The sequence below is a fragment of the Bactrocera dorsalis genome, chromosome 1, assembly GCF_023373825.1.
Source record: "Bactrocera dorsalis isolate Fly_Bdor chromosome 1, ASM2337382v1, whole genome shotgun sequence".
NCBI classification, from domain to species: domain Eukaryota; kingdom Metazoa; phylum Arthropoda; class Insecta; order Diptera; family Tephritidae; genus Bactrocera; species Bactrocera dorsalis.
The window spans coordinates 37,007,949-37,080,037 of record NC_064303.1 but is presented as its reverse complement, the minus strand read 5'-3'; the positions used below and the strand labels follow the sequence as shown (position 1 = coordinate 37,080,037).

At 35.2% G+C, this 72,089-nt stretch overlaps 1 protein-coding gene across 4 annotated transcripts; it reads right to left on the bottom strand.

Moving 5' to 3' along the window:
• Positions 1-13,086: 13,086 nt before the first annotated feature.
• Positions 13,087-63,135, bottom strand: LOC115066384 (lachesin-like). 4 transcript variants are annotated; one of them, XR_007421168.1, is made up of 9 exons: positions 63,040-63,135; positions 57,534-57,741; positions 43,751-43,909; positions 38,964-39,092; positions 34,595-34,729; positions 29,274-29,423; positions 19,481-19,627; positions 13,282-13,814; positions 13,087-13,219 (listed from the first exon to the last, which is right to left on the bottom strand). XR_007421168.1 is itself a non-coding variant. In XM_049445928.1 (9 exons), exons 2-9 carry the CDS (start codon positions 57,667-57,669, stop codon positions 13,639-13,641), a joined length of 1,122 nt encoding a protein of 373 aa, XP_049301885.1. In that variant the 5' UTR covers positions 57,670-57,741; positions 63,040-63,135; the 3' UTR covers positions 13,096-13,638. The 4 variants fall into 4 exon arrangements, 2 of the variants coding, with proteins under 2 accessions (XP_049301885.1, XP_049301886.1); XR_007421169.1 differs by lacking the exon at positions 29,274-29,423 and adding an exon at positions 21,221-21,310; XM_049445928.1 differs by adding an exon at positions 21,221-21,310 and having other exon boundaries at positions 13,096-13,814.
• Between the last annotated feature and the right edge of the window lie 8,954 nt (positions 63,136-72,089).

Below are 72,089 nucleotides of genomic sequence, written 5' to 3'. Positions count from 1 at the left end.
GACTTTTTTTTGTTTCCTAAAATAAAATTGGTGGTCAAAGGAACCCATTTTGAGTCGATTACGGTCATCCAGACTGCCGTGACGAGGGTACTCGCGGACATCCCAGTCGAAGCGTTCCAGAAATGTTACGAAGCTTGGAAAACGCACTGGAATCGCTGTATAGCTTCCCAAGGGGACTAATTTGAAGGGGATGGCAGAGTTGTAGAATAATTTTCAAATATACGGTTTTTATAGAATCAGTCTCATTACTTAATTGTCACACCTTGTAGATATACATATTTGTAATAGTATTTGCAGTTGTTGCTGAACTTGAATTGCCGTATCGAGAACGAGTACTATTTTGGCAAACCGCCTGAAACGTTAAACAAGCAGTGCAAATTACGAGTGGATAAAACCTTCAATATTTGTACTGAAGCAATATCAGCAAACATTACAATATACATACTCGTACATACGTGGATGTTAACACTGACAATAAAATTGAAAAAATATGTACTTGATATCAGTGCAAATGCCACTTCTCCTGTTCCTGTCGTTGTGGCGACTACTGCACACTTGGTCGATTGGTATTGACATTTAAGAATGGACAAACGCATCGAAAGCTTACCTTTTCACTCATATGTATGAATACAGTAATCAGCAATCGGTAAGCAAAGAGGTTTGAAGGGTTTAGGGGCCTTATTACTGTAATTTCATAATAAAAATCATTGTGGTGAAACTCGGTGGGATATCGCTTGTTTCAGAATATTATACTGTTGATATTTACACGGATATTTGTTTCCATAATAAAGTTGGATGAAGTGTGAAACAGTGTTGCAAGCACACACAGCCATACTTACTTTTGAATATATGTAATTTTACACACAAAGGAATGCTTCAGCTATAGGTGATAATCAAGTTCTGAATGTTGAATGTCAAAGCAGTTTCTCCACTGAAAAATGTTTAAAAATAGCTGCACAAACTAACTTGCTGAGACGATGAAAGGATTTCTGTGCTTCACCAAATTGTTTGGTTAGTTGTCGCTTACATCCAGCAGGAGAATAAGCTGCAGCCAGATACATTGAAAAGGCGGCTCTTAATAAAAATTGAAGGTGAAATAGTCAAAGTAAAATTTGTAATTGTAACTTAAATAGTAATGAGTATATGTAGAAGTATTTAGGTAGAAGGTAATTGTAAGATCACAAAAAATATTTATCATTTGCGTTAAAAGCAGTCATTACATATTTAGAAGAGCCACAAAGAAATGTCAAGGGGTAGTTCGAAATAATTTATGAAGTTACTCTTGTATCTCCAGTTGATTATAAGGTTTTAGTTATTATCGTTTTTAACATCACAGGACGCTCCAAGTTATGCAGTTTATACCGAGAATAACACTGTGATAGCTTTTTTCAAAAAAAAAAAGACAAGACCAAATTCGACGGTTTCCCCCTATTTCGGGTTCTATGAATCGAACTGCATCATTACTTTTTTGAGTTACAATCATGGTTTCATAAAAACATTTTTGTTGAAGTTTTTCATCAAAAAAAAAAGAGAAAGGCACATTTTTCTTCGGTATCTAACTTTTTTAATGTTGACTTTTTTGATAAACTTTCTTTGGCAAAGCTTCTCAGAATAAGTCCGTCTTTAAGTTCTTAGATGACTGTAAACCCCAAAATCAATGTTTTTTGTGTCCTTATAGCCAATATGTCGAAAAAACTGAAATTTAATCCATTTTTTTTATGTTTTTCCCTCCCGTTTCGTCAATATTTTAATTTACCCTTTGATACTTATACATTAAGTGACATCTTGTAATAGTAAGAAACTTAAGCAAAGACAACGTGCTGAGCAAACTAACCATTAGAAAAAAAACTTAACGAAATTTGTATTTTTTAAAAAAGCTACACTAACTATGTTTGTGTGCTATTTTATTTTTTTTTTTTGTATCTTATAAGTGTTATCAATAAATATCATAAATTTGTACACAATATTTAAATTAAATTTAATAAGACTCTATCTATCAATGTCCAACACAAATCAGCAAGCAACGAGTCAAGCTCATGGGGGGCGGCGACTTGGTGAAATCTTTCTCCATGCCCATCGGATTCAGTCGGGACTTGCTGCTCAAAATGGTCCTTGTGATGGTGAAGGAAACGAATTTTTAAGAACATATTCACACCTATTTCTTCAAAAGCGTCTGCCATGTCATCCACATATTTTTTCCAATCTTCAGACCGGTGCACACTTAAGCAATGGTTTATAACGGTCATAACGGAGTTCCAGGCAATTTTTTCATTTGGCCTTAGAAGTTCTCCGAATTTTGCGTTCTTCATAAGTTTTCTTATATCGGGGCAATTGAGAATACCTGAAAATAATGTATCAACATAACATTCGTTCTATTAAAAGACTTAAAATACCTTATTTCACTTTCACTTAGTCTTGGAAATATTTCTGTCAAACATTTAAAAGCTTCGGCATCTCGATTTATTGCTTTTATGAAATTTTTGACAATTCCCAATTTTATGTGCAGTGGTGGTAGCAAAATGTTATTAGCTGGTATCAGCGGAATATGGATAACATTTGCCACATTTAAATGAAATTCTGTGCGAAGCTTTCAATCAAGCATTCTATATTGGTTTCCGCGGTACCTTGTGTCCCAATGACAAATGAAGCACATATTTTTTGTGTATCCTGTCTGCAAACCAGTAAGCAAGGCGATAACTTTTAAATCCGCACATATTTTCCATTGATGCTGCTGATACTGAACTCTGTTCAAAATTAATTTCATTGCTTCGTATGTTTCCTTTGTGTTGGAGCTTATGGCGATTGGAACCGGATTTTTTGTGTTATCCCCATACATCAATACTGCTTTTAAACTATTTTTCGACGAGTCAATAAACAAGCGCCATTGCTCTGGTTTGTACTCACAGTTCATGTATTGTATAAGACCAGGAATATTTTTACAATACGAAAAAGTTTTGTCGCCATTAACCTCAAAGAAATCTAAAAGCTCCTCCTGTCTTTTGCGGTATCCATACACCTTCACATCTTTAGACAATATATTTACCGAACGAAGATGATGTGCTAGGCAAATCGCTTGTCTTTGCGATAATTTCTGCGGTCGTACCATCGTATTCAAACGGGCTTGGGAAATCTCCAAGTGACGACATGGGCTTTCAACTTCGGTTGGGTTATACATTGAGAGTAGATCTGTAGGCTCGGTGGAAAATGTTGGCGAAATATATCTGTCAGTTGGACTTGGACGTCTTGGTATTGGAACATTTTCTGAGTGAGATACTGGTAGCTGTGCAGATTGAACACTTTTGTAAACTGTGTTTTTTTTGAGTCTTGCAAATTTGTTCTTGCACGCGTAGCAGTTACCAGTATGATGCCCTTGTGGATCTATACAAATCATTGGGATGCCGAACCCCATTTTTAGGCACAGTCTTTTTGACCAGTTATGCAGGTTGTTGTTGCATTGCGTGCAAATGGTATTTGGCACCCAATCTACGTCTCTTATAACGGGCAAATCGAACTATTCCTCGTAGATGCCGGCAGTTCCCGAAGATATTTTGCGTCTACTCCGAGGGCTTGTAAATTTTCCACATACGTAGCAGAACAACGATAGGCCAATTGGACACTTATTCATTTTAATTTATTTTCTTAATATACAAGGCACTAAAACAATGTTCTTTCCGCGAAGTCAAAGTCAAATTAACTACTGCAATCTATGCATAAATTTTGACTCTTAGGCAAGCATTTAACGTTTCTTCCAAAGGTTACTTGTTGTTATTTATTATCAGTGCAGTGGTTAAAAGCTTGACTCGTTGCTTGTGATTTGTGTTGGACATTGATAGATGAGTCTTGTTAAATTTAATTTAAATATTGTGTACAAATTTATGAAACTTATTTATAACACTTATAAGATACAAAAACAATAAAACAGCACACAAACATAGTTGTGTAGCTTTTTTAAAAAATACAAATTTTGTTAAGTTTTTTTTCTAATGGTTTGCTCAGCACGTTGTCTTTGCTTAAGTTTCTTACTTTTACAAGATGTCACTTAATGTAAAGGGTGATTTTTTAAGAGCTTGATAACTTTAAAAAAAAAAAAAACGCTTAAAATTTGCAAAATCTCATCGGTTCTTTATTTGAAACGTTAGATTGGTTCATGACATTTACTTTTTGAAGATAATTTCATTTAAATGTTGACCGCGGCTGCGTCTTAGGTGGTCCATTCGGAAAGTCCAATTTTGGGCAACTTTTTCGAGCATTTCGGCCGGAATAGCCCGAATTTCTTCGGAAATGTTGTCTTCCAAAGCTGGAATAGTTGCTGGCTTATTTCTGTAGACTTTAGACTTGACGTAGCCCCACAAAAAATAGTCTAAAGGCGTTAAATCGCATGATCTTGGTGGCCAACTTACGGGTCCATTTCTTGAGATGAATTGTTGTCCGAAGTTTTTCCCTCAAAATGGCCATAGAATCGCGAGCTGTGTGGCATGTAGCGCCATCTTGTTGAAACCACATGTCAACCAAGTTCAGTTCTTCCATTTTTGGCAACAAAAAGTTTGTTAGCATCGAACGATAGCGATCGCCATTCACCGTAACGTTGCGTCCAACAGCATCTTTGAAAAAATACGGTCCAATGATTCCACCAGCGTACAAACCACACCAAACAGTGCATTTTTCGGGATGCATGGGCAGTTCTTGAACGGCTTCTGGTTGCTCTTCACCCCAAATGCGGCAATTTTGCTTATTTACGTAGCCATTCAACCAGAAATGAGCCTCATCGCTGAACAAAATTAAAGCGCGAAACACATTTCGAACCGAACACTGATTTTGGTAATAAAATTCAATGATTTGCAAGCGTTGCTCGTTAGTAAGTCTATTCATGATGAAATGTCAAAGCATACTGAGCATCTTTCTCTTTGACACCATGTCTGAAATCCCACGTGATCTGTCAAATACTAATGCATGAAAATCTTAACCTCAAAAAAATCACCCGTTATAAGTATCAAAGGGTAAATTAAAATATTGACGAAACGTGAGGAAAAAAACATTAAAAAATGGATTAAATTTCAGTTTTTTCGACATATTGGCTATAAGAACACAAAAAACATTGATTTTGGGGTTTACAGTCATCTAAGAACTTAAAGACGGACTTATTCTGAGAAGCTTTGCCAAAGAAAGTTAACCAAAAAAGTCAACATTAAAAAAGTTAGATACCGAAGAAAAATGAGCCTTTCTCTTACAATGGGCCACTTTGATGAAAAACTTCAACAAAAATTTTTGTATGAAACCATGATTGTAACTCAAAAAAGTAATGATGCATCTCAATTCGTAGGACCTGAAATAGGGGGAAACCGTCGAATTTGGTCTTGTCTTTTTTTTTGACTATCACAGTGTAATCAGCGTAGGTCAACGTATGTTAGGGGTGGCCGTAGGTTATTGTATTTATACAACTAATGCTTTATGGTTCAAATCTATAATAAGTAATCAAACCAAACATATTTACTAATTTTTTTCTTGGCGGGTGAAGCTTAATTTCGGTTTTTGTAAAATTAGTAGGTACGTTAAACTAATAAATGCTCCTAGATAATTTGATATTTGCTTAAAATTAAAGCTTTAGGATCTTACTTAAAACAAAACATTTTAGTTGAAATGTTAACAACCAGCCAGCTCAAGTTATATGAGGTATGCAAGAAGCAATCGCAGCCAGCACTCACCTGTACATATGTATATTGATGACATTTCTTACTCACTCGGTTTCTAAAGTTACCAAATATAGCTGATCAGAATCAAGTGCTTGTATGGAAAGCTTTTGTATTTGACGAGATATATTCATGACATCTGACATGTATTATTATCCAAGGCAGCGGTGCAAGTTTCGAAGAAATTGTTTAGAATAGATCACCACACCATGTAGCTGTCATACAAAGTGATGGGTCAAGTTCTTAAAGGGGGGTACCATTGTGACACTTTCAAAAAAAAAATGTTTTTATTTTCTTTTTCGATAGCTTATATTTCCATAAATCCTGTAAAATCGGGAAGGTCGTATCTCTTTTTGGATGGCAGCGTTCTAAACAGCGACCGCTGGGAGGTGCAAACATATGGAAGTGAAACTTTAAACGCGTTTCTCTCGAAACGACATTTTTCAAAATTGCTGGTTACTGATATTTTTTTGAATACATTTACTGTACAATGACCTACGATCTTTATGATTGGTTGAAAATTGTCAATTTGGCATTAAAATACGATCATTTTTAACCTAAAAAAAGGATTTTTTTTTTCAAAATTACGCCATTTTGTTAACTTTCGATATTTTTCAAAGAAAAATTTCCATACAGGCTGAGCGACTTATACGAAGAAAACTGTGAAATTTTATAGATGGGGTTGTTCGAAAGTCTTGGTTTGGTTGCTTCCATTGCCATTCTTCCCGAAAATTTGACAAAAAGTTAAGAAAAGGTTAATTTGGGGCCGATTATCTTCCACTAATATAAAGACCTCAAACACACATCTCGCTTGGCTACTCGTTTTTTTGAAAAAAGGTTAATCGCAAAACTGAACTGATCCGCTAAGGGTATAATTTCCATGAAAATATTTGAAAATTTGAATCGAATGTGCCAAAACATCTACGTGCAGTAAGAATAAAGGTAGGTGCTAATTATTAAATTTATTTTATTAATTTTAAACCAAGTGGTTTGTATTTTTTTCAACTTTTTGCTTTCATATGACCATCTTTGTTTAATAATCCTTATTAAGGAGTGAAACAAATTATTTTCTTTCCATAACTATTTATTTGTGTTAATAAATCTGCATTGAAATAACGTCTGTGAAAATTATGCTTTAATTTTCTTTCGAGTGAACAGGTATTAACTAATCGTTGTTTAACTTTAAAAACTTTCAAAATGGGCTCCTTCTGCGTCGATACAGCGCTGCCAACGCGATTTCCATGCATTGTAGGCGTCACGGAAGGTTTCTCCGGAATAGCCTTGAGACGCGAGGTACATGTTGCTTGGATCCCCTCTGTCGTCTCAAAATGCCTCTTTGTCTCGGGATCATACTCAAAGATCCAAGACTCGTCACCTGTTATTGCGTAATTCAAAAATTGGGGGTCACTTTCACAAATGTTCAAACATTCTTGGCACACCTCTACTCGCTTTAATCGCGTACTTATGTTCTATCGAACGCTGCTTGCATCACTCGCATCGTGTGACGTGTTTGTCCTGACTCTCCAGCTGCTTGGAGACAACTGACCAGCCGCTCGTTCGTTACCTAGGTCGCAGTCGGGGCGGAAGAGAATCAGTTCCGGGCAACACCCTATGTGGGTACAAGTAGTTATAACATTTTATTTCAGAAGAAACCAAATAGCTCGCCTTGCATAACACGCACTCATATGTACACACTCACAGTGCAAAAACCAATATAAAGGGTAATTTTTTAAGAGCTTGATAACTTTTTTTTAAAAAAAAAACGCATAAAATTTGCAAAATCTCATCGATTCTTTATTTGAAACGTTAGATTGGTTCATGACATTTACTTTTTGAAGATAATTTCATTTAAATGTTGACCGCGGCTGCGTCTTAGGTGGTCCATTCGGAAAGTCCAATTTTGGGCAACTTTTTCGAGCATTTCGGCCGGAATAGCCCGAATTTCTTCGGAAATGTTGTCTTCCAAAGCTGGAATAGTTGCTGGCTTATTTCTGTAGACTTTAGACTTGACGTAGCCCCACAAAAAATAGTCTAAAGGCGTTAAATCGCATGATCTTGGTGGCCAACTTACGGGTCCATTTCTTGAGATGAATTGTTGTCCGAAGTTTTCCCTCAAAATGGCCATAGAATCGCGAGCTGTGTGGCATGTAGCGCCATCTTGTTGAAACCACATGTCAACCAAGTTCAGTTCTTCCATTTTTGGCAACAAAAAGTTTGTTAGCATCGAACGATAGCGATCGCCATTCACCGTAACGTTGCGTCCAACAGCATCTTTGAAAAAATACGGTCCAATGATTCCACCAGCGTACAAACCACACCAAACAGTGCATTTTTCGGGATGCATGGGCAGTTCTTGAACGGCTTCTGGTTGCTCTTCACCCCAAATGCGGCAATTTTGCTTATTTACGTAGCCATTCAACCAGAAATGAGCCTCATCGCTGAACAAAATTTGTCGATAAAAAAGCGCGAAACACATTTCGAACCGAACACTGATTTTGGTAATAAAATTCAATGATTTGCAAGCGTTGCTCGTTAGTAAGTCTATTCATGATGAAATGTCAAAGCATACTGAGCATCTTTCTCTTTGACACCATGTCTGAAATCCCACGTGATCTGTCAAATACTAATGCATGAAAATCCTAACCTCAAAAAAATCACCCGTTAGAACTAAATATGTTCTTGCTCACATGCAAACGACGTTTAACGCCCCAACGCTACAAGTAATTCAAGTTAATTGAAAGCTTTGCATTTTAATTAAAGATTTAAATATTCATACAATTACTCCAAACTATACATATGTTTTCGATTTAATTCAAATTCATTTGCGTAAAGAGTTTTGAGTGCAAATTTACTTCGCATTGTTTTCGTTATTTGTTTGAATCTTTTTTTTTACAAACATACATAAATACATGGAAATTGTTGAAGTTAGAAGTATGTATGTATTTTTGATAAAATCACTATGGTTCAAAATTTAGCAGAATATTTGTAATCGCCTATTAAAAAAGCGGCGTTATCTGTTGTACAAACTCTATGTTGTAGTGTTAGTTTATTCGGGAATGGAAATCTTACTTACCTCTCAAGACCTTTAACTGAAACTCAAATACTTTTGTATTTTTTTATTGAAATTTAATTTCATATAACAATTCAATACAACACTAATTATTTATTTTTTGTACGAAATGCATGTCTGGATTTAAGATGAACTGTTGAAGTTCCGCTGACAGACAATTCACGGACAAATGCTGTCTTGTTTTTTTTTCTTTCCACAGAGCTTTTTATTATTCATATATTTACATTTATCTGCGATTGAGTGGATTCGAGAACAGAAACTAATTTGATATTTTAAAGCATGATGGCATTGATCAGTCTGGTACATTTTTTGAGCTTAACAAAGTATCATACTATGACAGAAAAGACCACAAACAATTATTTTAGTATTTGAGATAGTAAATCTTATTACATACTAGTAAGGGAACACAGAAGCGGACAGAAATACTAATAATTACATCCCTGCGGGACTTTTAATATATATATGACGAAACTACTTAAATCCTTTTTTACTTTTGATCTTTCAATATTTAATAAGGAGAATTGAGCCTGTTAGTTCTCAATTAATTAATGTTTTTAATCATTTGTTATTGAAAATTAATTCGATTATGCATCAAATTACAAAACGTATCATGAAATAAATTTAAATTTCACATTTTCTTTGATTTTCATTGTTTTAAACTTTTATTACCGATCTTGCGGCGGCAATAAATTCCTCCGTTCACATATATTTTTGGTATAATTTCAATCTGGCCGTTCCAGCCATTCCAATTGCAAAACGTCAAGACCTCCCCAATCCAGTCAACTGTCAAAGTTCGCTAGGTGAGCGGCTCTCACATTTCCAGTGACAGGAGAGTTGGGGATCTCTTTATCTCTGGTCGAAATTGATCAGCACCGCGAGCAAGTCTTAATGTTAAAAAACTAAGATTATTAAAAACTACAGTATACGAAAACTGAAATGTAAAACTAAAATTATTTAAAACTAAAACATTGTAAACGTGAATTAAATAAAATAAACAAAGAATATTATAAAAAAAACATTTTCTACATACATACATGTGTAGAATAAGCTTCGTAAGTATGGAATCCGTTCCACCTTTTGAAACCTTCTGTTTACAGTCGTAGTTAGATCTATTAATTTTGCGAGTAAACTAGTAGCTGGCCGAAGGGAATTTTAATGACCTCTCTTAGAAATAAATGTTCTTTTATCTCCTTTCCGTCATTCATTGTTAAAACTGTCATTTAAATGCTGATCACGAATCAAGAATGGATAAAAAAGCGCTTAAATAGTCACTATTATATGTTAGGGTTTGTATATAACTATTTTGACTCCAAATTGGTGAGTAAAAGCCTAATTCTTGAGATGGCACTAAAAGCGAATAAACTTCATATCCAAGAAAATTCTTACGCTTCATAGCATACAGTTTGAAATAAACTTCTCTCGCTTCGTGCATTATTCAAAGATCAATAGTATTGCCTTACATGACATTGCTGCTTGAGCGGTCACTAAAGGTACCGTAAAGAACGCAATACGAGTACAATGAACGGATCATTTATATACCGCCTTTGCGTTACTGAAACTCAAACGTTTTAAGGGCTTCGTTACAAGTTAAGGTAAAGCTTTTATATTCATATACCCACAAATCGCTTTTCAATAACAGTGAAAAGCTTTCATCAATGACACCTTAGTCATTGCTACTTATTTCACTTTACTGAAATAAATAAAATGATGATCAATTAAAACACAATTTAAAGATTAACGCCGTCATCTGGTTCTACTTAGAATACCATTGAGCTATTTATTATTAACTTAACATATTTATGGGTTAGTGAAGTAGTCTTATATAAATTGAAGTAGTCAAATTAGAACTTAACTTACTGATAAAATGTGGGTCAGTATTACCAATGCTTGAATGTTGAGCAACGGTTATTTAGTAACAAAATATTTCGTATGTATTAAAACACTGAAATAATAATTGATTTAGTAGAGGGGAAATTTCAAGAGATAAAACCGTTCCTCAGTCCGCAAGTACTCTGGGAGTATTATGTTCTCTACTTCCTGTTTCATACTGTAATTTAAATTCAGGCTCAATAATTCCAAAAGCTGTTAAAGTTGTAAATTTCATGGTCACTCAAATAGTTTTCATGCCATTGGACTCTACATATTTTAAAAGCACTGTTGGCGTAACTTACTAAACAAATTTGAAAAGCTTCTTGAGCTTATTTACTCTTAACTCTTATGAGTATAAGCTTTTCAATCCTCTGAGCTTTCACACCGCTATAACAAAGATGTAAGTGTGCCTAATATACAATCTGAATGAAGCAGAAAAACAGTATTAGTTCTTACATAAATAATTAACTTAAACTGTAATTTATGCAAATGAGCTCCAGATTGTGTTAATATGTGAACTAAAAATATTACATTTTTTTATTATAGAAATTATTTTAAGAAATATTTTCTATTCTGATTCCATGCCTTTGGCCAACTTTCGGTTAAGAAAAACTATTGTAAGTAATTCTTGATGCCTTGATTTGAGGTGAAGGTTCTCCCATCCAAAACAATTTGCTGAGACCGGAATAAGGAATAGTTCGAATATGCCAAATCTTGAGAATAGTGTGGGTGCGGTAGAACACACCATTCAAGCTGCAAAAGCTTTTGATGAGTCATACAACTTGTAAAAGGTTTCGCCTTATCCTAATGAAACACTACACTTTTTATATTGATCAATTCTATGAAGACTCTTCTCTTTGAATACATCACCCAATTCGTCTAGCTGATCACAATACATTCCATAACTAATCGTTATATTGCCGGGCAAAAACTCATAATAAAGAATTCTTATCCGTCCATGGCAACCGTTATCGCGCCATTATATATATTTGATGCATGAAATTGAACCTCGTGATCTCGGCGACATTTAATTTCTATAAGATGGCGACACTTTCTACACAACGCATTAGCCAATGGATTTCAAGGAAACCGCTTCGATTCACGTCTTGAAGCAAAACATCAGCATGTGATCCAGTTAACAGTCGAAATACTCGCACGAGTCATTGAAAATTGGACTCATCTGATAGACAATCTGAAATGTTGCTGCGGTTACCACTTGAAAAAGACAATCTTGAAAAAATAAATAGTTCTTTCAGCAATGCAAATCTTACTTACCTTTTATGGTCTTTAGCAGAAACTCACACTATGTACATAGAAGTGCGTTCTTAATTTTTACGTTCAAATTTTTTATTATGTTATTATTTTTTCTAGTAACTATTCAGTACAAAAATAAATACATATTTTATATATTAACAGTAAATATTTTTTTGGAAGCATACATGCACATATCTCCAAATAAAATAAATTGGGGAAACAATGGCATTATAATCATGCAAGCACTTTTAACTAAATATCTCTTAGTATATAACGGGTGATTTTTTTGAGGTTAGGATTTTCATGCATTAGTATTTGACAGATCACGTGGGATTTCAGACATGGTGTCAAAGAGAAAGATGCTCAGTATGCTTTGACATTTCATCATGAATAGACTTACTAACGAGCAACGCTTGCAAATCATTGAATTTTATTACCAAAATCAGTGTTCGGTTCGAAATGTGTTTCGCTCTTTTTTATCGACAAATTTTGTTCAGCGATGAGGCTCATTTCTGGTTGAATGGCTACGTAAATAAGCAAAATTGCCGCATTTGGGGTGAAGAGCAACCAGAAGCCGTTCAAGAACTGCCCAGGCATCCCGAAAAATGCACTGTTTGGTGTGGTTTGTACGCTGGTGGAATCATTGGACCGTATTTTTCAAAGATGCTGTTGGACGCAACGTTACGGTGAATGGCGATCGCTATCGTTCGATGCTAACAAACTTTTTGTTGCCAAAAATGGAAGAACTGAACTTGGTTGACATGTGGTTTCAACAAGATGGCGCTACATGCCACACAGCTCGCGATTCTATGGCCATTTTGAGGGAAACTTCGGACAACAATTCATCTCAAGAAATGGACCCGTAAGTTGGCCACCAAGATCATGCGATTTAACGCCTTTAGACTATTTTTTGTGGGGCTACGTCAAGTCTAAAGTCTACAGAAATAAGCCAGCAACTATTCCAGCTTTGAAGACAACATTTCCGAAGAAATTCGGGCTATTCCGGCCGAAATGCTCGAAAAAGTTGCCCAAAATTGGACTTTCCGAATGGACCACCTAAGACGCAGCCGCGGTCAACATTTAAATGAAATTATCTTCAAAAAGTAAATGTCATGAACCAATCTAACGTTTCAAATAAAGAACCGATGAGATTTTGCAAATTTTATGCGTTTTTTTTTAAAAAAAAGTTATCAAGCTCTTAAAAAATCACCCTTTATGTAGTACTCGTATTCTCAGCATATTCCTCTTCTTACAACAAATATTGAAAGCTTTTTATTGCACAACTAATTTTATGCGAATCTTCATTGCTACATTATTTCAAAAAGTTCTTCACGTAGTGCTGTAGAGAAAAAATTAAACAATTTAGAATATTTAGGTTTAAAATTCATTCTAAGGACTTACTAAATAATACTTCCCTGGTATTTATGTGGACTCCTTATAAAATTTTTCGTTTCAAACAATGGTACAGATTTTCAACTCCTTTATATTTAATTTACTATATGTGATGGTATTTGGACGAGGTCACCGCAGTATGACAATTGTATCTTCAAATCGTATGTAGTATTATTTATGCACCACAGATTTTCTATTATTACCACTACTTATACTTTATATCTTCAAAGGCACCTCTAGTTTATCTTCTCATATACTTGCAAAGATAGCTGCTTTGTCACAATTTTAGATCTTGCGACTATAATGCGGAATACTTTCGTTTCTACTTTATATCAAGTAAAAAACCTTTGTTCGAAGACGCTCGGGTCACCTAAATAACATGTATAATCCTTGAAGGAGATACGTCCAGCAAACTGCATTAAGATATGAATTATGATTGGAAGAGAAGGCGTTTGAAGAGTCCACTGCAGGTGAAACCAGGTGGTCAGCTGGCTTTGTGGCGCAGAGTACATTAGACGTCATTTCGGGTTTACAAAGTAAAGCTAGAAAGAAGGAAATAGTTTGTTTTTCAAGATCATTATATTTTATATTCATGTGGTCAAGAAACAGTAAGACTTTTTAATTTAAATCTTGCGCGAAAATCTATTCCCCGAAATATTTTTTTTCTATGTCGGGTTTACAAAGTAAAGCGTCATTTCGGGTTTACAAAGTAAAGCTAGAAAGAAGGAAATAGTTTGTTTTTCAAGATTATTATATTTTATATTCATGTGGGCAAGAAACAGTAAGACTTTTTAATTTAAATCTTGCGCGAAAATCTATTCCCCGAAATATTTTTTTTCTATGTCGGTACAATTGTCAGTGACATCTGTGCCAAAAGTCGCATCAAAATAATATTTAGTGTCTAGTATACGCTTGTATTTCTAAAGTACGATAAGTGAAATTATTCAACAAAGAAGTTTAATTCAATTTTGTGAGCGGAATCAAATTTCTCGTGTCGAAACGTTCAGAATATTGAAAAAGTCCTTCAGTGATAATTATATTTCGCGAGCATTGGATTTTAATTGGTATAAATTATTCAAAAACCCGAGATCGAGGTTGATTCCAGGGCGACCATCAACATCAACTGGCGATCAACAGGTCAATAAAATAAAGGAATTGGTGCTTGAGAAGCGACGATTAATAGTCAGTGATTTTCCTGGATTTGTTAGAATATCGAAAGATTAAGTGAAAGCATTTTGAAAGCATCATTGGTTCTAAAATAATTAAATTTTTTCGGAAAGCCGAGTGGCGCTACCGACTGTGAAACAATGCTTTCCGACTACCAGGATGCCATGAAAAATTTTATTACTGGCGATAAGCTTGGGATCTATGCTTACGAAATTATGGCAGAGGTGAGCCGACGTTATAACAGATAAAAAATCAAGGTTACAGGGTTTGTCCGGAAAGTAATAGGACTGAGTCGATTTAAAAAAAATTATTGAACCAATCATTACAGTTTTTTAAAAACTTTCAAAATATGCTCCTTCTGCGTCGATGCAGCGCTTTCCAAGTCTTGAAGACGTCACGGAAGGCATTCTCCGGAAAAGTCTTGAGAGCCGAGGTGTATGCTGCTTGGATCCTCTCTGTCATCTCAAAATGCTTGCTTTTCATCGTTATCGTACTCAAACATCCATGACTCGTTACCTGTGATTACGTTATTCAAAAATTGGGGATCACTTTCACATATGTCCAAGTTTTCTTGGCACGCTTTCACTCTACAACAATTTCTAGTCGTCAATGAGAACTTTTGAGACCATGTTCAAGTGCTCCGTCACAATGTCATGAGCCACAGATTTCCATAAATGTAACATCTGGGTACTTAAACCAATACTTAGTCGACGGTCAGAGTTCAAAACTTTGCGCGCACGAGTCACATAGTCAGTAGTTGTCGACTCCCAGCACGGTCTTCCCGGCCCTCCAAAAGGGCTGGTGCACCGCTTCATGCTAAACCATGACCTGGGTATGCCTGCTTGATCATACAAAACGTTTCTGTCGCAGATTTACCTAGCTTCGCACAGAATTTACGAGTAATTGCGTACCTCTGCTCTAACGAACGCTGCATTTTCGGCTTTCCAATTACATTCCAAAAACCTTATGTTGACAGTTTTTTAGATGCACTGCGAATTTCTTTCGACCGGCCAAACTGCTAACAAGGAATACTAGTTGAGAGTTGAGTTTAGCCGACAACTCTTCTCTTTTGCCAAACTTTCACACAATATCTTGCCTCAACCATTGTATTCGCCTGACATTTATCCTTGTGATTTCTGGCTATTCAACAAACTTAAATGACGGTTCCGGGGAAACCGTTTGGATTCGATTGAAGACTTTAGGTTATCACAAGTGTATTGTTGCCTAGGAGGATTACTTTGTTAAAGACAACTTATATATACTCATATATACAATATATACTTATACTATTAAATATAAGAATGAAAATTTTGAAATAGTAATTTTATATCAAATATATGCATTTGCTTAAAAGATGAATAGGCAGTTCTTCAGAATGAATATGTCACCAAAACTCTCAGTTTTCATCTTAAAGTTTAACATCTGGTATATACATTTTTTTCCAATATAGTCGGAAAACTAAAATAAATGCCAAAACCCAATCGAGAAGAAAAGTAGCCGATTTTTGGTGTTCAAGCGCGACTAAGCGCCACAGCGGTTCATGCCTCTCTCATTGTACGAGAAGTGACGCTACGCTGCAATAGTCATAGCTGTCATCAATAAGCGACGAAGAATTGCCAGTGAATTGCAATCTAATCTGGCAAGAAGAGTAACAAAAAAGTGTGGAAAATAAACACAACAATAAAGAACTATATCCAGAACTCTCAACTATGAACAAGCGTGGAAATTGGAATGCAAGCAAATATTTACATACATACATATGTTGTTTTATGGCAGCATGTTGTCGTTGTTTTTCTTTTGCTCGAAGGGTAGTGCGTGAATCTGTAACACCAGTGCCAAACGCCGATTAATGCGTCCATCCAACGACATTTCAGCCGTCAGCTGGAAATCTAATCACCAGATATGGGCAATGAAAAGACAGAAATATTATTGCTCGTTTCTAAGAGAAATTAGCTTCTCAATGTCAATATGTACTAGGTAAATATTAATTTCTTGTGGAAAAAAGAAATAAAAGATGCCAAAGTCTTAATACAAAAAAATTAAATTTTTTGAAAACTTTTGTGGGAAATATATTTCCAATAACATACTTCAAAAACCCTGTAAATTACATATATATATATATATTTTTTTTTTCATTGAGTTATAAAATTATTAAGAAATAAAAAATTTTCCCAAAAATCATCAAATTTTAACTGTTAATATCTTTTAAACGATTGGGTTTACGAAAAAATCGTAAGAGACCATATTTTAGGGCATTCAATTTCCTACAAAACCTAATTAACAAGATATTTTTTCACGTAGTTGGAAGCGAGATATAAATTTTTCTGATAAAAAGAAAAAATAGAAAACCGTTAGGCGGAGGACCTTCCCGTTACAATTAAAATCTCATATTTGGAGAAGCTTTCTTAGAGGTGTCTAGGAACCTATTTTTGCAAGTACCAATTGAAAAAAAAAAAAAATTTTTTTGAATCACCCTAATATATATATTGAATAAAATAAAAATAAAAAAAAATTTTCGACAAAATCAATTTATTTTATTCAAAATAGTCTCCTTCTACTTCAATACAGCTTTTTGCATGGTCCAAAAGCATGACGAACGAGTGTTTTTGCTCGTTAGCCGATATGACAACCAGTATGCCAGTGCAAGCCTTTTGAATGGCCTTTACGACTGCATAACGCTTTCGTTTCATGGGCAAATGCATTTTTCCGAAAAGGAAGAAGTCGCACGGTATCATATAAGATAAAATGCGATTTTTGTTCAAATAATCGGTCACAAGCGTCGATCCATGAGACGGCAATTATTGTGCAATAAATGCCAACTTTCATCTTCGTGATATTCGGGCCGAATATGTCGAATGCGGTACACCAAACGCTTCAAAACTCCAAGGTAGAATACCGCATTAACGTCCGGTGCCTTCCATTCAGCGCTCTGACGTTTCGTTTCGGGATCATATTGGAAACTCCACGTTTCGTCACCAGTCACAATATTGTAAAGGAAAATTTTGTCCTTATTGACATCTTTAATAATGTCCTTCGAATGTTGTATTTTGAAATTTTTTTCACGGATTTTGATTGGCCCACATGTTGATCGTAATTTCTGTCCTCACGATCACTTTGGAAACGTTGAAACCACTCGTGTACTCTGCTAAGGAATAGGCAATCATCGCCATAAACTCGTTTCATCAATTTACAATTTAGTTTACATATAGATGGTGCCACCAGGGGCGCTAGATTCAAAAAGTCCTGTTTACTTTGGAAAGCACCTTGTAAAATGATATGACAGGTTTAAAAATTATGAGTGCGCACTTTAGAAAGTTAGGGCTAACTAAATTTCATAAATTCTAGTATTTTTCAATTGACCTGTGTTTCTCGCAGACTTTTGTTCCTTTCTGTATATTCTATTGGGTCCAGCCGTTTCTTCTGGGTATTAAAAACTTCGTAGTAAACTTTAAATACCCTGTTCAGGGTATAAAAGGGAAACTCTTATATACCTTTCACTTACGCAAGCGGAGCGAGTTGGCAAACTCTCAGCTTATATACTCTTACTTTATCCTATGGAAATTTATAATTCTCACTTATTTATCTACTTCACATGACTTTATGCGCATCTTCCTGATATGTCTGCTTCTCAAAGCGCCAGCTGCAACTTCCCGCATGCAAATGCATTTTCTATGCTTTTTTCTTTCCCTTTATAGGGTGAGCGATATTGGCAGGCACAATAGTAACTGACATCTTTTGTTAGTGGGTTTATGGCGTTGAGTGTGACATGAAAAAAGATCAGTCACCTGCTACCCGGGAGTAAGTATTGACACCTCAGGTGGCATAATCGTTTGTCACATTGCCGTAGTGGCAAATGTGGCGCTACTGTTGAATGCAAACCGTGTGCACAAACATTAAAACTAAAGATACGATAGAAAATATGTTTAAAGTGAATGCAAAATATATTTATGTTACTTTTGCATTATTTTTACTACAGTTTGGGGGATTCATGAAATCGAAAGCAACAAGCGTTTATTGTCTTCTTATAGAAGTATAAACCCAGTATTACCAAGTTTTAATGCAAAATGATTCTTAGAAATAAATAAATAAATTATTTTAAAGAGTAATTTTCAAAGTTTGAGATTAATTAAATCGGAAAGGGAGTAAATTGTGAGTGGAATATTTTTAGCCGACGGTGTCGTCTAATATCTAGTAGTTAGAAAGCAAGTAAATTTTTATGGATCTTCCATCAACAGAATCGCAAGAAACTGCTAATTCCTTAAGTTGGTTTTAGTTCAGTGTGCAACTGTAGATCTTTATGGACAACTTTGTCACTTGTATAAATAGGTGCTCTTACCATTGTGGGAAGAACCTTTTTCTAAGAGTTCTATGCAATTGATTTTAGGAATCAGTACAGTTCAGTAAACCGTAACCTCTGGTGATTTCCCTTGATTTTCACTTTGCCTGTCTAAGTACTTGCCTGTTCAAGATATTTTAAATTTGTGTTGGTTTAATTATTAGTTGCTACCAGATAATTAAAAAATTCCATTTGCCGAGTCACTACGTCGGCCTCGAACTCGACCAATGTGGAAAAGGTGTCTCTTCCATTTGATTAATTGGCGCTGATCAACGCATTGCTTCTATTTATTTCTTTTAAGCACCGCTAAAACGTAAAAACTTAACGAATTTGTACCATGAAGTCTTCTTATGCCAAACTGGTAATACCGAATGAGTTGTTTCTCGCTAACAGAAACAAAAGACTGGACAAAAAAATCTTTAGAATATTTTCGAAATAATTACTGTTAAGTACCGGCACTTAATTATATCAGAACATTTTTTTTTTGTGTATTTTTTCATTCCTTTATAATTTTCCAGTAAATATTCATATTAACTTAGCTCTCGAGCAATACCGGTATAAGATTACGCTTCCTGTGAGAGTATTAAATTAGTACTATATAAAAATATTAAAGTATGGAAAATTTTCTGAGATCTATTCATATAAGGCTTTCTTCTAAAAATTGAAAATACCGAATATAGTATCATCTCCCTACAATGTACTCACATTGATTATGCTCTCTTGTTGTACCGTGGTCTTGTGAATTCCATAAGCTCGATGTGGCACCAATATAAACATTGTTCAAGGATGATGGCGATGATATATCTGCAACATTCGATTTTGTGCGGTGAATTTTTTTACTGAATCGTTGATCTATTAACGCGAGCACCCATTCGAGTTGTTGTTGTCATTTTAAAAGAAATTAGATAGATAAATGTATGTATTAAAATGTCTGCTTGTACTGATATTAGGTTGTCAAATATCTCCCATCCGCCTTTTTGTCTTTTGAAATTCAGCTATGTATAAAGCGGTACAGAGCTCGTATCTGGCAGTATTATACATCTTTGAAAGGTGTTGACATAACCTACAAAATGACGCTATGCATAATTAGTTTGGATATTGCGTTCAACAGTTATAGACGTGTAAACATGGAGTTCACTAACGCCGAAATTCGCGCTATTTTAAAGTATTCCTTCGTTAAAGGCAAATCCGCTAGAGAAACGTTCCGTGAGATTAATATTGTTTTGGGGGATGATACTCTATCACTTCGAACTGTGAACGAATGGTTTTGATGATTCAGAGCGGTTGAAAACGACACCATGGATAAGCCACCCGGCGGAAGACCTGTGACGACGAATACCGATCAAATCATGGAAAACGTCGTGTTAGACCGACATGTGGCATCTCGTGACACCGCCCAGAAGATGGAAGTTGTCACCAAACCATTTTAAACCATCTGCTGAAGGCTGGATACACAAAAAAGCTTGATGTTTGGGTGCCGCACGATTTGAGGCGAAAAAAAATTCTGGACCAAATCAATGCCTGCGATATGCTGCTGAAATGGAACGAACTCAACCCATTTTTGAAGCGGATGGTGACTGGCGACGAAAAATTGATCGCATGCCACAATATTACGCGAAAAAGGTCGTGGTCGAAGGTCGGTGAATCGTTCCAAACAGTGGCCAAGCCAGGATTGACGGCCAATCATCTATTATTAGCTGCTCCCGTATGGCCAGACGCTTAATTCTACCATCTACTGCGAACAATTGGGCCGCTTGAAGCAGACGATCGACCAGAAGCGTCCAGAATTGGCCAACAGCAAGGGTGTGGTGTTCCACCAGTGCAACGGCAGACCACACAATTCGTTGATGACTCATCAGAAGCTACGGAAGCTCGGATGTGAGGTTTTATCATATTCACCATATAGCACGGACTTAGCGCCAAGTGATTGCCACCTGTTCCTGTCCATGGCGAAATTCCTTGTTGGCGGAAAGTTGAACTCAAAAGAGGCTTGTAAAAAGTGGCTGTCCGAGTTCTTCGCAAATAAGGAGGGGGGCTTCTACTAGGGGGGTATTATGAAGTTGCCATCTAGATGGAAACAGATTGTCGAACGAAATGGCGCACATTTGAACTAAATTCGATCAAAGTAACACTTTTTATAAAGCATTGAATTAGGAGTTAAAAAACGGAAGTGAGACATTTGACAACCTAATATATTGGTATATAGTACGAATGTATGTACTTGTATGTATGATAAATAGTGTCTTCTGCGTAAACGATGTGTTGTGTTAAGTAGTTGAGGGACATGCTCAGGTAAGTTAAATTATGGGTCTTAGGGGAAGCGTAAGGACTTGTGATGCTATGAACATAATTGTATCTATATTAGTTCTTGTGAGGAGGAGAACATGCGAGGAGCAGCGAATTAAACTAAAATATACGAAATAATTGTGTTGAATTTATGCATACCTTTGTTGCTGTATTTCGTAACTACTACTGGCACGGTATTTAGAGCCACAGTAGGCGCTAATGTGGTTACTGTCGTTGTTTGCGGAATATCTGCAATGAAAAAATATAAAATATTGAACAGAGACAAGGAAAGTGAAAAAGAGTCGAGTGCAGTATAGTTGTTATATGACTTGAATTGCAAGCGGCAGAGTTTACTTTTACAGTATTTAAGTGAGTGAAAGGATCCAATGAGTATTGCATATGTATGTATAACAAGTGTTTATGATGTTTTGTTGTTAGATTCTAAGTAATTAGGGCAATTTGTAATTACTGTACTTCGATTAAACATACGAGGGCTTCTATATATATTTCTGGCCTAATAATGAAAATAGGCATATTTATCAACGAAAATGGTTTTTTTTTTTCGTTGGATTTGGATCGTCTTGGAAGACCCACATGGTCGATTGCTGTTTTGTTTCGGGTTCATACGCATAGATCCATGATTCGTCACCTGTACCGATTGTATTTTTTCAGCATTTCTTTACACCAATCCACACGAGCCTTTTTTGAGCGATTGTCTAATTGTGCGGGATCCAACGAGAACAAACCTTTTTTACGGCCAGGTGTTCATGCAATATCGAATGTATGCTGGTGAGAGAAATGCATAGGCATGCCTCTATCTGAAGGTATGTTACATGACGGTCTTGCATTATCCGTTCACGTACGGCATCGATGTTTTCTGGCACAACGGCTGTTTTTGGATGACCTTCACGGAATTTGTCTTTGAGTGAGCGTCGGCAACGATTGAATTCGTTGTACCAGTTTTTCACAGTGCTATAGGATGGTGCTTCATAGCCATACAAAGATTTTAGTTCATCGGTGTACTCTTGTCGTGATAATCCACGTCGAAAGTTGTGAAAAACGATCGCACGAAAATGTTCACGAGTTAATTCCATTTTTTGGCCGAGATGAATTTTTTAATTCCCTGTAAATAAAACAATTCACGATTAAATGACAAAACGTTCTGAGTGATGTTATGCTAAAAAATGTCAAACTTTCCAATGGAAATGTCAGATTGCACCTGGCAACACTTAGTGTTGCCTAGTCCAGAAATATATATAGCAGCCTATGTGTAGTAGCGAATATACTACACAAACATTTTTTGGAAAATAATTCATTAATATATTTTTTTATTAGCAAGAACAAGTTTTGATTTATGAGGTCAAGTAAAAACATCCATTAAGTAGTCATATAATTCATGAGCAAGATGTTGAAATGATTTAGTTAAGATCTAATAAGAACCGTTTTGTTTGATAACTTGTGCAATTTTGTAGGTAAGCTCATAATGCGAAACCATCCGTCAGTCATCGCATCTTTACGTAGAGTTATCGTGCATTACCTCTGACGGCCAACTTCTCAAGATGACGCATTTCGGCCTCTTTCGTTGCGAGGTAGGCTGTCCTCATAGTCCTCATCGTAACAGCTGTTCTTTCGACCCTTACGAAAACCAATGATTTTGATTGCAGCCACATGGCAGGAGCTTGTAATGCCGTCCCACAGTTCCCTCATACCGAGTGGCTGATGAGTACTTTCAGAGGGCAAGAGTGCAAGTTGAGTAGAAAACCGTTTCGTTGTCGGTTGCGATAGTAAGTTTTCGACGTTGTACCTTCCTTGAGGTTGTTGACGTGCGTGCTTTGCTGTACAGAGACGAGCGCATATCTTCGGTATAACAAGATAGTGGTCCGAGTCGACGTTAAGTCCTCGGAAGGTACGCACGTTAATAAAACTGGAGGCGTGTCGTCGGGCTATAACAACATGATCGATTTGGTTACGAACTCCAGAGACCGATCGCCGATTCGGAGGCAGCCAGCTTGATGAATTTTCTTGTGCTGGAATCTAGTACTACCGATAACCATACTTCAGGGCCCTGAAAAATTTGGAGCGGTTTCGCCATGGAGGCTGAATTTTCCAACGTTGTACCAAAGATGCCTTCTATGCTGACCCAGGCTTTGAAATCGTCAAGCACAATTTTCAGATCGTAGCGGGGGCACTTGTCGTAAGCGCGCTCAAAAAAGGCATGTTTGTTCACATTGTCGTACTCTTCCGTCTAGGCGTAGGCGCAAATTGATCTTATGTTTAACATTTTTTCTCTGATGCGGATTATAGCTAGACACTCATCCTCCGTGGTGAATTACAGGGTTACTCACATTTCCAGGGTGCGCGCCAAGAACGCAAGAATACGAATTGGTTAAAGTCCTACAACGGATAATTTTACCCCATTTCACCACAAGACCGTAAACACTATTAATGATTTCAGTTGCCCAGCTTGAAATTTCACCTTTATTGAAGAAAAATGAATATATTATAATACTTGCTGCCCCGCAGCCGTTGTCCTGCGTGAAATTATATGTTTTGAAATGAAAAGAAAGTTGAATTTATATTGTGATGAAAATCATTTATTTTCGATTTTTTTACAGATCCAATTTTAAAAACGCAAATGATGCTGCGGCGTACCAAGCCTCTCCAAAGGAATTAGAAATTCTACTGGATAATTAACGGCTTCGGTTTCATTCTTAATACGATCGATCGATTTGTATGAGTGAATTTGACTTTGAATCTTCCACTTTAAGTTATTAACAGCGGTATTTTTAGCAGCTAAAATTGCGCGTGCACTCAAGTAATCGCAGTTACGATACTTTGGCCAATGTTCGCATAAACATTCGTGATGAGTTCATCTTTCGTTAAAGAGAATTGACAAAAGGCAGGAGAAATTGATATCAATCGTCTGGATGTATCAACCGGAATTTGCCCATTTCCAAATTCTAAGCGAATACAATGTAAATTGACGCTTATTTGAAGTCTGATATGTCGAAATGATCTTCGCGAAAGTCATGCTTTGCTGTTTGACCGCGGTCCATAATTCCACAAGTATGTCATCGCATCCTGGGAGTACTCGTTCATGTGTCTTGGGCTGCCATACGCGACCTCTTCGTTGTTTCGTAACAAATTTCAATCTGTAATTGATCACTTTGTGTGAAACGCACATAAAGTTTTCACTAAATAATTTTCAATATTTTTTCTTTTGAATAGCCGAAATAAAAACAATCGACCGAAATTGAATGATTCAAATAAATTGAAATACAAATAAAAATATTGAAAAAGAAAACAAAAAAAATTAAAAAAAAAATTGTATGAAAAAAGTTACTTTTTGGAATAGTCCAATTTTCCGACTTTTCCTCATGAAAAGTATAAGGTATTTTTATTTCTAAACCATCCCCGATCCACAACAAAGACCCTCTGAAAATTTCATAAAGATTGGTGCAGTCGTTCTCTTGGCGTTACCAACAAACAAACATTCATTTTTAGGAGTTTTTCGGCAATTATTCAGATTTTTCTCGCCGCAAAAAAAAATCTTTAAACTTCAGTGAACATTTGAAAAAAGGAATTGGCAAAATTGGCCAGACGTTGTTGAGTGATGTGCTTAGCAACACATTTTGCGATTCATTTTTATATATCGTCACCTGAAATGCAAAATAACGTATCATCAAAAAATTTGAAATTGAGTGTCTTATTGATTACGCTTCACTAATTGAAATTACATACATAATCTTAATATATAAAAATCACGTGTCACGTTGTTTGTTTGCGATGGACTCCTAAACTACTGAACCGATTTTAATGAAATTTTTAACACTGTGTGCCGTTTAGTCCAACTTGAAAGATAGGATAGTTTATAAGGAGAGTTTATAGTCGCATTATTTATTTATTGCAAATTATTTGTTTGTTATTAGCAAAGAGCTATCCACCAGTTGGCGGCGCTAACAGCGGTATTGAGTAAGTGCGGTATGTTACAGTAGATGGCGCTACAAACATTAAAAACATTAAATGAAAATGCGTTGTTTGAAGTTTATATTATTTGTGGTAAAGTTATACAAGTCTATGACTTCCAAAAAAAAATAAAAATTGGGCGGGGCGAAGTTCGCCGGGTCAGCTAGTATTACATATGTTCCACATTTTCTGGTTCTGCGGTCATATTTAAACCAGTTTTAACCAATATTAATATTTTGTTTCACCCATGTTCCATTTTATTTCGTGTTTCATTCATGCCACTGTAAATTTCCGAAAATGTTATTTTGCATTTCAGGTGACGATATGTACATACGTATAAGATATGTTTTTTTTTACTTGTGCCATCCAATCACTAGCTGTCTGAGAATTTTTAGTGCGAAATCTTATTTTCTAACTCCATATAATGTAACCCGATAAAGATAAAACCATACATATTGTTTATTGGGAAAAGAATGAATTTAGTTTTATTACACTTTACATAGTATAAATATTGACTTCTTTTGTTCACATTTTCTGGAAAGCTTTTTTTCTTTTAGTTACACCAACCATAAATTTAAAAATTAATCCGCTGTGGCTTCTAAACTTTTGACTAAAATAATAACAATCTATATATACAACAACATTTTAGAAGTTTTCTTTTTCCTCTCGCATTAAGGGGCTATACCAGTGTGACACTTTCAAAAAAAAAATTTTTTTATTTGCTTTTTCGATAGCTTATATTTCCATGAATATCCTGTGAAATCTTGAATAGTGCTCGGAGGTGCAATCATATATAAGTGAAACTTTAAACACGTTTTTTTCAAAATTACTCCATTTTGTTGATTTTCGATATTTTTCAAAGATTCATTCATTAATTGTATATCTTTAAGTTTAATAGACTTTTCAATTTTTTTTTCAGCTACTCATTTGGCCATAATCATGCCAGCAGTTGGGGCACTGTTTTTCTTGAAAATATACTCTGTTACGTTCAAAGAAGTTCGAAATTTTCAATTGCGTACTTTCTCTTAAAAAAAATTACGAAAATCGAGTAATTTTTCATGCGTCACACTGATACCCCTTAAGTGGTATGCTGTATTTAACAGTACTTACTGTACGTATTATTTTAAATACATGTAGCTCTCCAATTAATCAAAAAACGTTCATGTCATTTTAATTAGTAGTCCTTCTTAACTATAAGTTAGTTAATTAAGTAAAAATAATAAGTTATCCCTATATAATTGTAAACATTATGCATTAGTAAATATTTATGTTGCAATCTGGCATATCAATTAATTCAATTATTTGCAAACCGAAATCTTTTGACTTAATTTCCAACACCCAACTTAATAACTAACACCTGCTTCAAAGCTGGTCAACTACACAGCGACTTGACTATTTACCTAAGTGCCTAAGGATCCTGGCCAACATACGAGTATTTGGTATATAAATTCAAAGTAGTACTAAAACATCTACACAATTGTTTTGTTGCTTATGCTTGGATTGGAGTGTAGCTGTATAGTACATATGTATGTATACAATCGTTCTACTCCATTACTATTAGTGCCATATTAATTATGCAATACTCTTTAGATGCTGTCAGCTTAGACACAGTCAAGTAAGAAGGACTCAAGAAATGCACCAAAAATCACAACTTTATAAGCACCTACATACATATGTATGTATGAAGCATGTAGTGGCTAAATATTCCCTGTGAATTCGACATTTTGTAATTCTGCTAAATGCAGAATAGCAAAAGCTACATATATACAATACAAATAATCTTATGTAAGTAAATACATATATAGTACAATTGTGTATAAATTTGGCTTCTAGACCAATACATTCCTAGAATGTACGAACAAATTTTAGTTTAGTACTCGTATATATTTGCTTGCGTATGTTTTCTTTAAGTTTTTTTTGGTTACTCTGTTTGTTCTACAAAATTCAGCTATATTTATTAAAGTCATCTTTGTGTAATTAAGCAAATACTACAAAGTCTATGTGGAGTACTACAGGGTAATAGTATATGATTCATTATGTACAATCATATACTATTACCAAAATTAACAGGATTTAAAAAAAAAAACAGAATAAAAGGTTTTTTCGGTAAAATCAAGTCATTTTATTCAAAATAGTCTACTTCTGGTTCAATACAGTTTTTTGCACGGCCCAAAAGCATGTCGAACGAGTTATTTAACTCGTTGCGCGGTATGGCCGCCAGTATGCCGGTACTTGTCTTTTGAATGGCCTCTATGTCTGCATAACGCTTTCCTTTCATGAGCAAATGCATTTTTTCGAAAAGGAAGAAGTCGCACGGTGTCATATCAGGTGAATACGGGGAGTGGTTAATAGTTAAAATGCGATTTTTGTTCAAATAATCGGTCACAAGCGTCGCTCGAATGTAGGATTCTGAGCAATTTTTTGTCGTCAGTCTATTTGTGCGAAACAAACCGTGCCCACATCTTTCGTAAGCCCAAATGTTCAATCAAAATGTGATAAATCGATGTTTTGAAGATGTTTAATTCCATTTCCATGAATTTCAATGATGATTTCGGCTGATTTTTTATGAATTCACGCACAGTATCGATGAAATTTCCGGTGATTACGGATTTGGATTGACCCACATGTTGATCGTCATTTCACGACCACTTTCAAAGCATTGAAGCCACTCGTGCACTCTGTTACGGGATAGGCAATCATCGCTATAAACATATTTCATCAATTGAAACGTTTCGGTAAAAGTTTTAAAAAATTTAATTTTGGCTTACTGACACTTAAAACGCAATAACTTCACTTCCAATCAATGAAATGTCATGAAATTCTCACTGAACAGTCGATAAATATAACAGATTCTAACGCAGATTCTTGATTACTTTGGAACGCTCCTTATATGCTCACTGTAATATGTAGTATGTTCATGCATTTTAACACAGTAGACACCGGCCTGTAATCCAAGTACGTCTATTGTACCACTATTAGCCAAGAATAGTAAAACATACATAGTTCATCTTTTAAAAAATCCTAATTCATTCTTCAAACTCTTTGTCGTCGACCTCAAAATAGTGACCTTTGTGCATTTTATTTTCACATTCATCGAATCAGTTATTAAAGTCCTTTCCGGAATAGCCTTCTATGTGCGTTTGATGTCTACGATTGACTCAAAATGGTATCCCCGGAGCAGTTGCGGTGAATATCCACAAATCACACGGAGCTAGATCAGGCGAATAAGGTGGTTGCGAAACGCTATTGGTTGATAATTTAACGATAAACTCACGAAGAAATAATAGATTATGCGACGTTGCATTATCGTTAGACCAGATTAGATTTTGCGGCCCATAATTCCAGCCCATTCTTTACAAATAGTTTCGCGCATACCACTCAAATGGTATTCCTTGCCGACAGTTTGGCCAGTCGGAAAAAAATTGGGCTCAATAATCGAGATAAACTGTCAACGTAACGGCTTACCGGGATCATCTGCCTCCGGGTCGTAAGCATAGATCCAAGACACATTGTCAGTAATATTTGTTTCAAAGACTTTAATGCGTCGCTGTTTTTTTAAAATCTTGAGTGATTTTGTAATCAATTGTGCTTTCACTTTTCTTAGGCCTAAATAATCTTTCAAATTGGTTTTCATTGATTCTTCCGATATTTCAACGATGCCAGTAAGATCTCTGGCTGCTAATCGTTGTTTCTCAAGCACCTGTTCCTTTATTTTATTGACGTGTTGATCACCAGTTGATGTTGATGGCCGTCCTGGACGTGGTTCGATGTCAACGATTTTTCGACCCTCTTTGAATAATTTGTACCAATCAAAAACACTTGCTCGCGACAAACAATACCACTGATTGCATTTCCAACATTTTCATCGTTTCAGCATCATAAATCAGATTCCACACACAAAATTTAATGGAATTTCATTGTTAAATAATTTCACTCATCGTAAAAATCATCGAATGCACTTTATGTACTTACATATATTTAAACATGAATGATTATTTTGTAGTGACATTGACAGTCATACTAACCAAAAATGAAAATATTTTAACGAATGGATTTTCGCGCGTAATTTAAATTTGTCCAAAGTAATATAATATTGTATTTCACCGCCCTTCTTTTTTTTAATAACCTAATTTCCAATGGCAATTCACATATATATATATATTAGTGTATAATTTAGAGTGTTTGGCAAATGCGTTATACGTATTTGTGTAAGAATATTGGTTTTTCATATTCATCGTTAACTTACGATAGAGTTTAATCGTGCCATCCGTATCACCAAGAGAATTCTTCGCCACACAACGGTAAGAACCGAAATCTGATGTGTCAACGTATTTTATGGTTAATCGCATAGTAATTTTGTAGCCTCTTTCAAAAGTTTCGGATGCAAAGTGTTCAGCTGTAAATTAAAATCATAACATGATGTGTTTATAAGATATGTATATATATGTATGTATAAGCAACTTTACGAGTAAGTGTTTATGATTATGCATACGAAAACTTATAAACCTGGATACATGTTGTCCATCAATATATTTACATTCAATATGTAACAGAATTCACCAAATAAAATAAAATATTCCTGATTTTATTTTTTTACTTATGACAGATGGACACTTAGGTACACTAGTTGAGTTTTTTTTGTAGATATATAACAGTACAGGTTCTCAATATTTTTTCTGGCGATATCTGGGTTACAACATCTGTTGCATTCAGGCGTTTTAAAAAATTTTCGAGTATTGTAAATACCAGTAGTACTACTAATCAGTTAACTAACATCTTTAGAAGTAATTTTGAGATATTCAGATGTTTTTTGTAAAGCTGATTAACTTCGTGTTTTTTTTAATGAAGAAGATTGCTGACTCTATTAAAAAATATTGTAAATTGTCATGAAATATCAGTACCCAAACACCGACCTGGTCGATGATTCGTTATAAATAACCACGATGGATGAACTATCAACCGTCTGGTGATCTCGGCAGCAGTAAAATCAGGTACTGAGATTCAAAAAGAACTGGAGAGGACTTAAGAATTCGCATCACTGTACACCGCTAGATGAAAAAACAAAGGCTTAAAGCCAGGCGCAAAATTAACAACTTTTGCTTACGAAACATCATCAAGAACTACTTATTAAATTTGATAAAGCGAACCAAAACTGAACTCCAGAAGAGTCGGCGAATGTGTTTTGGACAGACGAAAGATTAATCTTCACGGGTCAGACGGTAATACATTACGTTTAGAAAAAGTCATCAAAGGCTATTACCAAAACTCAAATTTGGGCGCGGAAAAGTATTTTTTTTGCAAGCACAAAGCTAAGAAGAGTATGGAGTACCTTTCTGATACGAGTATTAATCCTATCGAGAATCTGTGGTTTGTATAAAAAAGGGTACACAAGTATGTCAGTCCACAGAAAACAAACACGGAGTTAATTACTAGAAGTATGAAACTCCATCACTAAAAAAGGAAGTGAAGATTTAGTCAATATCATTCTCAAGCGTATTGAAGTACTTGCGGCCAAAGGAGGCTATAGGGCCAAACCACATCAAATGATCCAGGGAAATTTCGCAAAATCGCCGATTTTGAAAATCAGCAGTTCACTAGGAGGGGGACCAGACGCATACCCTTGATATAGATATTTTGTCAAAATTCTTTTTTTGTTAAAGTTATTAAAGATTGAAATCTATAGGACGATAAAAGTGTAAAATTATTTTTTCATAAATCGACGAAATTTTGTGAAGATATCAACGACGAAATTAAAAATATTTTAACTTAATAAATTTTTTCATATACATATATAATATGTTGAGGTACAAGAAAATTATTCTGAACAAATATGTCAAAAATTAAAAAAAGTTCTTTCGTACTGTCTGAACTTAATTCGTTTTGAAATTTTAATTTATTTGCGTGCATCTTTGTCGCTCAACAACAAAAATCCATTACGCTATTATTTGAAAGGTGATTTTTTGAAGAGCCAAACTATTGATTTTTAAGAGCTTTTTTCTTAAAAAAAACGCATAAAATTTGCAAAATCTCATCGGTTCTTTATTTGAAACGTTAGATTGGTTCATGACATTTACTTTTTGAAGATAATTTCATTTAAATGTTGACCGCGGCTGCGTCTTAGGTGGTCCATTCGGAAAGTCCAATTTTGGGCAACTTTTTCGAGCATTTCGGCCGGAATAGCCCGAATTTCTTCGGAAATGTTGTCTTCCAAAGCTGGAATAGTTGCTGGCTTATTTCTGTAGACTTTAGACTTGACGTAGCCCCACAAAAAATAGTCTAAAGGCGTTAAATCGCATGATCTTGGTGGCCAACTTACGGGTCCATTTCTTGAGATGAATTGTTGTCCGAAGTTTTCCCTCAAAATGGCCATAGAATCGCGAGCTGTGTGGCATGTAGCGCCATCTTGTTGAAACCACATGTAAACCAAGTTCAGTTCTTCCATTTTTGGCAACAAAAAGTTTGTTAGCATCGAACGATAGCGATCGCCATTCACCGTAACGTTGCGTCCAACAGCATCTTTGAAAAAATACGGTCCAATGATTCCACCAGCGTACAAACCACACCAAAACAGTGCGTTTTTCGGGATGCATGGGCAGTTCTTGAACGGCTTCTGGTTGCTCTTCACCCCAAATGCGGCAATTTTGCTTATTTACGTAGCCATTCAACCAGAAATGAGCCTCATCCCTGAACATCGAAACACATTTCGAACCGAACACTGATTTTGGTAATAAAATTCAATGATTTGCAAGCGTTGCTCGTTAGTAAGTCTATTCATGATGAAATGTCAAAGCATACTGAGCATCTTTCTCTTTGACACCATGTCTGAAATCCCACGTGATCTGTCAAATACTAATGCATGAAAATCCTAACCTCAAAAAAATCACCCGTTATTATGAGCAAAATATAGTAAGACTTTGTTCATAACTTTGGAATTCCTCAAAGTAATCCCCCTTGGCTCCAATACACCTCGATAATCGAAGAAAACTGTCAATATAACATTGCCTTTTGATCTGCTTTGACGTGGGTTTTTCGGCTTCGGCTCACCTTTGCCACGATATTTGGCCCATTGATTTGTTTCACTTACCACCGAATACCTTTTCCATCATTTTGAACGCTTCGGAACTACAAATTTGGTCCCGCACATTAAATTTAATAAGACTTCTTTGTTGAATAATTTTACTCAGCGTAAAACTCATCGAATGCAGTGTATGTACTTCAGAAAAACAAGTGTCTACTAAACACTAGTGATTAGTTTGATGTCACATTTGGCACAGATATCACTGCCAATCATGCTAGCCAAAAAAAATATTTCGACAAATGAATTTTCGTGCGAAATTTAAGTAAAGAACTCGTACTATCTTTTGTCCACAGTACTACATTTTGCTATATGAATTCGATAGTTTAGTTTTTGGATCTCCCTAACATAAATAGCAAAGTAAACGAGGAAGTTGACAATCGCCTGACAGGCTTTATTTATTAGTGTGTACGAATATTAACATGATGCGATATATGTATGTATGTTTATATGTAGATTTAAGAACAAATTAACTCCCGCTTTTTTGCGAATTTCAGTATACTTAATTTCTGTTCATATACAGGGTTTGTCGGGAAAGTAATATGAATTCGATTTAAAAAAAAAATATATTAAGCCAATCGTTTTCTTTAAAAGCTTTCAATTTCGCACACATTTTACGCATGTTCATGAGCTCCGTTACAATGTCAGAAACAGCCAATTTTAATAAATGTAACATCTGGGCAATTAAACGAAAACTTTATCGACGGTCTGAGATCAAAACTTTGCGCGCACGAGTCACATTGTCGGTGTTTGTCGAAGTCGCAGGTCTCCCAGCACGGTCTTTATCAGCGACCTCTTCCCGGCTCCCAAAATGGCATGGTCCCTCGGAAACACACCATTTTTTGCCAACATCGAGGTGAGCCTGCTTGAGCATATCAAACGTCTCTGGCGCAGATTTACTGAGTTTCACATAGAATTTAATTGCGTACCTCTGCTCCAAACAGCGCTGCATTTTCGGCTTGCACCACTCGCAGAAACGCGTCGCCCGAAAATGTTTGTCTTGACTCTCCAGGTGCTCGGAGATAACTGACCAGTCGCGGGAGAAGAAAATCACTCCTATTACTTTCCAATATACAGGATATATGCTTCTATGATAAAAAGTAAGGTGAATTGATTTGTATTTTTCAAATTCTTTATTTATTTTTCCGAATTAATTTCTTTCCCTTCAAAGTAGTCCTGGTCCGTTAACATGCACTTTTGCCATTGCCGTTTCTAATATTCGAAACTTTCGGAATGTTCTTCAATACCTTCTTCAGTTCGGATTTTATCTCTTTAATCGCGTCAAAATGGCATCCCCGTATTGGCCTTTGGATTTTGCTGAATTTACAGAAGTCGCACATCAGGCCAGTATGGTGGTTGCGAAGCAATACAAAAAGTTGGAAAAAAATCAATGCAGTATGATGCTGCATTAGCATGTTCACCAATAATTTCGGCCGTTTCAGACGAAGAACTTGAGGCAAACGACAAATAATGCTTCAATAATAAATATTCATTATTAAAAGTTGTTCTTAGGGTCTTCGTAGTATGTACTTATTATATCAATTGAAAATTGTCATCTTCTACAAATCTGAAATGGGATCAAAATTTTTTTTTTTAATTTTTGACGGACGGTCTACAACTTTGCTTCCGGCATTTTCTAATAGAGGGTCAAGCACTGCCCGTTACGACCGAAAACGTCTTTAAATTCAAGAGCAGATTTTTGCCTAAAAATTGCATGTATTGTGCTTTTAATAGCCAACACATCCACAGCACCTGTCAGAGCCAGCCACTCCTGATTTTGTGTTGTTCTGTGTGGGTTATACGAGAAGTTAACTCAATCCTCAAAAGTCTTTTTCATTCAACCACTAGCGGTTTTGTAATTTGATGTATTTGTCATCTCTTTTGCATATAAATCAGTAGCTATGCGTATATATTCTCGGACATTACTCTTTTATTTTCGGAAACAACTCGGTGGCAATGCAATGTGCAGGCGTTTAAAGCGGATGCTTTTACGAATTGCAATCGCATGCCCATACCACTTTCTTCTTCTGTTTTGTTAACTCTCATAGCAATTCGTTTATAGTATACATATATTTTTCATTCATAGTATGTGAGTTTTATTTTTTGATGACTCTTCTTCCTTCTTCATATGCTTTCACTGACTGTTTCTCCAAATATTTACTCGCTTTTATAGCAATGATTGTCTGTTGGAATATATTTATACGTACGTACATAGTATGTGTGTTGTTGGACATTTGTGTGATTGCGGTTAAAAAATGGATGATAAGAAGTTAATTAAACGTCCGTTGCAATTTCTGTTTCCATAGCTAACTATTACATATTTGCTAAAACGTTTTTTATAGAGCACTTAGCTTAAAAACGCTATTTTGATCACTTAATTTAAGTTAGTTGAAAATCAAATCAAGATTAAAGATAAGTAGCGTTGTTTAAATATTAAAAAAATAATAATTTTAAAATTCAGGTATTTCGTAATTAAGTTTTTTTATACTTACCCGGCACAATGATCGTATCATTTTTCGTCCAGTAATTTATGGACTTCGGATACGCCTCCGACTGACATTCAAGTGTTATGTTTTGGCCGCTGGCAGCACCGACTAGCTGATTTTGTATCCAAATCATTGGCGGAACTGTAAGAAAGGAGAAAAAAACAATCAGAAAGATTATATAGTATATAGAATGGAACACGTTTTGCTAGATATTTTTAGCCATCTTGATAGAAATAAATAACCTCACTGACGAATTAAGTTTACTTAAAAATTACCCGATGTCCTTTATAAATATCTTTATCTTGATTTTAATCAATTTAAATTGCAGCTGAATGCTATATTTGGTTGATCTCATCAATTATAATCTCCCAAATATTCCTTCGGCAATAATCTGTGCCGTATACCGCAAAGATATTTAGTAACCTAAAAGGTTTTCTATTCAAGAACTTAGTTCTGATCGATTAATTTATAAGGCAAAAATTTCACAAAACTTTTTCTTCGCCCCTAATGCATGAAATTAGTGGCGATATCGGCGACGCTGTAGATGAACAGTTTCTTGGGGAAGAAAAAGTTTTGTGAAATTTTTGCCTTCAGCTAATCTAGCCAGTGCCAGTGGCTTCTAATTAATCTATTTTTTTTTGGTGTTCACACAGTAAAGTTGAGATATTTACCCGATTTAGTCCATCTTTTAAACTCATTTTTAAGAAAATTATTCCATCTTAAATTCAATTATGTATCTCACTAATTGTTTTATATCCCAAAATTTACATTGAAGGTGTAGCAGTGATTCTGATTATGCCCTTCTACGAACTCCGTCTTACTTTTTCGCCATGCGATATGTGTAGTACCATCAAGATACTTTAATTTTTGCTCAACTTACAGCTTGCAAGGGTGGACAGACAAACATCCAAAAATCAAATCTCCATATATAGAAAAAGTAACGCCACTTTTCGTTTTAATTTTTTAAATTAAGAACGGGCTTATCTATCCAAACCAAATTTTTAAGCTTTGTTTGAACTATTTAACAGATGGTTTCTATGAAATTTGTACAAAATCAGTCGAACAGAACGAAATACCGAATCTTACACGGCGATCACGTGGCTAAAATGATGCGTGCTGCTTTTAATTACAACGCACATAGGAGCATTTACCCTCAAAACCGGACAAAATTGAAAATTACAAACTTCAGCGATGATACTCAAAATTGATTTTTGTTGGTACCTAAATAACCGGTATACAATGAACCGATTAAATGAATGACCTTCAGGCCGATTTATGGCCACACAAGTAGTCGAAACCTAGACTTCGTTCAGAACGCACATGCTTATTCGCGAAACTCTCCATTGTTCTCGAGATTTCAAGGGTTTTTTTTTAATGCGTGAACGGAATTCATGGAAATATTTTTTATAAATTCAGGGCAACATGGTATGTATTTAATATTAATAGTATAAAAATTAATTTAGTTAATGTATTATTGTGTTTTTTTTTTCGAGAAAACAAGGAATCATTAAAAAAACTAAATTTTTTTTTTATTTTTTAGAAATTAGTGTTTTTGTTATAGTTTTGGGCGAGGTCGAGCTATGATTTTTTTTTCTTAGTAAACTACAAGGTTTCTACTTAACATATCAGCTTAAACATTTTCCCCCTCTTTCCCCCCCTGTAAAAAAAACGCATTGAATAAAGTAGATCAGTTGTAAAAAAATGAGTACTGGTTTATTAATTTTTTTTTGGTTGAAAACTGAAGTCCTGCTAAATTAATCTAGACGGGTGGGAAGAGGGTATACATTTTTCGAGCGGTACCCAAAATTACTGGAATTGAAAATGTGCAAGAACTACGTTAGGAATTTGTTCTATATATTATTTCGTTTTTTCAGGTTCAAAATCAAAAGTTATAGAGATGTCTCGAAAAACATTATATATGCTTTGTAGAGAAAGCGCTGCGAGAAAATGGGAAGATAAAACGTCATATGTGGAAAAAAGCTAAAAAAAAAGAAGTGTCCAGAAGACGAATTTCTAACTTTTAGTAATGATTTAAAGTATTTCATATGGGATTTAAAAAAGAAATGGGTATTGTCCAGTTATACTGAAGAAAGATTTGTCAAAAAATACGAAGAATGACTTAACGCTTCCATTTTAGTACACAACTGGACGCCTGCATGAACTGCATGAAACTGTCAATGTCACAAAAGAAGAGATATTAAAGTAGAGAATCAGGCAAAACGATTGCTGGTGACCAAAATGCCCAATCCAATACGAGATATTTTCGTGCGACATACATTGCTTCCACTTCTACCATGAGATGTTACATATGTTGAAAAACGTCAAAAAGTTTCAATAACTTTGAAAGTACTAATGAGGAAAATCCCAAGTCATTAAAATTTGATTTGTCAATTCTCCACGCTAGGATTTGTTTGAAACCATATTACACCTTGCTTATAAACTTCCTTTGAAGAAATGGCAAGTCCGAACCACAGAAGAGAAAAAACTTGTGAAAGAAAATAAGGAGAGAATCCAAAAAACATACAGGGAAAGGGCTAGACTATTAATAGGGCTGGTTTCGGAAATCCTAATTCGGGTAACACATCTCGCAGATTCTTCATCGATCCAGATTTAGCTGCTGAAATTACAGGAATAAAAAAATTTCATAATCAAACTTAAGGTCATTCTAGAAGCAATATCATCTGGCCATAAAATTGATGTAATGAAATTTCAAATATTTTGCAAAGACACAGCAAAAATGTACGTGGAGCATCCTGGCATCCAATGACGCCCACTCTTCATAAAATGCTTGCACATGGCCCAACAATCATAAAATACGCTATCTTACCTATCGGTCAGCTATGAGAAGAGGCAGCGGAGGCTGGAAACAAGAATTATCGTCCATATCGACAAGACTTTGCAAGAAAATTTTCATGGGTTCAGTGCAACCAAGATGTTTTAAACAGGCTTCTTCACACATCTGATCCATTTTTAAGTTGCCAGCGAAACCGTCAACGAAGCAAAAGCCATCCTTCTTGAGTGAAACTATAAAGCTCTTCGAGTCACAGGAACTAGAGGTCCACGTCGACACTGAAGCAGGATTGCCTGAACATTCTGATGAATCAGAAAAGGCTTTGTAACAACACACGGGGGAATTCTTATTTTTTTATTATAATTTTACTTTATCATTTTATTTTAATATACATATATTCAATATAAAATGTTCGGTTGCACCCGAAATTAGCCCTTCCTTATTTGTTTTATTTTATTAAATTGCATTATTATATTCAAACATGCATTTTCATTCATAAAATCACTTAAAATAATTTTGTCCGGTTTTTGAGGGTAAATGCTCCTATGTGCAACGGTCAGATTGATTATAGTATGTACTTAGACATTGGGATGATGGCCGCAGTTTTTCCACATTTTAATCCGGATAACTATCAAGGTGAAACGCTCGGGATGTGTTGTGCTAATGGCGAAGTGATATTGCCAGCATGAAAAAAAAAAATCTGACCCATTTTATTCATTAAATTTTGAGACATTTAAAACGTCGAAGCTTTTTTTGAGTCATATTCAACAATACATTTCGACATTTCAAATGACATCTTTTGGTGCTACAAAAATTATTATACTCTTGCAACCCATTGCTGTTGGTAGTGAAAGAGTTGTTACCAAATTTGACTGAAGCTATGATCTTAATTAGAAAATTAAAAGAAGCGTATGATTCCAAGTGATATGCCATCTCAGTTCAAACGATTACTATTAAGTTTTAAAATAGCTAGCAATTAATGAAATATTTTTTTGTTTGAATAAATGAATTTGATGTTAAAATAAAATTCCTTTATTACTTCACTTTTTAAAGAAGCACGTACCTTGCCGTTAGTATAATATAAACTTACATCTCTGTAGGAACATGTTGCAAAAGTATAAGAAGCGTTAATATCGGTTGTACCGAGGCAAAAATAAACAAAAATAATGCAATAATAAGAAAAATTCCTTACAATAGCTTGATTTTGATCGGTCAGTTTGCATGGAAGCTATGTGTTATTAGGGTGCCCCTAATTAACAGCTTCTTGAGGAAAAACAGAATTTGCGTATACTTTCAGATCGGCATCTCGAAAACTGAGGGATTAACACGTGCATTTACAAACGGACATGTCTACATCTACTTAGCTCGTATATATTTATTTTAAAGATTTCATTTTCTTCTAGGTATTACAAACTCTGTGCCAAACTTTATATATCCTGTTTAGTGTAAAATGGAGGAATTGCTTAAGAAAAACAATGATAGTCATAGATGAAAATTCATTGCTATATTATATGTACAATATTAATTTCATGGCCTTTCTTTAAGCAAGTTTAAATGATAATTTAATTTCTTAGATATACTTACAGTGCACAACCAACATTACGCGCTTGCTGACCGTTGGCGGTATGCCATTGGAGGCGATGCATAAATATGCTCCCATATTAAGACGCTGTACTTTAGTGATCGTCAGGTAAGAACCATTGTAGGCGATAACTGGAAAGATAAAAGAAGAGAATCGGTGTTTTGAAAACATATTATCACTTATTTTTGAGTTCAGGAGAAAGGAATGTAAAATGTATATTTATAGAAGTTAAGTAATTACTGAGATTTTGTAGAGGAAAAATCTTTAATTATTATTTTCTCGATTTGTTTTTTTTTGAAAATAAAAAATGGGTATTTAATATTGTAAGCGATTCGTTATAATCGCCTTTAATCAACTAAATTGCTTCTGTTATTTTTTTTATTTACTTGTACATTTCTTAAGTGTACATGGCGTATGAGTAACTTCGTAATATTTGAAACGTAAATTCTGAAAAAAGAACAATTATTGCACATTTCGGTAGTTAATACTCAACCATACTCAAATTTTAAATTAATATTTAAAATATTTATGGAGTTATAGCCTTCTTAAGTACAGTCTCTCAGTTAAATCAGCTCAATCAGCTTATTATTAAATGCGTTTTTCTCAAAACTAAATTTCTAAAACAAGTTAACTGCAAATGTACTTCTGGTAATTTTCCGATGTCTCTGCTTATTTTGCATGTGGATCTATACACATTGAACTTAAAAATTTCGAAAATGTTTTAAAGTCTGACATTTGGTTAGATTTAAATTCTTCAGGAATGATAGTAAAATATGCAAAGTATGCAAAACCTTGCAGATTAATAACTTTGTTTTTTTATTTTTCCCTTTTGAGCCATGGTGAAGACAGAAATCAATGCGGTATTAACCAGATTAGTATGAAATACTCATCAGATGCATTTTAAATTGAACGCCAGCTGAAACTAACGAAATTTTATTCAATATTCATAGAACCTTTCAACTAGAATTAAAACTTCATTTCGTTTCCGGTCATAAGTTCAAACTGATTGCCATGCAATTGTGGTGGTAATCTTGAATTCGATTTCGAAATAGTTGAAATCAGTTCAATAAGTATTATTTGTGTATTATGTTCTTTTCATTAGTGGACAAATTACTCAGATTTTGCCATAGCATTTCAGTCACATGGTTAACATGTGGAAATCAATGAAAAGATGCGCAAATTCCTGCAGTATACAACGAGCTTATTTAAAACAATTGGGTTATGGAAATTTTGGATGTGCGCCTGTAATTGCTGAGCTAAATATACATACATTGTTTTGAAATAGGTGGATTCAAAATTTTGTCGCAATGTGCAGTTTCATAATATTTAAATTTCAGGGACCAATTTTAGGGTTATAAAAATTTGAGTATAGACAAAGAGAATCGAATTTACTATTATCAAAAACACAAGCCACGAAGCTAAAGAAGGCTCGTCATCCCTCGCGCGTCTACTCGAATGATTTTGGTGCATATGAAACGCTTTCTTCCTTGACTCGTTTCGATAAAGCTGTGCTTGTAGTTTAGGGAACGAAGTTACACCAAATTTTAAAAGATTTCTAAAAAAAGTCTTTTAGACTTGTGAATTAAAAAAAAAATCATAATAAGAAGTTAAGAAAAAAACTATGACACTAAAACGAATATAACTTTAAATATAATTTGAATTTTAAAAAATTCTTTATGGATATATTATTACAAATCTAGATTATTGGAATATGAAAATATATATTTCATTTTTTTTTTTGGAGACTAGAATACCACTTTAATTTACCAGTTGTAAATAAAATTAAATATGTTAGTATTGTCACTGAGAATGCGTAAAGTAAAATTAAAATAATATTTACACAAAGACAGCTTTTTAAAAATATTATCGTTACTTTAACGCCAAAAACCTTGTAATTTTAACCAAATGTCAGCGAAATGAAAAATGTCGAATTTAACGCTAATATCAAAATGGAATTTGGTTTATAATCAGATGACAAGTTGACACATTTAATTTGGATAATTAATAATAATTTTGTCTGTTCATTAAAAAAAATTATTCTAATGTGTTTAAATAGTTTTTTCTATTATTCGTATCATTTCATTTTCAATTTTCATTTTTTAAAACCACATATCGCTCATTTGCTGCAAGACCGGCATAAATCAAAAAACGTGATTTTTGAGTTAATGCTGCAGAATTGTTCGTTATATCATACTTCATGTTGAGTGAAAAATTCATATGAATACCTCTTATATGCTCCGCTTGAGAAGAGGTGTAACGTTGGAGTCACCGTGTAAGGTTGTAATCAGTTGAAAACTTTAAACGCGTTTTCTGGAAAATCGATTTTTTTGACTTATGCCGGTCTTGCAGCAAATGAGCGATATGTATTTCAATATTACTTTCTATGTTTACTGTCGAAATTACTTTTCAGGCGGAGATTCTAGCGTGTCCCATACAGTGCGAAATACAGTTTAGAAGAGCCACACCACTATGAGAAAAAAATAGGAAGACATTGTTCATAATCTAAAATTCTTAATTTATTCCTCAAAATCTATCCAACATCCTTTTTGGCCCCAACACACTTGTACCAATTTTTTCTAATCCTCGAAACAGTTGTTATAGTCAATTTTCGAAAAAACTTTTGCGTGTTTAATGTCTTCAGATGACTCAAAATGGTTTCCCGGAGCGGTCGTTTGAGTTTGCTGAATAGCTAGAAGTCACATGGAGCTAAATCAGACGAATACGGTGGTAGCGGCACGATATTGGTTGTAAGTTAGGCAAAAACCTCGCGAAGGATCAATGCAGCATGCGACGGTGCATTATCGTGGAGCAAAAATCAAGAGTTATTGGTCATGATTCCGCCCTCTTTTTATACTCTTGCAACCAGTTGCTACAGAGTATCTTAGTTTTTAAATTCGGTTAACATTGCGCGATATCGCTCACCATTGATGGTCACGGCGGTTCCTTTCTTCTGTATTTTCGAAGAAAAATGAGCCGATGATTCCACCAGACCAAAATCCGCACCATACAGTGATTCGTGCTGAGTGCATTGGCTTCTCGGCGATTACGTGCGGGTTTTCTGTACCCCAAATGCGACAATTCTGTTTGTTAACGTAACCATCGAAGTGGAAATAAGCCTCGTGCGAAAAGGTGATTTTTCGACTCACCACTTTGGAAAAAAGTTTTCAATATTTTCCAGTTTTCTTCTAATAAATAGCGCCCCATTTCGTAAATTTTAGACATTTTACTGAATATCTGTCACTTTCCGAATGGTATTTGACGTTTCCAATGTCAAAATATAGATCATTCAAATTTAAAACGTTAGATGGCCCACCCGTTATTTATATAAATGATCAGAGTAATGAGGAAAGTTGAAAACCGAGTGACTGTCTGTCTGTCCTTCCGTCCATGCAAGCTGTAACTTGAGTAAAACATGAGATACCTTGATGAAACTTGGTACACAGGTTTCTTAGTACAAAAAAAAATTGAGTTCGTATATGAGCGTATTCGAGCCACTGCCACGCCTTTAAATCGGTATTAACCGGATACTTATAAAGTGCCCTTCCTATGTTATGTTACGAAAATCACCGAAATCGAACAAAAACCATGCCTACATCTCATATAGAACAGTTTTAAGTTCCATTTGATTATTTGATTTTCCAGTACACAAATCAAAAAGCACTTAATATTGTATAACGACAGAAAACTGTGCGCGAATAGTGTGCCACCTTATGATCAAAAGTTGTTCAAGTCCAACAAAAACTATTCATGACCCTCTAGGTACCGAATATATCTCCCAATATATGAGTTATGTGAACTAGCATCTTGTACTCGTAACAGAGTATCTTTTTGCTTAAAATACATAAATTTAAGTAAACCCTTACCACCCATTTAATCAATATCAGGATTTTTGATCATCCGGCTGATTTTACTATATATGATTAATTCTTTAGTAAGTGACATGTTAGTAGCATGTAGATACTACCCAACTTTAATATGCTACATTCAATGGTTTTAGTTTTTTAACAAACCGTATGTGTCTGTCATTATAGGAGTTATATACAGTATATGTATATATAAAATTACTTTGATTTTGATACTCATGTTGACGTGTTATACCATAAAGTATTTCTCTGGCTTTGATTCTTGTAAGTTTCAAGAGTATTGATCGCTTGTTTCCAGGTCGTAAACATAGATCGAAGACTCATCGCCGTAATACTATATTTCATGACATCCTATTAGTCGGAAAGCATTGTTTCACAGAGTTTAACGCGACACTTTCTCGAAAAAATTTAGTGATTTTAGAATCAATTAACTTTCGCTTTTCTTAGGATCAAACGATCTTTCAAAATAGTCCAGATAAAGTTTCGACAAATAGGCTTCACGCGAAATTTAAATAAAAAATAACTATTTTTTGCCATTTTGGATAAGGAATTTCTTTTACTATATGTTATACGAGTATATCTTAATTGAACACTGAAAGCATGCAATAACTGTGGATTGGAAAGTTGAAATGATTTATGAAGATAAGTAAAGCAACATAACTAAAGTTGACTTTAAGAAACCAAATTTTTTAAACGTTAAATACAAACTATTTTTGAATAGCAAAGCTTTGGTGATTCAAAGGGCATAGAGAGATCAAAGCTGTTGCCTTTTTGAAGTTAAATATTAGGCACCAGTTGCTTTAACTGACGTTCTCGTCTCTCAATATTTCAAATTTTTTTCTACCAACAACTGTTCGATTGATTTTTAGAGAAAGCTCATCTTGTTACAGCGGTACTAAAAACAAATATTTATTTACTTTACTCACCTTCTGTATTGTTGGGCAGCGGTATGGGTTCGCCACCTTCACGTCGCCACGTTATGGTCGGTGTTGGTGAACCAACTGCTGCACATTTCAGCGTTACGTTCGCGCCCTCTCGTATCACCATATCCGTGCTGGTGGGATAATCGAGAATATCCGGTGGCACTGCTTATGCAAAAACCGAATACCGCAATAACAAAGAAACAAATAAAACAGTAAAGGACCAAACAGTCAGAATTGTGATGTTGATGTTGTATTGTATTGCATTGAAGTCGTTGTTATGTTCTCCAGCGAAGTCATGATGATGATTTAGACAAAGCACGTGATTTATATGTAGCAACAGCAGTAGCAAAATCGTGGAAATGTTGAAATATACCCTCAGGCAGTTTGGCGTGTCATGTTGTTGTTAGCCAGCGCCAGTGAAAGTTCAAATGATTTTCAGTTTGCGTTTGTTATTATTATATTAGGTAGTTAGGTTTGTAATAACATTCAGATTTCCCGCGCAATTAAGAACCATCACATTTAGTATTTGGGTGTTGTTTTTTGCAAACGGCAAGAAGAAGAATTTTGAAATTGAAAAAAAAAGAAGAGAAGGAAATACATATTTTGTTATTTAAGTATTATATATAAACATAATTAATATGTATATTAATTCTGTTCTGCTATTTACTTTGTAATCACTATATGTGCTTCATTAATTGAATACATATTTCTAGAAATTTTGTGAAATTTTTCGTAATTAATGCTTGTCTAGGTATTAAATTTGTTTTCCGATTTTATTACAATGTTGATTTAAATCAAATAAAATACGTAATTCTGGATACACATTACGCTTTCAATATTAATATTCTACAAAGATTTGGATCGCGTAATATAACATACAGGATCATTTTACTTAATTTACTAATTTTTATGTTAAATCTCAATGAGGATTTTTCTCCTAAACATTTATTCGTCAACTACAAAATATATAAAACCAATGCAATAAATGGCTTTAAAGTAAATTTTAGTTAATGAAAACGTTTGCCAAATCACGTTTGTTTAAAGTATTAACCCACCCACCTGTATACATCACTTTATAAGGGAAAGATTGGCGCACCCTAATCACTCCTGAGATTAACCTAATCACTCTTTCAATGGAGGAGTTTTATCCTATTATTATAATGCGTAATTCATATTTAGAAATACTTAGAGCTTATTTACGCAATGTAGTAAAATTTACGTCAAAATGAAAATATACATAAATTTGTAGTAATTTTGAAAACTTAAAATAAAATCGATTATTAGAAAAATAACTAAAATAACTATGTAACATTTAGTCCCTTCAACCCTCCATTCCTATGATCGTTTAACTGCTTCTTTCTAATTATTGAAAGCAAAAGTGAGGGTTTGAAATATTGTTATTTAGAAATCTAATCTAATCTAATAATCATTTCTGGTCTCCATTCCCTTGGTCATACTAAGATTTCACTAAAGTCGGTCTAGCCGTTTTGAAGCTTATGAGGAACATACATATAACATTTTTTTTCTCTTTTATACTCGTATATGTTTAGAGATAAACATTGCAGTAATAAACTCTGAACTGTTAAAATATATTAATTAAAAGATTTTCATTTATATTCCATTTTACAAAAGTGTAAGTCATTACTCTTCACAAAGCTAAAATATTCCTTACAAGAAGTTATATGCTAAAGTGATCCGATCTGAACAACTTTTTTGAAGATTAAACTTGCCTCTGATAATAATCCGTTCTTGAAGATACTTCGTCAAATAAAATAGTTTTCCATAGAAGAACTTGATTCCGATAATTCAACTATATCGTATAGTTTTTCGACATCGGCAAATTAGTAGCTTCTTTGGAAGAAGATTTCAGAACGATATCTCAAAAAATGAGAGACCAATTTGCGTAAATACTGACTGACAGACAGACAGATAGATAGACTAACTGACGGACATGTTTTCATCGAAGTAGATCGTCACATTGATCATTTATATGTTTATATTTTATAGCATCTCGTACGTGTGTTAAAAACATAGTGGCAAATTTAATATTAAAGTCAAATATTTTTCTATAAAAAATTAGTATGCCATATGTACATTAGGCATATAACTTTTTACAATTTTTGCAAATACGAAAAACGGCATACCATAGTCGAATAGAGAATAAAAAAGTATGAACCCCATTATTTTTTTTTTTGCGAAATTGCAAAAAAGTTTCCGCGCAAAACGAAATTACTTTTTTATCAGAACTGCTGAAAAAAACAAAAAAAGTTTTGTACACTGTACACGTTTTTCTTCATAATAATAGATATTTATTTAACTAATAATCTTCCTATTATTCCAAACGCCTTTTAATGGACCTAAGGGAACCCCAAACTAATATGATATTCATTACTTGTACAATATTTGCCTCCACGTGGTGGTATGCCAAATTTTTCGTCAAAATTTGTTATATGCCTAATGTACATACGTGTAGATATTTTTATAAATGCAAGAGCATTTCTAAATACTCATCTCAAATACGGTATGAAAAATTTTATACTTTCGTCGAAAACATTGTCGTAATTGTTTTTAGCAGTACATGCATAATTATTTGGAAATACATAAATAAATTTGTCCAAAAATTAAAAAAAAACAACAATTGTTCTTTCAAATCAATATGACGCGTTTCTGTACCAAAATATATAATCTCGTGGTACCTTTTTATTTTGGGTATTTACATGTTGTAAGCAGTACTGGAAAGGTATAAAACAATATATTTATTTATTTCAATATCGCGCAGATAGAAATTAATTTTTTTGTATAATACTATTGTTATTCAAATTTACTTTTCTACATTTTTGCTTTTTTTTAATGAAAAATGGAATTCCTAATTTTGAAAGTGTTATTAGACCGGTTTTCATCTATTTTTTGCATTGCGAAAATCAATAAGATATTGTATAAGATCAACTCAAATTTTGAGAATATTACTTAGGTATATATCGTTTAGAAGGAATTTTAACTTAAGGATAGTTAACCCGGTAGCATTCAAAATATATCAGTATTCGTTTTTGCTACTAAGTACATCACCAACATTATGATATTACCATAACCCATATTCATAGCCACGTTTAATGCTTCTAAAGAATGTCTTTTCTGAGTTATTGCACCTTTAGTAGTTTTCAACATAACCGTTAACACAGCAGGGACGATAACTATTTTTTTTAGTAGGAAGATGAAATTTTGAGGGCTTGTTAATGTTGTTAGAATGAATACCTATCTTTCCCCGGTATTTTGATCGAGCCTATCAACACCGCACATGTATTTATTATACTCCGTTACCACGCATGGACGTGGAATGGCGATCTTTTTCCCAGCTTTTTTGCAGTATTGCGAAGCTGATGAAATTTGCGAGCTACCGTAACAAGTTGAAGCGGCACACACAACAGAGTTATCAACTCACTTAGTCAGCTTTATTCCAATATTTTCTATTGTAGCAGTTTCGAATGAACCTCTATTAAACTTTTTCATTGCCACTTTTGTTTTCAAAGGGCAGCTGGAAGGAATACGATTTTCTCTTACCGTTCCTGTTCCATTGTACCCCATCGCCTTCAGATAAGTCAGTAATGGAAAACTTGTAAAAAGGTTGTCGAAATAGAAAGAAAATGTTAAACTCCTTGTGTTTTCGTCAAAATCATTTATCATGTTTATGAGAGATGCTGCACACTTTCCAAAGCACTGTTCGTATTCCGTGTTTGAACGTGGATTTCTTCCTTGGTATATGTCGAAATTGACTAGGTATCCGGACGGAGTGCATAAAGACCAAACTTTGTAGCCGAAACGGATAGGTTTGCCTTTTAGAAACTGCTTGCATACCTGGCGACCGTAGTACGCAATCATACTCTCATCGAAAGACAGTTGTTAGCACGGATGGAAGTGCTTCAACATATTGGTCTTTAAATGGTCTGTCATAGGTCTCAACTTCCAAAATTTGTCTTCATTATCATTATGCGCAACCAGGTTAGGTTCAAAATGTAAGCACCTACAAATGTCTTTAAAACGGTCTCGGCGCATGGCTTGTACAATTAGTTTGTTGCGTAAGTCCTCTGAGCTGTTCCAATACATCTTCACATTAGCAGCGGTGTTGTAGCCGGTTATTAAAAGTATACCAATGAATGTACCCAATTCTGTAAAAATGTAAATCTATATATGTATGTATGTATGTACATAAATAAAAATGAATCGCCAAAATGTATGTACTCATAACTTTCATACGACTGAACCAAATTTGATGATCCTTTTTTTATAATGTTCGTTGAGGTTCAATCATCCCTGAACCTGCGGAGAAAAAAATTCGAATAATTGCCGGAAAACCCCTGAAAACAGCCCTTTTCTTTTTCTCATACAAACGAATGAATGTTTGTTCGTCAGTAACGCCAAGAAAACGGCTGAACCAATATTGATGAAATTTTAAGAGGTTGTTCGTCGTGGATCGGGAAAGGTTTAGAAATAAAGAACCTGTATGTCTTTCATGAAGAAAAGTCGGAAAATTGAAAAATTCCAAAAAGTTAATTTTTTCCATACAAATGATTTTATTCAATTTTTTTGTTTTGTTTTTCAATTATTTAAATCTTTCAAATTTGGCGTTTGCTTCAAAAATTTTTGAAAATTATTCTGTGAAAATGTTATGTGTTTTTCACACAAAGTGATCAATTACAGCTTGAAATTTGCCACGATGCCATGAAGAGGTCGCGCTAATATCGGTCGGCGTTCTTTTTGGCATCAACATACATTAGCAGCCCAAGCCACATGAAGGAGTACTCCCATGATGCGATGATATACGTGCGGTATTATGGGTCGCGATCAATCAGAAAGCGATCGTCACGATGTCATAGCAAGACTTTTCAAGCAACAGCTTCGATGGACATTATCTTGAAGCAACGCATATATGGTGCTGTTAGATGCTAGATGTACTCTGTTGAGTGTGTCGGGGTTGTCGACGATATATTTGCCGGTGTGCCAAATAAAATAAAAACTATTAGAAATCGGGTAACAATTCGGATGTGTGTATTTGTGGGTGTAGTATATAATATAGGTGGGTTATTAGGTACAATTGTATATTTATGTACATATGAGTTTAATAATACAACTTAAGGATAATTGCTAGATATAATTATTGGTTATTTATTCCCGCGTTGAGACTTTTAATTCCGCTACTGTTGTTGCTGCTGACTCTGTTGCTGCTGTGTTTTTATTGCTGTTGATATTACTGCTGCTGCTTTTGGCGCTTATGTGTGCGTCCGCTATGGTGATTCGTTTTATTGTTTTGTTGAATACTTCGCTGTTATGTTGGCGCTGTTGGGTGTTTTTTGCATTGTCCTCTAATTCGTATTTAGACGAGTTAGGAGGACAATGCAGGTATGTGTTCATTTGGTATGAACAGAGTGGCAAAAGAGAGGTTTTCGGCACGCACACATTCTTCTTTGGATGGTGGAAGGTGGTTACACCAGATCAAATTGATGAAATCTTTCAAGAATGCGTCAATTCCTGGCACAAAGAAAGATCCAGTATTATACGAAGTGATGAAAACCAATAAGGTTCATGGATCTGCGCACACCACAACTCTACTTCGGTTTAAATGTCTGTCAATAAATGCACGAAACAGTATCCACGTGCTTTTCTTTCGGAAACACAAACTAGAAATGATGGATATCCACTCTATCGGCGTTGCTCACCAGACGGCAATGGCAGAACATTCAGTATTCAATTTAGAGGCGTGAGTATCGAAGTTGACAACACATGGATCGTACCATATTCGCCACTGTTGCAGTTTGGTGTAATCGATAAAATACGTTTGTAAGTACGTCACCAAATGATGCAACATGGCGATTATTGGTCTTGAACGATACGGTCGATACGTGAACTGCAATAAAGCGCTTTGTAGGATATTTAGTTTTGCAATTCATGTACGTTTTCCGACTGTTGTGCGTCTCGCAGTTAATTTGGAGAGTGGCCAAAGAGTGTATTTCATCCCAGAGAATACAATATAGACAGTGGAAACATCGCCAGCAACAAAATTAACATTGATGAGTTTTTTCTTAACTTTCCTCAGTGATGCGTTTGTGAGAACATTGCTCTATTCGAAAATACCTTGATATTATACGTGGAATGCATCGTCGAATAGTTACGTAGAAGGCAAGGCCAACCAGTAGATTGACATCCAGGTGTCTTATCAACTAATGCATTAGGACGAATTTACACAATCCACCCGAAAAATGACGATTGTTTCTACCTTCGGTTGCTATGGATTAATGTACGCGGTTCAACTTTATTTGAGTCATTGCTTACTGTGAATGGTATATGGGAATATGTGCAAGTTTTGGAGAAGTAAGCCAGCAATTACAAATGCTGGAACACGCTAATCACTGGAATGAAAATGAAGTTCGCATACTTTTCGATATAAACCTTGTCAAAGACATTTTACATCGTCTTCGCTAAAAATTGGAAATGGTTCAATTTCGGTTGATACTTCCGGTGGTTCGATATCAATTCCATCTTCCCTTTATCAATTCACGAAGGATGAACTCATCACAAATGTTCGGACATTGGCCAAATTATCATAACTACGATTCCATAAGTGCATGCACAACGTTAGCTGCCAAAAATACCGATGTTGTTGACTTCAACTGGAAGATTCAAGGTCAAGTTCCAGGAGACTTGCGCTCATACAAATCGATCGATCGTCTTAACTATGAAGACGACGCCGTGAACTATCCAGTGGTATTCCTAAATTCTTTGGACAGGTATGCCACCGCATCATTTGCGTCTCAAAGTAGGATCTGTCGTTATTATGGTTCTCAATCTTCATGCGCCGAAACTGTGTAATGGAACCCGACTGATTGTGTCGCACCTATCGAGTACAAAGGGACAGAATGCTTGATCCTACGAATTCCTTTGAGTTCTAACGATTTGCCATTTCAGTTCAAACGTATTTCGTTTCCAGTGAAAATTGAATTTGAGATGACAGTCAACAGGACCTAAAGATAGTCGCATAGTGTGAGGCATAATTTTGGAAATGCTATGTTTTTCAAATGGCCGTAGCGTGCTCACGAGTTGGAAAACCATCTTTTCTGTACACCGGAACAGAATCCGAAAAATGTTGCTTATAAAGCTGCGTTACATTGAACAAAAAAAATTAAATGATAAATTTAACTTTCTTTTCATTTCAAACTACATAATTTCACGCAGGACAACGGCTGCGGGGTCAGCTAGTATGTATTAAAAGTAAAGAGGAAAAAGTGTATAACGTTACTAACTCACCTCGAATATTGATATTCAACACAGGTCTTTTAAATTTCTTTGTGGCATACAATGATGAACATTACACGATATGCTCTAATAAAGCGTCATCAAAAAAAATTCAAACAACTCGTGAGGCTGCAAGCCACGACAATCATTGTAGTTTGCTTCCGGAAATAAAGGCATTGGATCATTTCTACAATCTTTCGACCAATTAAACACAGTGTCCTTATATGCTAACGGAAGAGGTTTTTCAGACGGGGTACCTTCTACTCTTCTTAACCTGCTGGATACAGGCGCTATGGGAATATTTTCATCTGATAGCTGTCGTTGTTTTCCTTCTGTACTTTCCTTGGTGGTCTGTGCTCTTATGGACTGTGGGCAGGTTGATTTCACATACTCCTAAAACTGCTGTTCTACATTAAGAGATCCATCACCTAATAGACACATGAGTCCACCATTGAAGCAGAATCTACATGTGCACCATTTTTAAGCACAAGTTCAAACCCTTCGTTCAATTGATTTCGACACACATTGTCAATAATTTCACCGTCATCTTCGTTAGCATCGTCTTCGCCACTTAATTCTCCATCTTCATTAGGTGGCTCAATATAAATTCCGTCTATTTGTTGGCCAAATGATGTGTAATCGTCGTCTAACTCATCCAAATAGTCTGCTATATCTTTTAGCGTGAATTTTCTTTAACAAAATAGCGAATTATTCAAAATTTTTCTCAAAATTAATATCGAATCAGTAGAACACTTGCAACTAAGGAAAGCTTTCAATGAGAGTTTTAGAACTAAAATATGGCAGCCATATAAAGACCTTATGAAGGAATACAAAAAAGCAGTCAGGAAAGCTAAAAATGACTCATGGCGATCTTTCTGCACATCGATTGAAAGTTGCAGAGAAGCCGCTAGGCTGAGTAAAATGCTATCCAAAGACCATATTAATACTGCCTACATTAGGGCGGAGGGAAGTGATTGGACCTCCTCGGCAAAAGAGTCTCTGGAGGTACTAATCACAACACACTTCCCCGGGAGTCAGCAAACACCTTCAACGAGGGTTCAACCGGAACCACCGGTGAACGCAGCTGACTATCGAAGCCAAATAGTAGAAAAAAGAAAAATCAAATATGCCATAAATAGTTTTGCACCATTTAAAGCGGCAGGTCCTGACGGGATTATGCCCATAATGCTGCAGAAACTGCACGAGAACGCCAAGGATTTTAGACCTATAAGCCTTACCTCATTTATGCTGAAGGTACTAGAAAGGCTAATAGATATACACGTAAGAACAATAATGGCGGAGAAGTTATCGAAGTCCCAACATGCGTACATAAAGGGCCGATCAACCGAAACCGCCCTTCACGAGGTGATAAGTGTGTTTGAAAAATCACTGCACTACAAACAATACACCATGGCTGCCTTTCTAGACATAGAGGGCGCATTCAATAACATAGAAGTAAATACGATAATTAATTCTCTGGCGCATGGGGGCATAGATGACACTGTGTGCAGATGGATACTATCGATGCTTGAGAATAGGAAGATTATAGCTTCAAACGGCGCTGCAACACAAACAAGTTATGTGAGTAGAGGGACGCCTCAAGGGGGGGTCCTCTCTCCGCTTCTATGGGTTGTAGCGCTGAACGAAATACTCCTCCAATTAAACGGTGGAGGAGTGAAAGCAGTAGCGTATGCAGACGATATAGTGTTGTTGGTATCAGGTATGTTTCCTTCAACAGTCAGCGAGATTATGGAAAGAGCACTTCGTAGGTTAAACCTATGGGCTAAAAGCAATGGTCTAGGAGTTAACCCGAACAAAACAGAACTGATGCTATTCACTAGCAGAACCAAAATACCTCAGTTTCAACTTCCGGTACTAAACGGCACAACACTCACTCTATCCCCAACAGCTAAGTATTTGGGGGTGGAGATTGACGCCAAACTGTCCTGGAAAATAAATATAGAAAAAAGAATAAACAAAGCATACATGGCCTACTATACTTGTAAGAAAATTGTCAACAAGAATTGGGGCCTCAAACCAAGTATAATCATGTGGATGTACACGGCGGTCATAAGACCCATACTCACATATGGAGCTCTGGTATGGTGGCCAGCGCTAAACAAACTGTACAACATTAGAAAATTAAATGGAATACAAAGAGCAGCATGTGCGGGTGTTACAGGCGCAATCAGGTCATGTCCGACTGATGCGCTCAATGTGATCCTGCATCAACTACCAATGGACATTTTTATTCAAAAAACAGCAGCTATTGCGGCGATAAGAATAAAAGAATTGGGAGGTTGGAATCAGCAGAACTACGGACATAGTGTAATCCTAAACAAACTCACTATTAATAAATCAGACTACATTCTCCCAAAGCTGGATTTCAATAGACACTTCCAGGTGAGGATACCATCTAGACGAGAATGGAGAAGAGGTTCAATTGCAGAGGAGGGTACCACCTCAGTCTATACCGACGGGTCCAAAATGGACTGCGGAGTGGGCACGGGGGTATTCTCCGCTGATCTGGGCATATCTCTCTCTATATGTCTACCGAACTCGGCTAGCATCTTCCAAGCAGAAGTACTAGGCATAGAAAAAGCCTGCGAAGTTCTATTAGAAAACCACGGGAATATACATAAAGCAACTATATTTACGGATAGCCAGGCGGCCCTCCTGGCATTGTCTTCACCCATGACAAATTCCAGTATAGTTCACAACTGCAAGAGAGCGCCAAGCTCAAGCTCCAGCTAAACTTGATCTGGGTTCCCGGCCACAAGAACATTTTCGGTAACGAAAAAGCAGATGAGTTGGCAAAGGCAGGAGCTTTCCTCAATGAATCCGAGGCGGAGCTCATACCGAGCCCGCTAGGATCGATCAAAGGAGAGATCAATAGACAATTTCAACAAATTGCTAACAACAGGTGAAAAAACATTACAAAATGCGTCATAGCTAAACAATTATGGCCAACATACGACAGGAAAAGAACCAACGACCTATTAAATAGGTCAAGAAAAAGTATATACAGAATAACAGCTACCACAACAGGGCACTGGCCATTTGGGGAACATGCGTCCAAAATGGGTATGCCCTACAACGTCATCTGCCGTGGCTGCGGAGTAGCAGGGAACAAGGAAACAATCTTCCACTTTCTCTGCGAATACCCAGCTCTGGCACAGATCCGACACAAAACACTCGGAATCCTCGGATTTCCACCAAAAGCATATCGGACATAAGTAGTTTCATCGAAACCTCAAAATGGTTTGAGAGAGAAGGTGGAACGTAACAGCAGATACAGGAGGTTCCACGAACAGTGTATCAAAATGGCACATCAGTGCTAATTGAGCCCGATAGGGCTGCACTCCTACCTACCTACCTACCCTAGAACACTTGATTTGAAACTCATTTGCAAACCTGTACCCTGTAGGTCCTGACGTGACCATACGGTAACACATTTATTAAACCACCAAAAAATAAGACAAAAAGTGCATAAATCTTTAAAACTAATTACTGAGAGTGAAATGTGGTAATTTGACTTCAGATTTTTGTGATTATTTATGGAATATATTTACAAATAAATACATAGCAATGAAACTTACTTTCTCCCAGATGCCATTTTGTAACGTTTTGCTCCTTAAATAAAAATGCACTTCTGAACGACCTCTCACAACAAATTGCGTTTAACAACTGAACAGCAATCGTTGCGAATTTCAAATTTGGAGCTTTAAGCTTCTAATAAAAGCTTTGGTTTCTACTGGAAAAACTTGAATGCCACAAACAGACGTTTTTTTCAAATTCATGTTCTGTGTTACCTCACGGTAATGTCAGTCCCTCCTGGGTTAATTTATGAATTGAGTTAATGGGTATCATCCGATTTCATTCATTTTCATACTGCCTGAGAATGTATCGAAAGAATTTGTTCACCAATATAATTCCTCTATGTAGTTTCTATCTTCTCTGATGAAACAAAGTGAATTTCTTATAAGTGTATGCAGCCAAATTTTGATTTTGAAGTTTTTGTCTTCATTATTTTATCAATGGAAGCAAAGCAACAATTATAATATAGCAAACGGCGAGACGGCGGGCAATTAACAGTATTGTTGTTTCGAAAAGAAACTTTGCTTTAATTACCATTACTGGTTTTCGTGGTTTTAACTATTTCAGAATCAATAGGAGATAAGATATAAGTTAGTTGTGTAGGTGCGTATTCGTGCTCAACCCCTCGAATGTGTGAAACATGTGGGGGTAAATTAAGGGGCTTGAACGTGACATACGTGTCGTATACGTAACTTTTGCAAATATTCGTAGTACCGCTAGAATATATATAACAACTTAAGTATATATCACGCGTAGTTTTGAAAGAATCGCCAACCAGCGTACTACCAAGAATAACGGTGAATATACGCTGTTCAATTAGCATATACTTTTTCTTCATCTTCACTGGCGTAGAGACCGCTCAGCGGTTATAACCGCGTTAACAACAGCGCGCCACTCCTTTCTTCTTTTTGCTTTTTGGCGTCAATTCGATATACCAAATGCAGTCATGCTCTTTTCCACCTGATCTCTCCAATGGAGTGGAAGTTTTCCTCTCTCTCTGTTTCCACTCGCGGGTACAGAATCGAAAATCTTCAAACTTGGAGTCTTGTCTTCCATCCGCACTACATGACCTAGAGAACGTAGCCGCTGGCTCTTGATTTGCTGAACTATGTCAATGTCGTCGTATATCTCGTACAGCTCATCGTCCCAACGGCTGCGGTACTCTCTGTTGCCAAATGCACAGCGGTCCATAAATCTTCTTTAAAAACCTTTATCGTGAACACTACCAAGGCCGGGATAGTGAGTTACTTGTAGAATTAGTTTTTTGTTCGTTGAGAGAGGACTTTACTTTTTAATTGCTTACTCGGTCAAAGAAACACCTGTTTGTGAGAGTTGTTTTGCGTTGGATTTCAAATCTGATAATGATTTTGGTTTTGATGCTGGTTCCAAAATAGATCAAATTATCAGCAACTTTAAGTTATGACTCTCAACAGGGACGTGGGAGCCAAGTCAAAAACAGCGACGACTGTTTGTTTGATGACGAGGATATTTCGTCTTGCCTCGTTCACTACCAGACCCCAATGCCTCACTTCCTTATCCAGTCTGCTGAAAGCAAAACTAACGGTGCGATTATTAAGGCAAATTATATCAATATCATCGGCGTACTGTATACTCTTGTAGAAGATGGTAGCTCTGCAGCTCGAATTATTGTCTCCAGGATTAGATTGAAGAAGTCTTGTCTGAAACCTCGCTTGCTATCGAACGGCTCGGAAAGGTTCTTCCCGATCGTGACTGAGCTATTGGTGGTGCTCAACGTCAGTTTACACAGCCGTATTAGCTTTGTGGGGATACCAAATTCAGCAGACGAAAAATACGGTAATTACAACATTTTTGGTATTTAATCCGCATAAAGTAATTTGGACATTCCATTTTTGAAAAATTTGTGCGTGGTATCTACACATATATTAAGTTGTATTACTTTGATTAGTTGAGCATGTGGTTAAACATATTGCTTTATATACTATCACTGTAGGAAGAACTTGAAGAACTTACTTTACTACTTTAAAACTCTTTCATACCTAGTTTATCCATCTTTAAAGTCATACTATTACATTAAATAATCATTCCTTTAGAGAGTATTGGCCAGTATTACCGGACCCTCCACTGACAGTACTCTCTGGGGTAGTCAAGGAGTATCTTTAGTAGCAATAGCAATAGGCTTATTCGATTTAAATTAGTTAGGGTAACTGACCATAGTCCATTAGCTCGAAACTGCAAGCTAATAGGCTTGCAAGAATGTGTACACGAACTGTGTGCCGAACTGACACTGAAATAGCTCAATAGACACAAAACATAAAAAATTGGTAGTCTACTCACAGCAACAGCAATTTTGTGTACCACAAAAACTGAAGTTTACTGCTGTATAAATGAAATCTAGCGCTATGTTTTGCAGGAAAGTCTTTTCTAGATATCCAAGTGCGAACATTTTTGGCTTCACGAATATTGGCCTGATTGCCTTAACTAACCAAAGGTTAAATTAATTCAGTAGAGAGTGCATATAGTGAAATTGGAGTTTTTTTTTATTTTTCCTGTAAGGAAAGTAAAATACTAATATAAATTTTTATCTCATACAATTTTTGCTTTTCAAGTTTGTCGATAACACCAGCTGTTCCCTCAAAATGTGTAAAACACGTGTAAAATCATAAAAAAAGTACTTAAAGATAAAAATAAAAGTTAACATTTTTAGTGATTTTTTTCAAAGTAGATAAGAAAATTTTCATTTTTCCTCGAAGAAATAAAAATAAAGTTTTAAATGAAACACCATAATGTACATAATCCTCTCGCTTAAATTTAACTTACCAAAAATTTGATAATATAACTTATAGCCATTTTTACAACTCTGAATACGTAAGTCTCATATTATAATATATAAGCGTGTTGACTCAATTAAGCTTGTTGTACTCACCCACAACATCCAGGTAACCAACTTGGCTTTTCATCGGATCCGTATTGATCTGACACATATACCAGCCTTTGTCCGCTTCCTTGACATCACGTATTCTCAATATCCAAGCACGTTTCTCAGCATGAGTTATGCTCATTCGGTTGTTTTTCGTTATAACGTGATTTTGTATCGTCAGTATTGTTTGTGTGTCGACGCGTAGCCACGCAATCTAGACGATGGGTCAAAATAATGATATGCACATAGGAACGCGAGGATGTGTGGTTGTGTATGGGTAAAGTAAAATGCGAGACGTGTCAACCCATTCCACCCAACCCATTCATTTTCATATTAGCAGATAGTACATAGACCGCAAGCCGCACACATTCATATGCACGTTCGTTTATTAGTTTATTTGTATTTGCGTATTTCCATTTGGATAGGTGCGTATTGGTGGCCCACACCCGCGTGTGCCGATTGGTTTATTTATCCATTGGACGTGTATGTTGTTGTGTTGAATTTTCCACGGAGTTCAACAGGACGTTGGACACATGTGATTGTTGAAAGTATATTTGTAAGTTAATAAGGAAGGAAAAGGAAAGAAAGAAAAAAAATCATGTAAATTTGTTTGTTTACATTTAGTTTAATAGTTGAACGGTTTGTTAGTACTTCATAGTGTTTGCATATACATATTTGTATATAGTTTTTTGAGGTTAGGATTTTCATGCATTAGTATTTGACAGATCACGTGGGATTTCAGACATGGTGTCAAAGAGAAAGATGCTCAGTATGCTTTGACATTTCATCATGAATAGACTTACTAACGAGCAACGCTTGCAAATCATTGAATTTTATTACCAAAATCAGTGTTCGGTTCGAAATGTGTTTCGCGCGCGTGTTTTGTTCAGCGATGAGGCTCATTTCTGGTTGAATGGCTACGTAAATAAGCAAAATTGCCGCATTTGGGGTGAAGAGCAACCAGAAGCCGTTCAAGAACTGCCCATGCATCCCGAAAAATGCACTGTTTGGTGTGGTTTGTACGCTGGTGGAATCATTGGACCGTATTTTTTCAAAGATGCTGTTGGACGCAACGTTACGGTGAATGGCGATCGCTATCGTTCGATGCTAACAAACTTTTTGTTGCCAAAAATGGAAGAACTGAACTTGGTTGACATGTGGTTTCAACAAGATGGCGCTACATGCCACACAGCTCGCGATTCTATGGCCATTTTGAGGGAAAACTTCGGACAACAATTCATCTCAAGAAATGGACCCGTAAGTTGGCCACCAAGATCATGCGATTTAACGCCTTTAGACTATTTTTTGTGGGCTACGTCAAGTCTAAAGTCTACAGAAATAAGCCAGCAACTATTCCAGCTTTGGAAGACAACATTTCCGAAGAAATTCGGGCTATTCCGGCCGAAATGCTCGAAAAAGTTGCCCAAAATTGGACTTTCCGAATGGACCACCTAAGACGCAGCCGCGGTCAACATTTAAATGAAATTATCTTCAAAAAGTAAATGTCATGAACCAATCTAACGTTTCAAATAAAGAACCGATGAGATTTTGCAAATTTTATGCGTTTTTTTTTTTTTAAAAAGTTATCAAGCTCTAAAAATCACCCTATAGTTATACATGCATCACTAAGGACATATGTTGATAAATATATATAAGAGTATTTATAAATCTTAATATCCGCCTGATTGCTTGCGACCGTTGTGAGTCTCTCAATGAATCAGCTAATTTAGAGTATGTAGACTTTTCTTTGAGGTTAAGGAGCTAAACAAGTTCATTAAGATAAATGGCTTACTTTCGGCCGTCAAATGCGTGGAAAATCTTATGTAAACATAGCCCAAACATATTGTTACCGATTTAGATACGTATATTTATGTGGTATAATATGTACCCCGTTAATAGTGTTTGTTTAAGCGGCACGTGTAGTGTGAGGGTGAGAAGAAAGTATTGGTTTGGTTTGAAACTTATTGCATGAATTTTTTTTAATAAAATATCATCAAATAAATACTACGTGGTTAATGAATAAATATAAAAAATTTTAAAAAATCTAAATTAAGTTTATTCGCTATTTACCATTTGCAAAGCTCACATTCATAATAAAAACATGTTTAAATCTCAGATACGTCCCTTTGTGATGGAAGGTATCTGAAACCATTATGGTACAAAATCCTGGGAAAAGAGCATATGAGGCCTCGTCATATCGTCTAATCTCACTGTTACCAATTTTGTCGAAGCTGAAGGGAAAAGCGACTTATACCAATTCATCAATTTGAACTTAGATCTCTACATTTCACATTAGATCAAGTTCGTCGAATAAGAAGCATAATAGAAGATGAGATGTAAGAAAAGTACATTTGCAAAGCTGTTTTTCTTGCCGTATCCTTGGCGTTCGATAGAGTATGGCACCATGTCTTACTTCATAAATTAGGAATTCTTTTTCCACAATATCTAACTGACCTAGTTGCTGAGCAACCGTTACTTTGGGATCAAACAGGAACAATCATATACTAAGTTACAGCCAATAAAAACAGGTGTACCCCAGGGAAGTGTACATTTTGTTTACTGGCGACATGACTACGCCGCCAATACGACCCGCAAAAATGAAACTGAGTCGTCGGACAAATTGCAATCTTCAATCAATAAAATAAAATTGGAGAGTGAACACAGAATATAAACTACACTCACAAAAGTACTACATATATCCGCTTCCATAATGTGAATGAATTAATCCCGCACATCATATAAAAAAACAAGTAAGAAAGAGCTGGGTTCGGGTGCAACTGAACATTTTATAATTTTGCAACTTGCAAGAATTAAAGCCAGGAAAATACTTTAAGGTGTAAAACCAATCATATAGAGTAAAGTCAGTGAATGTTCGAAAACCTTGAAATTAGTTATATAAGGGCTAGGCCAAGTTTTCGGTCAAATTTATATATTTTATCTACAAAGATAGACTGTTACGAGTAAAATACGCTCTTGTTTTCATTGTGATAACTCACATATTGCCGATATATGCGGTACAAAGTCGCACTGAAGTTCGAAAATTTTTATGTTAAGTAAAAGGAATCTAAGGGTTCAACCCATTTTTGACATACAGATATATCATTATATTCCTTAACTTCAGTTATATACTTGTATACAAAACATTGACCGAAGTTTTTGATCAAAAGCCAACTATAGGCACCGGGATCTAAATATTCTGTACCTACCGGCTTGAACAGTTTTTATTGGGGTTAAAGATATTTTGATCATAAAATGGCACATACTATAGGCATTATTCGTGTAAAGTTGTATCCCGTTATATTAACTACTTCTTTCTTTGTGTACTGGAAACTGAATGAATCAAGTGAAATTTAAAACTAAGCGTGGTTGTTGTCCGATTTCGTCCATGCTCACTAAGTTACATGAAAATGTAAGTAATATGCCACCTACTAAATTATGTCGAAATCGGTTTGTCGGGTCCCGTGATATGGGATTTTTTTCAATTTTAACAGCGGCTCCTATAACGCTCTCTTATACCATCTATGTGGTAAAATTTAATGTCTCTGATGAATTTAGTTATTGATTTATCGAGCTTTTAGTAGTTTATAATATTACCGTTATATAGGGGGTGAATGGGGTTATTATCCGATTTCAATTATTTTCACAATATCGGTGGAAGGTTTTGTAATATTCGTGCTTGGACAATTTGGTTATTCTAGCTTAAGTGGTTTAGGAGAAATATATATTAAACTTAGAGGGCGGGGCCAGGCCCACTTTTTCAAAAATTTTTGCACACAGGTGGCCCTGGCTAATGCGATCCCCTGTACCAAATAAGAGTTTTATATCTTAATTGAGTGCTTAGTTATGGCGCTTTATATGTTTTCTGTCAATGGCGATTTGTGAGCGTGGCAGTGGTTTTATTACGCCCATTTATGTATGAACTCGAAATTTTTTTGTACTAATAAACATACATACCAAGTTTTATCGATTTCAACTCTCAATTTTTACTCAAGTTACTGCTTGCATGGGCGGATGGACAGGCAGACAGATTTCAACTTTTCTCAGGATGACAAGAAGTCATATCATTTATATATATATACATATATATAATATATCTCGTTTAGTTTTAGATGATACGTACATCCTTTAGGTGAACAAAATTATAATAGTCTGTAGCAACTGGTTGCAAGAATTAAGTAAAGTGGCGCGAAATGCGTTGTAATATTGTTGTTATTAATTGGACTAGAAAGTTGACAACAACAATGTCACCACAAGTTTACATACGCACGCAAACACATACATACTTTTAGAAAATGAAGGGATTATTTCTGTCGTATCTATATTTTATTAATGCATATAAATATAGTTATATCGCTCATTTGCTGCAAGACCGGCATAAGTCAAAAAAATCGATTCTCCAGAAAACGCGTTTAAAGTGTTCAACTGACTACAACCTTACACCTCTTCTCAAGCGGAGCATATAAGAGGTATTCATATGAATTTTTCACTCAACATGAAGTATATTATAACGAACAATTCTGCAGCACTAATTCAAAAATCACGTTTTTTGATTTATGCCGGTCTTGCAGCAAATAAGCGATATGTATGTATATGTATTTTTGGGGGAAAAAGTTGAATCCGTTGTTATTGTTTAAAAGTACATCTAATAATTTATGTTAAAATAACATTTAGTCACTTCGGCAAGACATTGTTTATTTATACAATACAACGATATATAAATTTCACTTTCTGAGGATTTGATGAAAGTATAAACAGAAATTTGTTAACGCACACAGTTTACATATACATTTCGGTACTCAAAAGAACTTAGGTAGATATATAAATACGACAATCTAACTTTTTGTGACGCCTAAAAGTCGACTATAACTTCTTTTAAAATTTAAAAATTTTCGTTGATGTAATTCATTTGGGTTAGACTTCTGAAAAATGCCAGTGTAGTATTGGGAATATATATGTGCGTATGATTACTTAAAGCAAAAATAAAAGTCAATATCAACCAAGGTATGCATTCTGAGAAATAAATGGTCAAAAGTAAGCACGTCACCACTACAAGCTTAGTTTTGGCATGTGCTAAATCAGGTGCTGACAGTGTTGGTAATTGTCCAGTGAGACAGAACGTGCACACACGATTACATATAGTTTTGACACAAAGCAATTTACTTGTAAAATGGTTGAATGCGCTCAACAAAGAGCAAGTTTTGTTCAAGTGTGTGAATGTTCGTTCTACAGTGTATGGTAAATATTGTGCATTTGGGTGTAAAATCTGTTGAATATATAGTTTTGTATTGCCAATAAATCCTTAGAAATAATGGGGCTTATTGTTTCTTTATACAGACTCTTTTATATGTTATATGGTTATGTAACTAATGACAAATTATTGGTTTATGGCTCTGACCATTAGTTTGTATAGAAGAAATTTTTATAATCTTTTTCATCTACTTCATGCCAACTGATTCATACATCTTCTTGTATATATCTATGTTCTAATATGCCAATTTTGTTCCCTACTTACTTTGTAGGTTTGCAAATTATCGACAACACATTGCAGTACCGCCTCTCGACTCACTGGTACCGTGACATTTTGTAATGGCTCACCAAATTTTGGTAAATCTGTGAGGAGAAGAGAGAATAAATTCTGGATATAAATATAATAAAAAATGGCAATTAATATTTTTACTTTCTATAGTTTTATTAGTTATTCATTGATTAGTTATTCATTGATAATACTGAAAAAATTAAAAAATAATAGAGTCAAAATGTCAAAAATTATTAGGTAATAAAATGGAAGGTCTCAAAACCTGGGCACGTAGTCATCACCAAGGAACTGGAGAAAAGGAATCTGGCGGTTCCAGTACGCAGATAAATAGAAACTGCAATGCGTACTACAAGATTCCAAAGTTAACAGGACTTTTTGAATCTAGCACCCCCTGGTGTCGCTGTCCTGGTGCGTTAGAATCTGCTATTTTTATCGGTTGTCCAGTAAGTCATGACATTTCATTGATTGGAAGTGAAGTTATTGAGTTTAAAGAGTCAGTATGTTTGTTTTATCGGCGCGAAAATGAGCTTCGAAACATTATTTTTTTTTTAATTGGTAAAACTTTTACCGTAACGTTTCAATTGATGTAACAAGTTTGTGGCGATAATTGCCTATCCCGTAGTAGAGTGCACGAGTGGTTTCAACGTTTTCAAAGTGGTCGTGAAGACATAAATGACGATCAACATGTGGGTCATCCAAAATCCGAATTCATCTCTGAAATTCATGAAAATGGAATTGAACATATCCAAAACAATGACTTATCGCATTTTGATTGAACATTTGGCCTTATGAAAGATGTGTGCACAGTTTGTTTCGCACAAATTCACTGACTACCAAAAAGTGCTCAGAATCCAACATACGAAGGACGTCATTAAAGAGATTTTTTGACCAAAAATCCCATTTTAACCATTAACTACTTCCCGTATTCACCTGATATTGCACCGTTCGACTTCTTCCTTTTCGGAATAATGTATTTTCCCATAAAAGAAAAGCGTTATGCAGACGTAGAGGCCATTCAAAAGGCTTGCACTGGCATACTGGCGGCCATACCGGCCAACGAGCTAAATCAATCGTTCGTCCTCTTTTGGACCGTGTAAAAAGCTGTATTGAATCAGAAGGAGATTATTTTAAAAAATAAATTTATTTTGCCAAAAAACCATTTATTCTGCAATTTTTTTAGGTCCTTTTAAAACACTCCTTGTAGGATAGCTGAAACCACAGACGAAACCACTCTCGGTACTACGAAGAGCTGCCCACAAAGTAGAGCTCTATCTCCTTTACTATTTTGCCTAGTAGGAGACAGGCTTCCAAATTTTCATTGGAAGTACTCTCTGCGACACAGACCTAAGAGGCTTAAGTTTAGCAAAAGGCTGGTGCAATATGGTAGGATTAAATATCAACCCGTCAAAAACCACTGTCGTCCTTTTACAAAACGAAGATCTGTTCCGAGTTTGAAGACCCTAACACTTGTTGTCAAGAAGGTGTGTAAAAATATTAAATTACTAGTCCTCTAATTAGATACAACCTTATGGTGGAATAGACCTGTGGAATTAACGCTGCCCAAACCCACAGCCAAAACCCACCAAGGCACTCATGATATGCAGACTACTATACTGTATACTCGTACTGCTATACTGTATCTGCCGGAATACCAATATGAGACATCCTGACTAGCAGAGTCACTAAATTACGATTGTGACAATTAGAAACATGAGACAATCGTGACAAGCAGAATACCAATATTAGTATAAGTTACTGTGCAGAAATCAATCTCTAACGCAAATATCGCAACCAGCGTATCGCTTTACTCAGCGATAATCAAGCGAAACTAAAAGCAACCTCTGCTTATAAAGTAAAATCGCTATTAATGGAAGAGTGTGTAGGAAGGCTGAACCGCCTATCAGTTTGCAACCGTGTACACCTCATGACTTAGTGGTTCTCATCCAAAGGAAAACATTTTATTTGTATGGTAGGTTATGTTATCCGACCTGCAAAATTTCTTCACTTATTATAGCGTTGCCTTAGACAATAAACCACGACGAATTCGCAGAATATATCCTCAATATAGTCTCCAATGCAATCATTTGACTCCGATCGTTTTGTTTGTATGGAAGCTATATGCTATAGTTATCTGATTTGAACAATTTTTTCGGAGATTATATTATTATCTTAAGCAGTATTCCATATCAAATTTCGTAAAGATACCACGTCAAATGCGAAAGTTTTCCATACAAACCCTTGATTCCGATCGTTCGCTTTGTATGGCAACTATAATATATGCTATTGTGAGCCTATCTGAACAATTTCTTCCAATATTACGTCCATATATACCAAATTTCGTGAAGGTATCTTGTCAACTGCAAAAGTTCTCCATACCAGCATTAGATTTCGATCGTTTCGTTTGTATAGCAGCTATATATTTAACCAATCTGAACAATTTCTTCGTATATTACATTATTATCTTCGAAAATAACCTGTACCACCTTTTGTGAAGATTCATTGTCAAATGTGAAAGTTTTCCATATAAGAACTTGATTCCGATCGTTCAGTTTGTTTGCAGTTCCGACAAATGAGCAGCTTATTGAAGAGAAAATGACGTTTGCAAAATTTTAAAACGATTCTTAAAAACTGAGAGACTAGTTCGTATATATACAGACAGATATAGGGACATGGCTAAATCGACTCGGCTCAACGTACTGATCATTTAAATATATACTTTATAGGGTCTCCTACGCTTCCTTCTGAGTGTTACAAACTTCGTGGTAATCATTAAGTTCACACAACACAGGGTATAAAACACAATTTTAGAATAATATCGGTATTTCTGGAAATAGGGAAATGTGGGAATAAAAATTTTTACCTACTGGTGACTCGTTGAAAAAAAAAAATGTTTTTACCAGCTCTTTAAAGTTTTTTAAAAATAGTACACATTTAAATTTGGGGATATGGATACTTCCAGATATAAGCAAACAAATAATTTGTTTTTTGTAAAATCAAATTTTGAAATATATCTAGAATAAATTTCTTAAAATTTTTATTAAATTTTGTTTTTATAAAAGTATGCTTGATGAATGTTCTCTGTAAACTGTTCCAAAAAAATGTAGCGCCGAGCGGAAGGAAATTGAATATATATGTAAAGTAATACGAGATTTTACCTAGTGCTTGGTGCTCTTTTTTAAGGGGCAACACTTTACTCTTGTAAGCGGAGATATTTTCATACACTTCCATATGCTTTTGTGTTCTCACGCGGTGAAAACACCAAAGAAACATGACTACGTATTTCTCAACAAAAGTGAATGAAAAAGTGCGTGAACGCTTATATCAATAGTATATACCTATGTATATATATAGTATATTTTCCAGTATATGCACATCATGCAATCGATATGCCAATTACTCTGTACTACTAGATTCTGTAAAAGCGATGCTAGAAGTGGAAAAGTTGAGGACAAAAGTGAAAAGCGAGTTACGAAAGCGTAAAGATGTGCGATAATATTAAATTTAGTCATTAATTATCGATTAACTGTTGTAGATATATACGAATGTATGCCTATGTATTCATTTTTTGAATAACATACAAATGAATCCACAATGATTTAACAATATATTTTTCTATTTTTATTAAATCGCTTATAAGTACTGATATCTGAAACACTTCTTACTGTTAAAATGTGCTGAGCATATTTGTTTACTCACTTGTTGCTGCATTAAGCTTGAGATCAATTTGGCAATGTCAAATTATACGGTATCGTCTTTGATGAGACCGTAACTTTTCAAAGCGATAGATCTGTGTCTCATGAGATTTTGCAAGCTTAATTATCATCGTTAAGAAGAAAGTAATTTATAATACCAAAATGATCTAGTCTAGTAACCCATGTCAAATGCATATGCTATAACGGACTATATTATTGTTGTTGTTGCTGACATGACGTCAAGTTAAAAAATGCTTATACGTGCCGAGACAGTTGTATGTAAGTTTATTTGTGGGTGTATCAAGTCGTAGAAGTATTTGTTTACCACATGTGTATCAAAGTGTGCATATTTCACGTGATTAACCTTAATCTTGTAAACAAATGATTTATATTACTTATCAATGTGGCTTTGTGGATATTTGATGCATTCCTTAGCCTTTTTGTATGTTTGTGTGTTAATAAACGCTGTGTTATATATTATTCTTTGAAATATTGTATTGTTTCTGTTCTTTCTCCATTTTCATTATATCTTTTTTGGCATTTCGGTAAAACTTCAATAAACTTTGCTATGAAAATGCCAATAATTATACTTATATTCAATGATAGCCGTTTTGTCGTCCATATGAATGGAATAACCATGACGCCAAAGTAATGCTCTGTACGTTATAGTGGATGTTAGATGAGAATGCGGTATTATCAATTTGCATTGAAATTTGTCACAAATGCTACAAAACGCTACAAAAAAGTTATTATTGCAGCAGATTGTGAGTGATGATGAAAAATGTATCCACTGCGACAACTCTGAAAAAAGCCAAACATACAGGACGCCAAGGGAATGCTCTCTAGTTGATTGGATCAGAGCAGCGCGCTGTATTATGAGCTTATATGTAAAACCGATGAAACCATTAATGAATCACTATACTTAAGCGACCGATTGCTGAAAAATTAACGATACAGCAGTTTTTATAAATGACAATGCTCGGCCTTTTATTACTAAACCGGTTTAAAAGTAATTAAAAAGCAGCGGTCGGGAATTTTTGTCCCACCCGCCTTGTAGCCCAAACCTTGACCCTTCTCTTTACCACTTATACCATTAAATATCAAAAGTTGGCTTGGTTCGCTATTGGACGCTAACCCTGCGGAGTCTTTTGTCAGAAAAATGGAAAATTTAGGCATTGTCGGTAATGACTTTATTTTGTATAATCAGGATTTAATTGTGAAATAAAATAGAAAAATCGAATCTCGTCTTAATACAGGTTGTGTTTAGTTTTCAGAAGAAGAGTGGTTAGCGAAGAGTTATCAGTTTTGAAAGTTATTATTTATAATATATTATTCTGACGGAACATCTGAAGACCTATTAATTGTCTGGAAGAGCATCCAATTCTGTTATTTTAATTTATTAACGATATCTCTTTTGTCATAAAATTCTCAAATTTCTTATTATATGCCGATGATAAATCATAAACCTCAAGTAATGAAAGGTGTCTATAGCAAATAAACTTAAACAATTTGGTTGCTTAGTATGATAAAAAGATTTGCATTGAATCTAAAAAAATTAAAGTCAATGTGTTTTTCTCTCTCCCCTTTCCATGTGAATTAAAAAACTATTTCTTAGAGCATGTTTATAACTTTTTTCATTTGGGAGTTACTATGGACCTAAGCTTGATTTGCTTTTATATTGATATTATAGTTTTGACGTTGGTCTAAATAATTTAGAGATCCGCATGTTACTGAAATGCTCTGTTTTATGGAACCCTAGTTACCAAGTCCATTCTGACAAGTTAGAGTCCAATTTTTACTCTTCACCTTATGGCATTTCCGATGGGATTCTAGCCTAAGTCTTCCTCCATACACTAGACAATTAAAACTTATAAATTTACCTTCCTGAAGGGAACAGTTAGCAGTACTTTTCTATTTGAAATAGACTAGCTTTGATTACTGTTACGAAGTGATACATATTTTCACAACATTTTCTTTTCAACATATATAACCTATCTACTGTATAGTAATAAAGCTTTATGACTTAAATTTAAATATGTATTTTACTCCTATTCATCACATATGATGTTTTATACTCACCTTTATCAGGCAGTAAATTCGTTGATGCATCATCTCTAATATCCTCTAGCAACTCTTCGTGATGTTTCATCTCTACAGTGGATAAGGCAAGCAAGTAGCGTTAAATTAAGTTCAGTGAAGTCATGGCAATAACATGTCGCCAACAATGACACCAAAAGCGCATCAGTGAAAAACCATCCCACGTGTTAAGAGACGACAGCAGCATAGTTGAAATGCCAAAGTTTAGTTTCACAGGTTTCATGTGGTTGTTGATCAATTATTAAAAATAGAGCAAATGTAAAAAAAACAAAAAAGTGTTAAATTTTAGTAAGCAATTAGTACATAATTTTGAAGAACCTGTAGTGTGAGCTAAAGAGGTACGATCTGTTTCTCACGTTAGAAATATGTCTTAAGCCAAAATAATATGGTAAATTTTCTGGAGGCTATGAATAGATGGATTAAGAGTTGCTATAATTCTAATATGGCATATGAAAATGGGTGAAATCGGGAGATAACGCCTCTCACTTCCCATATAACGGTACTGTTAAAATCTACTAAAAGCGCTATAAATTAATAAGTGAATACGCCAGAGGTAAGAGATTTTTCCTCCGAGATGAGATAAGAGGACTTTGTGGAAGCTGATGATTGGACGATAGGAGTGGCACGGCCCACTTTTTTGTGAAATCCCACAACTCGGGACCAGACCGATTTCGACTAAATTTAGTATGCGGCATTCTTCACATAGTTCTAAGTAACAATGAGGCAATGGTCGAAATCGGTCATAACCACACCTACTTCCCATGTAGTAAAATTTGAAATTTTATTTGATTCTTTGACGTTGCGGTACACAAATCAAGAAGTGGATAATATAACAATATAGAGCTTTGCAGGAATAATGTCGTTAATGTATGCTACCTTATTACCGAAAATTGTCCAAGTTTAAACAAATCTGTGCAAGCCATTAGGTATCGGATATGAGGACCTAAGTATCCATAGCTGACTTTTAAACAAAAATATCGGTCAGAACTGACAATAGTAATTTTGTGTATCAAAAATGGGTTGGATCAGGTCAATTCCAAATGACTTTACACCAAAATTTTTTTGTTACCTCAATGAAAATTACTAAACGTGTTTAACTCTTAATAGTATATCTTTGTGTCTAAAATAGATAAAATTGGGCAAACACTTGACTTAGCCCCCATATAACTATTACCAGAATTTTCGAACATCCGGCTCCACATAATTAGTGATTGTATTTACCTTAATGAAACCCAGGGAACATTTTTTCGGTATGTGGCATTATAATAATTATAGAATCTGATCCTCTATTTGACGTTTTATATCTTAAGATATTTATCTAGCTTTGATTCTTGCAAGTTGCAAGAGTAGAGAATGTTCGGTTGCACCCTAACTTGGCCTCTCCCTAGTTGTTTTATTTATACATATTTGAAAAAGGCAAAATAATCTTAAGTCTTTGTACTTATATTTCATAGCTTCTCATAGATTTGTAACTCAATCAATAGATACTAAAAAATATCTTAAAATGCTGTCGAAACTATAAAGTTGAAGAAAGAAAATCACACAGTAACTAAAATCCCAAACAACACCTTTGGCTAGTGTGAATTGATATATACAGAATTTAGTGGCCGCAGGCACAACATAAATGTAAACATCGGTAGTAGTGAAGATAGCAGTAATTGCAGTCTTTTATGCAGGATAAGCTGGTCTATTGGCAAGTCCTTTCAACCAGCAAAATCAAGTGATTCCTAATAAGAGCAAAAAGCATACTGACTCGTGGCTACATGTACATGTGGATGTAAGTTCATATATATGTAGATGTTTGTGCTTTAAAGGACATTTATGTCGAGTCATGCCATTGCATGTACATGTGGATGTAAGTTCATATATATGTAGATGTTTGTGCTTTAAAGGATATTTATGTCGAGTCATGCCATTGCATATATGGACAATGGCGCAGACTACAGCAAAAATTATCTGTAAAATGCCAGACAATTAAACAAAAGACTGTACACATTTAAAGGGTCAGGAAGCCTTGCAAGTTATGCAAGCAATTCTATTAACATTATAATGTACATACTCGTATTCATATATTTTTATGAAGCGTTTTATTTTATATTCTACTCATAGCAGAAACGTCTTGTTATGAATATATTTATATGTAGTACATTGTGGTTGACTATCTGGAAGTCATAGTTTCCAATGAAATATCAACGCGCAACAAGTGGTTACGTAAGCACTCAGCTTAATTGACCTTGATATTTTATGATAAACAATTTGCCGCATAGTTGAGTGTTGATTACCCTTCGGGTCGGATAGTATCCATATGATTTGTAAATATAAATTAATATGTTTTGAAACAAAAAAAGAGATAGGATGAATTCCTTGCTGTTATTTAGAATATGTTGTTCGGAATATTTAAGAGATAATTGCTAATTATGATGAATTGTGGTATGGATGCCTCTGTAAGCTAGTTTTTTTAGCTGCTTTTAGAGTTTTAATCCTTTATTCGGAATCCATCCAATTAACCGGTTCATTTCACAGAGTCAAGACAGTTCCCAGTTGCAGTCTCTGCGACAGTTCTTATCGGAGTAAGGACTGTGAATTTGGCTTCATGGAAATTCACTTCACTAATGTTTTTTTTATGGAGGATGGAGTCATGTGTAAAAGTTCACGCAACTGAGGAAAGTTCTCTGATCGCCAAAAATACACATGCATATACATATACAGCAACAATGTCCGTAAATATTTATCGTTGTACCATTCGAATACTACTAGTAGCAAAAAGACAGAAAAGGCAGCTCGATTGTCATATTTTTGTGAACAAACAAAACAAATTTACCTCAGTATCCTGATTGCTACATTTTTATACCCTGAACAGGGTATATTAAGTTTGTCACGATGTTTGTAACACCCAGAAGGAAGGGTCGGAGACCCTATAAAGTATATATATAAATGATCAGTATGTTGAGCTGAGTCGATTTAGCCATGTCCGTCTGTCTGTCTGTATATAGTCAGTTTTTAAGATATCGTTTTGAAATTTTGCAAACGTCATTTTCTCTTCAAGAAGCTGCTCATTTGTCGGAATTGCCGATATCGGACCACTATAACATATAGCTGCCATACAAACTGAACGATCGGAATAAAGTTCTTGTATGGAAAGCTTTCACATTTGACGAAATATATTCACGAAATTTGGTATAGATTATTTTTTAAGTCAAAAATGTAATCTTCGAAGAAATTGTTCAGATCGGATTG

Excerpts from the sequence above, each read along its gene's own strand:
- LOC115066384 (XM_049445928.1), bottom strand. The coding sequence starts at position 57,669 with ATGAGCATAACTCATGCTGAGAAACGTGCTTGGATATTGAGAATACGT. Across the intron at positions 34,730-38,963 it reads CGTAATGTTGGTTGTGCACT|TTCCGCCAATGATTTGGATA; the intron begins GTAAGTATATCT and ends CCTTTCTTACAG. Across the intron at positions 21,311-29,273 it reads TGGCACGATTAAACTCTATC|ATATTCCGCAAACAACGACA; the intron begins GTAAGTTAACGA and ends TTTTCATTGCAG.